The 71,587-nt window shown below is 45.8% G+C and overlaps 2 protein-coding genes across 2 annotated transcripts; both read left to right on the plus strand.

Annotated features, from left to right (window-relative positions):
• Positions 1 to 1,799: 1,799 nt before the first annotated feature.
• KNSTRN (kinetochore localized astrin (SPAG5) binding protein) lies at positions 1,800 to 17,250 on the plus strand (the record flags this gene model as incomplete). Its single annotated transcript, XM_080931612.1, is given in 10 exon segments — positions 1,800 to 1,823; positions 1,827 to 2,008; positions 2,112 to 2,203; positions 5,333 to 5,459; positions 6,199 to 6,246; positions 7,616 to 7,721; positions 7,908 to 8,001; positions 13,265 to 13,320; positions 14,961 to 15,035; positions 17,119 to 17,250. Coding segments are annotated over 10 exon segments (936 nt in total).
• Positions 17,251 to 42,832: 25,582 nt separating this feature from the next.
• IVD (isovaleryl-CoA dehydrogenase) lies at positions 42,833 to 61,397 on the plus strand. The gene is made up of 12 exons (XM_080930985.1): positions 42,833 to 42,987; positions 47,763 to 47,852; positions 48,051 to 48,102; positions 52,397 to 52,566; positions 53,597 to 53,690; positions 53,871 to 54,007; positions 54,940 to 55,036; positions 56,478 to 56,571; positions 57,290 to 57,371; positions 57,852 to 57,956; positions 58,059 to 58,131; positions 60,888 to 61,397. The coding sequence occupies exons 1-12, from the start codon at positions 42,841 to 42,843 to the stop codon at positions 61,019 to 61,021; spliced, it is 1,275 nt and encodes a 424-aa protein (XP_080787111.1). The 5' UTR covers positions 42,833 to 42,840; the 3' UTR covers positions 61,022 to 61,397.
• Positions 61,398 to 71,587: the final 10,190 nt, after the last annotated feature.

The raw sequence follows: 71,587 nt of genomic DNA on the forward strand, positions 1-71,587 counted from the left end.
TCTTTGCTGGTCTTCACTGCTCTTCACTTTGTAGAGAGAAATGTGCCAAAGAATTTCTCGTGGTTTTCCAGCAGATTCTGGCCATTTCTGCTGACTTGTGCCAATTCAGCAGAGCCTTGCAGTTTCTGCTGGACTGTGCAGCTGCTGTTGATTCGTGTTTGGTGTTTGCTATTGAACTGGACTCTGGTATCCTGATAACAAAGAGTGGAATCGCCCCAAGGAACTACATCTAAACAGGTCCACAACGTCCTTTTCCTATTAACTTTCTCCCCTTACCTTAATATGTAACAATATACAAAGCTTTATACCAATGTGTCATTATTGACTACAAAATATTCTCTAGTTTAAGGGTAGATTCAGTAATCTACTCCCTTTTCCTACTGTTCCTATAATATTCCTACATGTCCATCTCTTTTCTTTTCTACCCCTCTTCTTACATAAGAAAGAATAAGGAAAAAGAGCAGTCCATGAGTCTAGCCTTCTATACCTTTTCTCCTGGTGTTGGGAATTGGCTCTAATGCTTTAATTTAATCTGGAATCTATATGTCTAAATGCTAAGGGTTCTTGTCCCCAACCAGTTTCTGATTAATCAATAAAGATGCCAGCGGCCAATGGCTGTGCAAGGGGAGAGGGGGTCAGAAACTGGTAAAAAGGAGACAGAGAATCCTCATGAGCCTGGAGTGGGGGTGGGGTGGAAAAAGGATGGAGAGAAAGCCAGTCAGTCCTGTGGGAATTCGGAGGTGTGGCCATTGACCACTTCCCCAATTAGGTCTGGGGAAGCAGGGGAAGGTTTAGGAGTGCCCAGCCTTGAGGTAGCCACAACATTTTAAAATTAACTGACATGTGTGTGTTTTCCATTTGGGAAGAAAAACAAAATTTTATCTAGATAGCTTCTGGGCAGGTGCACACACGTGACCTGCTGGGAGCCAAAACGATGTACCTAAACTCACCAATACATCCCTGATCAAAACTATTTAATAACTGGTAACCAAGCCCTTAATAATGATAAGCAGACCTCACCCAATAAAATGGCCAAAACCTATCCATCCTGACTTAAGATAACCAGAAGTTGTTTTCTTAAAATTGCTTTCTGCTGATTTGGGGCGTAGTATTTTATTTGGGGGGGGACTCCCAGAAAATTTCGATTATGGTTAGTCCTAAGGAGGCTAGCTGTCTCGAGCTGTAGCTACAGTTGACCAATCTCTGCATGCTGGCCAAGTTCATGCTAAACTGAAGTCCTCTTCCAGAGGTCCTGAGTTCAATTCCCAGCAACCATATGGTGGCTCACACCCATCTGTAATGGGACCTGGTGCCCTCTTTTGGTGGGTCTGAAGACAGCTACAGTGTACTCACATACATAAAATATATAAATAACTTCTAAAAAAATTTAAAGTTACTCATACAAGAAGAGGCAATTTTCATTTGTCACATCAAAAGCTCTTAACTGCTGAGCCATATCTCAGGAGTAACTTTAATTTGTAATTAAATCCGGATGCAGGTTGTAAGCACATTAGCTATTTCAGCCCACTGATATCCTTCAAGTAGGCTCTACTACCCTTCACCTGGTATCTGGTAATTTCTATTCAGGTTACCTCTATTCCTGGCTGGATCCTTAACAATCACAGACCAAATAAAGAGGATTGTGACTTGACGCTGGCTAGTTCACGTTTCTGTCCTCAGCCTAGAATATGACAAGGTGGCTCAATAGCTCCATTCAAGCCTGCCCAGTGAGTCCCCTGGTCCCTGGCCCGGCCTTGACCAGCAGGATCGGGCAATTCTGCTCGAACCTTCCGTACAACATGGCGGCTCCCAAGGCCGAGGCATAGGAGACAGTCTTCCGTACAACAGGGCCGCCCACAGACTCGGAGCCGCGCCCCTTCCCGCCCAGCTTCCGGAAGTTTCCTTTTGAAAGCGCGGCGGCAGACTCTACCAAGGACTGGGCAGTTGCTGCGGAGCATCTTTTGAAAGGGAGCGGAGAAGACGGCGGATGGGAGCAGCTGGCACCCGGGTTAGGCTCTGTGGGACCGAGGCTGGGATATTTGCGGGCAGAAGGACGGGCGGGCTGGCGTGGCGGGGCTCCGGCGCTGCTAATATCCGCCTTGCACTTCTAGGGTCCAGCCAAGCCACCCGGCTATGATGGCGAGTGCTAAGACGGTGTGCGAAGCGCAGCCCCACTCCATGCCGAGCTGCGGCTTGCCCGCAGGTGGGTGTCCACACCGCCTCCAACCGGGGCTCTGTGGACTATGCTAGGAGTAAGAGGGTCGAGATCTGTTTGTCGGGGCCGCGCTCGGTTAGCCCTGACATCCTGCCCCTCACCCTCAACTAGACTGTAAGAGTCACTGTTCCTGTTCCAGACCCAGCCCCCTTCTGTGTTTACCATTGGCCTCACTTTTGTCTTTTTTCTCCACCCCTCCCCCTTTTAAAGCTAGGTTTCACTCTGTAGCCCTGTGTAACGTTAGCTTTCAGCAACATTCCTACTCCAGCTCCAGCATGCTGAAATTACAGGCTCACTGCCACCACACTTGCCTCTCCAGAACCCTGTTTTTATTTTATTTTTTTAATTGTGTGTGTGGTGCAGGAGAGGCTTGTGCGTGTAAGCCTAAGTACCCAAAGAGGGTCAAGAGTCTTGATTCCCTGGAGCTGGAGTTACAGGCCGTTGTGAGCCACCTGATATTGGTTCTGGGAACAATACTCTGGAAGAGTAATTTTCCCATTTAACCTCTGAGTCATCTCTCTAACCTTAGAAGATCGCGTTCTGTGCACTCATCCTTTGTATTTTCAGGTTAAGAATGGTTGTCTTGCAGGTGTAGGTTGTCAGAGAGGAGGGGAAAAACTCGTTTGAGAAGTGGGATCGAGGGGCGAAAGCTTCCTTGTTCCCATTAACAGGTGCACAGGGCTCTCTCAAACCATCAGTATAAGCTAAGTGAAATGAGAAAGCCCAGCCCAGACACAGTTACTGAGAACCTTGAGAGAAGAGAGAAAACAATTCATAGTTGCTTTTCTGCTTGCTTGGTCTGTGCTGGTTTTCTTATGGTTGAAAGCCATCTGGTGAGGTCCGTAGTGGTTGTCCTGCCTAATGTGGAGATTACAGCGTAGAAGATGGCCCTTGGGTTGGGCAGCTGTCAGGAGGGATTTAGGAGCACCTTTTTACCATTCCTTTCCAGATGGTTTCATGCAGCTGATTGGAGAACGGTAGCAGGCAGGACTGGCCTCTGAAGTAAAAACAAGCTTTTCTACCAGGCTTAAAGGGTTATTCTCTTTGCCCTGAGTTCCTCAGAACAGCCTAGTGCCATCAGCTTTCAGAGCTCTGCTGTTACTTGCCCCCCCCATCCCCCACCCCACTTCTTCACAGTGCCCTGGATGGCTGGCAGGGACCAGCCTTCATAACCACATATACTGCTGTAAAGTTTTTAGGTGGTCTCCACCTACAAAGGAAAACCAAAGCTAGGAAGTGAAGGTGGGTGTGGTGTACACTGGTCATACCAGGACTCTAGATACCCAGGGAAGAGGATACAAGTGGGGCTCTGGGCCACCTTGGTCAATGTAGTGAGTTGCAGGCCAGGGTTATACAGCAAGACCCTGGCTGGGAGAGATTTGAATAAACGAGTTTGATGAACTTTCTTCTCTTCCTTTATACCAGCCATCTAATTCTCCTTAGTGTGTCTCTTTTTAGGAGGCCATCTTAAATTCTAACGACGCTTTTTTTTTTTTTTTTTTTTTTTTTTTTTTTTACAGTATTGTCCTCAGGGTTCAGCAGATACAGATTATTGGAGATGGTGGCAATTAATGATTTTTTTTCAATTTATTATGAACTCTTATTACCTGGACTAGATATATTATTGTATTTAACTTACTACTACTTGAGTTAAGGTAATAATTCCACAAAGTAACTTCTTCCTTCAGACAGATACCATGAAAGAACCCATTTAATAATTACATCGTGTTCAGAATAGTGAAAGTAAAGTTCTGATGTCCTGAAAATTGAACCTATAAACAAAATGTGTTAAGTTGAGGAACTGTGTTTACTCCAAATGAATGTGCAGCAGGTTATTTGAATAGGATTTTTATTAAATACTAGGTGCTTTACCATGTGACTCAGCACTGACTGTATGGTTCATTTCTTCAACTTAATTATTTAATTATTATGCCTTTTAACCTACATCCAGCTTAAAGGAGCCATTTTACAGTAAAGAAAGTGGAGTTAGTATATTCTAAAACCTTCTGAGCAGGAAAGAAATAGGACAGGCTGACAGGAGCTATGACGCGTGTCACACCTTGTATGTGGAGATGGGTTACCTTGTCTGCCCCAGTAAGGAGATCAGCAGGAGTGCCAAGTAGGAACCTCTTAACAAGGGATCAGTCAAGGACAAGAGCCTGGCGTAGGGGAGAGGAGAGGAAACAGTTTATAGGTGCAGGGCAGTGGACCAGACTCTGTAGTGACATGCTCCTTCTGTCCCACTTGTGGTCGGTTCCTGAACTTTGGTCATATACCTGATATTTCCCTAGCCACCAGGACATGAAGATGTCTCAAGAGTGGTTGGGAAGACATTTTGGTGAAAGTAGGCAACACTTGAGAGAAAGCAGCACTTGTTGTCTGGGGAAAATGGGTGTGGGAACCTTGAGGGGGCAGTTCCAGCTGGGTTTTCCTACTGCCTTCATCTCCACATAGCTTGTCAAGTTTGGTGTAGCATCGGACCCACGGAGCTACCCCTTGCAATGAATTTTGTGTGTTGGTGAACAGCTTGTTGCAGGATATTTGATCATATTGTGAACCCTGGGATTGTGAACTGGAATAAACCTGTTTCTTGTGGTGTGGCTCAGCCCTAGCTCGCACACATTTAACCCATGAGCTTTCTGTAAACAAGGGTTAAATGACAGGTCAAGAGGCAGAGCAAGCAGCCAGGTGATAGGGAGTGAACTTAAGAAAGCCCAGAAAAGGGAATTTAAGAGAGTCTGGAGAAGGAGCTTTTCCCTCTAGGACATAAGTGGGGTAGGAAGGTCAGTTGGGTGCTGTCTCTGCCTCTCCGCCCTAGCAGCCTTTCACCACAGTGACTGGCTCCTGAGTCCTCATAGGTAAAACAAACATTGGGGATTTTTGTTTTATAAACAATACACCTACAAACCGAGCATTTGGAGGCAGGATCAAGACCAGCCTCCACGTTTTTAAAGCAAATTGGTGTAGAGACTTTCTTTGGAAACGACCTCTGTTCCTATACTAAGACTGGACAGGATGAAAATAAGGGCTTCTGGTAGCTCGGAGTGAGGCTCTTACGTAGCACAGCAAGGAAACTGGTGGGTCGTCCTGTGGTTTCACTCCCGTTTTCCCTTTCAGATACACAGACTCGAGCTACTTCCAAACTGCCTGTTAAATCCAAAGAAGCTGATATGCCTAGACATCTTCATCCAGGAAGTTCAGAGCCTGACGTCACAAAAGTCACCAAACCAAGACGAGAGAATGGGTGAGAGCAAATCGCTGACGTCTGGCTATAACACCTTTCAAGAGCCCAAGGGCTCGCCCTGTGTGTTCAAGGGCCTGGCTTGACAGAGAGTGATACTGATTTTTCTAGAAATTGCTGAGCACCAGAAATGTTTCAGTAGAGATTGAAGAAATGAGTTAGCAGTTTTGAGTTTGAGAAGACCCTGGTTCTGTTCCTAGGACCAACGTGCTAACTTAAATCCATCTCTAACCTAGTTCCAGGAGATCCATTGTTGTCTTCTGACCTCTGTTGGTTCCAGGCACACATCTGATGCATATATACATGTAGGAAAACCAACCCATTCATATAAAATAATCTGGCCAAACAGTCAGAGCCTGAGACCTGATGGGGCCCAGCCCCAGGATCTAGCATGTGCATATGACTCTAGGCAGTGACCCTCTCCCATGTGACTGTGGTTGACATGAGAGAGTCACAATATTGGAAGCAAGCTCATATCTGTCAGGTTATTGCGGGTGAAGCCAGCACACATGGGCTCAGCTCCCTCAGCCTGTGCTGGTTACCGGGATATACTCTGGTTCTTTCCTCAGAAACTCAGCTCTCTTAAGTCAGGTGTGATAGCATGCACCTACAATCCCAGAACTGAGGAGGCAGAGGCAGGAGGATTGTCTCAAAGCAGTAAAGAAGCCAAACCCTTATTTGTAACTCATTTGTAGCACCGAGTACTGTGGTTCTGTGCTGAGCTTTGATTCTGCCTCCACAGGCAGGTGAAAGCTGCAGAGACTGCTGGCAGGAGGAACATCAGAAACAGGTGAGCCTGGGCTAGACCAAGGGTGGGGGCTTGCAACTGTGGCTATAGATGGCAGTCACATTAGGCTTGTGTGCTGTGTCTAAGTCTGGGGACCATGCTATGTACCTGAGTGGAATCTCAGAGCGAAGACTCAAGGTGTAGAACCACCATCGGGGGAAGGATCAGTGGTGCCTTCGTCTTGAGCAGTAGCCTTGGCAGGAAGCCCAAAAGCTTTTTCTTAAGACCTGATTTTTGAAATGTTTACCTGTATATGTGTGCGTGCAAGTGTAGAAGCCTGGAGAACATTATACCTCCACTGAAGCTGGAATCATAGGCAGCTCTGAGCTCCCTGATATGAGTACTAGGAACTGAACTTGGGTCCTCTAGAAAAGCAGTGCATGCTCTTAACCACTGAGCCATCTCAACAGCCCCCATAACCGGAAAAGGCTTCTCAAAGTCCCCATCATCAAAGTGGGAGCATGGCAGTGTCTAGGTAGGCACGGTGCCAGAGGAGCTGAGAATCCTACATCTTGTCCCAAAGGTAGGCAGACTGACTTCCAGACAGCTAGGGAAGTCTCAAAGCCCACCCCTACAATGACACATTTCTTCTTATAAGGCCACACCTCCTAATAGTGCCACTCCCTGGGCCAAGCACATTCAAACCACCACAAACAATGATCTGGAAACACAAGCCAAATAAAATCTTTCCTTCCCAAGGTTTTTGGTCAGTGGTGTTTCATCAAAGCAATAGAAACCCTATTAAAAAAAAAAAAAAATACACACTCTCCTCCACAAAATGAAAACAATTTCAGGGCTGGGGGATGGATCCGTGGATAAGAGTGCTTGGTATGCAAGTATAAAAACCTGAGTTAGAACCCAGCACCCTTGTAAAAAGCTGAGCATGGGCATGCCTGCCTGTAACTCCAGAGTTAGGGGGGAAAGCAGGTAGATCCTGGGTGGGCCTCCGATTCAGGAAGACATCCTGTCTCAAGGGAATGAAATGGTGAGTGATGGAAAAGATCCATGAAGTCCTGCTCTGGCCTCTGCATGCAGCTGCACATAGAAGCACCATACACACACACACACACACACACACACACGTTTTTGAAAACTCAGGGCATTCAAAGTGAAGGTTTAATGTTAGGGATGACGGCTGATGATTAAATGTTTGCCACGTGTCAGCAGACAGGTTAAGCATTGTCCGTGGTTTCTCTTCCATTTGTACTAATGTTATAAAACAGAGCTTTTGTCTTAGTTCTAGAAATGAGGAAACAGAGCTTCAGGTTACTGACCATTCAGGGAGTCAGGATGGGAACCCATTTGAATAGCTCAGCAGCATGTACTTCTTAAACTTGGCACCTGTTTATAATACTGCCACCTTTTATTTTAGCTACAAGCCATTGAATAAACAAAAGCAAGAGGAGGAACTAAAGGACAAGAATGAGCGGCTGGAGGCCGTCAACAAGCAGTTACACCAGAAGCTGACAGAGACTCAGGTAGGGCGCCCACTCCCTCTGACTCACCAGCTGCCTCTGGTGATGCACTGCCTCCTGCCAGGTGGGGGATAAGTGACCACCGCAGACAGAAGAGAAGCCGGCCTCTGTGGTTCACCAAGAGTACAGGCAGGGAAGACCCACCGCTTGTCGGGCGGCTCCTGATTTGTCCCGTTTGACACTCCATAGGAAGAGCTGAGGGACCTGACCCAGAAAGTGGAGCTACTGGAGAAGTTTCAGGATAACTGCGTAGCCATTTTAGAGAGCAAAGGTCTCCACCCAGGTAAGAGACAGCACACAGGGCTGTGTTGGCAGCGTGGGGTCTTTGCTGTGTGAATGAAGGAGCTGCTTAGCCAAGCCCTAAAGGTTTTTCAGTGTTTCTTAATGTTCAGACGTGTGAGGGCTACTCCTGGTTGTCAACTTGACTACATCTGGAAGCAAGTACAATCCAGAAATGGAGGGCACACCTGTGATCCAGATCTTGGGGCTGGAAGACAGGTTTCTAATCTGGGTCTTGACATGGAGATCTTGAGGCATAGTGCCTATGAAAAAAATCTTAGGCCCAGGCAAGATAGAGCATATACGCTTTTAATCTCCTGGAGACTGAGGCAAGCAGATCTCTTGAGTTAAAGGTCAGCCTGGGACAAAGCATATTTTAGATCCAGGAATGATGGTACACACCTTTAATCTGGGCCACACTTTCTGCTGGAGACCTCCATAAGGAAGATTCACTCTTCACCTGCTTCCACTTCCTCGCCAGCACATTTGTTAGAACCTATCTACAGAAGACCAGCTGAAACCACTAGCCTTGCGGGACTGAGCAACTACTAGATCCTTGGACTTCCCATCCACAGCTGCTCATTGTTGGATTAGTTGGACTACAGACTGTAAATCATTACAGTAAATTCCCTTAATATATAGAGATATTCCATAAGTTCTGTGACCCTAGAGAACCCAAAGACATGAGGAAATATTTATTTCTACCAGACTAGTAGAAGATGACATGACTGGAGAAAGGCACTTCTTAGTTAAACACCGTTCGTTCATCCAGTGCCAGCAGGTATGAGACCAGAGCATTGTGTCTTCCTTGGCAGTAGATCTTAGAAGGTAACTTGCTCAGGTGACAGGAGGAAGAATTCCGTCTTAACAGTTCCTAAGATAGCTTTATCCCAGCGTCTGCACTAGGACTCCCGGGTAGGGAATGGCTCAGTGGAAGAACATGTGTTTAGGATGTGCTCTTGAGATCCTGGGTCCCATCCTTAATACTGCACTCCCAAGAAGAGAATTTGTCCAACGGCTATAAGATAACCTCAGGCTGGACTGAAGAGCCAGAGACTGCCCAAGAACGGGACTTCGAATTAAGAAATGCTGACTCTGTACTGGAGATGGGACCCAGGGCCTGCCACATGCTAAGTTTTATTACACCCACAGATTCAGTGTTAGAGTTTGAGTTTGGGGGAGGTTTTTGATTCTCTTTTTTAAAAAGACTTTATGTGAGTGTTTTGCCTGTGCACGTGTGTGTGTGTGTGTGTGTGTGTGTGTGTGTGCGCACGCGCGTATGTGTGAACATGTGTGTGTACACATCTGTATGCACCCCATGTATACCTGGTGCCCTGAGGTTCCAGAAGTACTAAAAGTTTTCTTTTGTGGGGAGGTAGGGTTTGAGATAAGTTTTTTCTAGGTAACCCAGGCTGACCTTGAACTTTGGATCTTACTGCTTAAGCCTCCAAGGTGCTGGAGTTAAAAGGCAGGGGAAAACTACTCCTAGCCCACTGTTTTTAAGGTGTGCACATACAGATGTTATCTTAGTCACTGTTCTACTGCTGTGAAGAGACACTGTGACTAAGGCAACTCATAAAAGGAAGCATTTAATTTCAGGAGTTTACTTAACAGTTTCAGATGCTAAGACTTTGTCATAGTCAGAAGCATGGTAACATTCAGACAGGCACCAGAACAGTAGCTGAGAAATGCATCCTGGTCAGGAGGGAGAGGGGAAGGAGGAAGGGAGAAAGGAAAAATGGGGGCAGGGACACAGAGGACGGGAGAGAAAGACAGATAGACAGACAGACAGACAGACTGACTGACTGAGCTCGCCTTGGTATGGACTTTTGAAACCTCAGAATCCACTCCAGTGACACACTTCTCCAACAAGGACATGCCTCCTAATCCTTCTCAAACAGTGCCACTTCTGGTAACTACACTTTCAGATATATGAGTCTGTGGGCCATTCTCATTCAAACCATCAAAATTACCAAAGGTAATGGCTTTTAAGGCCTGAAAGAGTTTCAGAGTAGATTTGTATACTGTAAGCAAAATGAAAACCAGCACATGTATTTTCTGTGGACAAAGTTTCTCCAAAAAAGAAGCAGAGCAGAGCACACTCTTGTCTGTCCATCTTCATACTTCTGGCTCAGAATATCTGACAGACTTTTCTGTGAAGCAGGAAATTTAAAGGCCTGCTAGGGAGTTGACTTCCCTATGCCTCATCTGTCCAGTTTGGATGGCACACTGTCAGCAGCTGAAGCAAGGGCAGCTTCTTGTCCAGTGGCTAGCTTGCTACATATGAAGCAAACTGCATAGGGAGGTTCTCTAATGCTTATCTTCCTTGAAGTAGAAATGAGGGTGCTGTTATGAGTAAACCTGTCTCATTGTCATAAAAGCTTTTTAATGATAAAACATCTTTAAATGCCATATTCTCTGGATCTCTGAAGTTTTTGAAGGCCATCTATATAAAAGCAACTTTTATTCTCCTATAGGTAATTGTTGTCTCTGAAGATTAGTGCCTCTGTCTGCTAACCTCTGACTAGTCCTAGAAGCTTCTGGCCTCCATACAATCTTACCTAGGCCTAGAATGTTTTCAGCCTCTGAGACTTCCTGCTGAATAAGCTCACCCTCTCTAGTTTTCTCTGAACTCCTGCTGGCTTGTCGACTCAGCTGTTCAGGCTCAAACTCCTCTCAAAGCTGACTGATTCAGTCTGGCTTCTTTCACCTTCTCCCTGCTCTGTTTGACCTCAAACTAACTCTGGCAATCAGTTCCAAAGTTCTGGCTCCTTGTAATTCTCTGTCTTCAACTGTACCTGTTCATCTCTGTTTCTCTCTCTGTCTGTCTGTCTGTCTGTCTGTCTGTCTCTCTCTCTCTCTCTCTCTCTCTCTCTCTCTCTCTCTCTCTCTCTCTCTGTGTGTGTGTGTGTGTGTGTGTGTGTGTGTATCTTTCTGTCTGTCTGTCTCTCTGCAACCTGCCTCTGTACAACTGTCCCAGTAAAACTGCCTCCTCTCTCTGCACTGCCCCGAAAGTAGCCCTCCATTTCCTCTTAAGAGAGTTGGGCATACCCTTTCCATCTAATCTTTCTCTGATCCATCACTTTGTCTGCACTCAGACATCACTTTCAAGCGTGGGTGCTTCCTTCTACAAAATAACTTGACCTTCAATGCTTGGGATTAAAGGTGTGGGCATATTTGTATTCCAACCAAAGAGATTAAATGTGTGAGCTAAGGCTAAACCACACCACAACTGAAAACATGCTTTTTCCAGTAAACATCACAATCTCGGAGATCACAGTGTGATCAAATGGCCTGTAATACTTCTTTAAAAAGAGTTGAAAGACATATACATAGTATGTCCTAACAAATATAATACTAATCTGTATCAATATACCAAGGTTTATACCAATGTATGATGCAATAAATGTTATTTGGGGGTTTCTACCCCATCTTTAATCATTTAGTTCCCAAATAAAAGACAAAACGTGTACATTTATAATAAGCCTTAAAGCACTAGAGCTGGGTAGATAGCAACCCTCTGTGCTATTTTGTCTACTTCTCTGTCAATAATTCCAAAATATCATTTGCCATGTTCTGCCAGAGCCACTCTAACTGGCTGGCCTTTGTGGCCATGAGCTCATGACCCACCCACCCCATGGCACCTTCTTCCTTCTCTCCTCTCCTTCATGATCTCTGCCATAGACCCCCAACCTTGGGAACCAAAGCCCTGCCTACCTCTCTTCTGCCCAACCACAGGTATCTATACCCAACCAACAGTTTTAAGGATCAAGGTTTGCACACCGGAGGTGGCATAGGTGAGAATTTACTCACTTTAAGGCAACTAAACCTTGGGATACAAAATTTTTAGCATTACAATGCATAGCAACAGACCAAACCTCAATAAATATAACCAAATATAACCTTACATTTGTATCAATATAAAAAGATCTGTGGACCTTGACAGGAAGCCTAGTAAAGCCGAGCTAAGCCAGAAGCCCCAGAGGTCCTGAAGGGACAGTAGGAGCTTTGCCTGCTCCCAGCACCTGGCCCCTGTCACATAGCCACAGCCCCCCATAGAGAGATGTGTCCATCAGTCATGCAGCAGCGATATCACAAGCTCTTCCACATGTAGATGAGACATCTCAGGCCAAGCCAATAGGAAGCACCTGCTGTCAGAACCCACCCCACCCCAAAACTGTATATAAGATCCTATCCAGAAGGAATAAAGGCAGGTGTGAGAACTATTCCATCGTCTGAGAGCGTCTGTCATAAGAGCAGTAACACTGCCAGGGAAGAGAATTGCTCTCCAGAACTTTCCCCACCAGAAGCTCCCCTGCTCTCCCGAACTTTCCCCACCAGAAGCTCCCCTGCACTCCCCTTGCTGGCTAGCCAACCTTCCACCAGCTCAGCCCGGCTTGGCTTGGTGCAGCCAGTGCAGCATCTCAGAGCAGCAGCAGCAGAGACGGTGGAGGCAATCCCCCGCACTCCTTGCTCTTGCCCTTTCCTTCTTAGATTGAACCCTCCTGATATCTCCTCTGATAGCCTCCAGTACCTGGGCCTACTAAGATCTATACCAGTCTAAGATTTCTGGCTGGTAGCAGCTCAATAATCCACCCTTTATTCCTGTTATTTCTAGTCCCCTTTTTCCTTTCATCCCTTCGCCCCCCTCTCCTAACACTTCTCCAATTGGAGAGAAAGGATAGAGGAAAGAAAAAGGAACCCCTAAGCGTGCCCCCCTTCTTTTGTTTCCTCCCTGATAAAAACTATAACAACTTGTAACTGTCCTCTCAAATGATGACAAACCATCATCCACTGAGCAACCAGAAACCATCTGCCCTGCCTCTTGGGAATGGGGATATCACTCTTAAAATCGCCTCCTGTTGACTTGGGGCATCATTTTCCTTTTTGGGCTACCTTAAACAGTTGGGCTATTGGTCTCTTTTAGGAAAGCTAGCTGTAGCATTTTCTACATAGTATATAATACTTATGGAACTGTCCAGCACTGAGAAAATTCAGGGCTTAACACAAAAGTCAGCATCTGAATATGCAATGCACAAGACCAACTCTCAACAGACTCTGGCCATGTTCAAACCTAGAGAGACAGCTCTGAAGAAAACACAGCTCTGAGGACAGCCATGAGAGACATCCTCGGGAGAGCTTCCAGAACAGGCACTGAAGAGGCTTCCCTCAGGAATATGTGTATTTCTTCATGGAGGGCTATTTCTCCTCTGGCTTAAGGTGTCTTCTCACACAAGGTTCACTTTGTTTTATCCGTCCATTTTTAGGCCGAGAGACCCTGGCATCAAATCAGGAAGCTACCACAGATCACTCGGACTCCATGGTGAGAGCGAGGGTGTAGATGGGTAGGCCTGCAGCCAGTCTCAGTGTTAAACCCACCAAGGAAGAGTAAAGCCCGTCATTCAGATTCTTTGGTCAACTGATGCAAGCTTTATTTTCTCTCAGACAGGGGTAGCTCTCCTCAGTGGAGTTCAAGAAAATACCATTAACCATAGGAGACAGTGGGGTTTATATAGCCCCGAAAATTCATAAATTACTGGGTTTTCAAGGATTGGAAGATTTCCAAAGGAATTTTGGTTACATAGGAACTTGTCTGAACATTTTAGAAATTATTTGGCACAACATCTATTGGGGTTGAGGTTAGGGTATAGGGGTGTGGAACATGTCACATTCCAGAAAACCAGTCAAGACCTGGTCAAATCCAAGTTTTACAGACAGCAAGGATGAACTTACTTTGACCTTATAACAAGATGGCTTTTAGTCTTATGATGGAATCAGGCTGGCCCATCACCCAAGCAGGATCTAAGCTTTGTGCTTTGCAAAGATGCTAAGATGCTTCCTTTGGATGTCCATGCATATACAATAATAATGTCTTAAAGGTGGAAGGAAAAGACATTTGATGTCAATCTCTGAACCCCACAAGAATCTGTAACTGCAAGTATGTGTGCATATGCCACAGGAACTCGCACACACACGCACGCACAGACCCGTATAATAGAAATCTGGGGATATGGCTCAGGAGTAGAGTGCTTAACTTACCTCCTATGTCTGACATCAAAGGTTGACTGCCAGCACTTCCAACACACCACACATGCACATGTGTGTACACACAAAAACTGTTGACAGGCAGAACTTGTATAGAGACTGTCTGATTTCCCTCTTCTGCACTTTACTAAATTTCTTCCCTATTCCATTGCCGAGAACTCTATAATGCCAAACCTGTCTGAATTAATAATTTCCTTTTGGTTCCTTCCCTAAAGAAAGATAGACTATCTGGGGCATAAGGGCTCCCCCACTTGTCTCTTCTCCTCCCCGAGGAAGATAGTCGTCATAGTACTAGCCAGGAGAGCCCCCTCTGGTTCCCTCTTGAGTTTGCTGTGACTTGGCTCCTGAGGTCTGTGCAGTACTGAGCACACAGTGAATTCAACAAATGTGATACCTCAAGGAAAGTGCCTGTAGTAAGAAAGCAGGCTTCTTGGGTCTGGGCTGGTGAGATTGCCTGGATACGTGATGGGTTATTGGATTAGATGTAGGGAATATCACCACTCTAGATGAAGGAGTCTGTGGCAAAGAGGACCAGTTCCAAAGAGCAGCACCTATTCAGAATCTGGCTCTCCAGTGGGCTGGGTTCCTCTTGGCATGTTTGGTCAGTGCTCAGGATATGCTATGAATGGAAAGGATGATAGCCACCATCTAATTTGTGTGTGTGTCTCTGTATCTATCTAGAGTCTGTCTCTCTGTCTCTGTGTGTGTCTGTAAGTGTGCACATGCACATCCACCCCACCCCCTCTCCTCTCTTACTTTTGAAACAGGGTCTCACTACATAGTCTCCACCGTCCTGGAACACACTGTGTAGACCAAGCTGAACTCAGAGATCTCCATCTTTCTCTGCCTCCCAAGTGTTGGGATTAAGGCTTATGCCACCACACCCAGCTCAACTCTGTGTATATTCTTTACTCTTAGCTGCTGCTAGAAACTTTGAAAGATGAACTGAAGGTTTTCAATGAAACTGCCAAGAAGCAGATGGAGGAGCTCCAGGTAAGGACCGACTCAGTCAAGGCAGCATTGCCAATTCACCACAGTCTATAGATTCTGGGGACTACGTCTTCCTATTCTCCCTGTTTAGAGTATATTTTGCCTAAATGTATACATGTACAGAATGTGAGAGGTCGTGCCCATGGAGGTTAGAAGAGGGCATCAGATCCCTCGGAACTGAGTTGCAGGCAGTTGTGAGCTGCCATGTTAGGTACTGCAAACTGAACCTGGGTCTGCCTTGCAAGAACAGCTTTATCCTTTTCTTTCTTCCCCTCCCCCAGTAGGATCTGGTTATGTAGCTCCAGGATGATTCTCCTACCTCAGCCTCTTCGTTGGGATTATAGGTGTGAGCCACCACGCTTGGCTTGCTTTTTATTTACGTATATTTTTAACATCTATTTTTACTTGTGTGTATGTGCCTGTGCAAATGTGTGTCATGTGTGTGCAGGTACCTATGGGAGACATAAGAGGGTTTCAGATTCCCTGGTGCTAAAAACTGAACTTTAGTTGTCTGAAGGAACAAGGGGTAGTCAACTGCAAAGACATCATATTACATCTTAGTGCAATGTATGTGGGTGGGTCATTAGGCTTGGTAGCAGGTACCTTTACAACTGCAGAGCTGAGACCCAACCCATTCCCTATAATGGTTGCAGCTCTGGGAAGACAAACCCCCCCCAAGTCAGTTCTACCCCCTGAGGCCTGGGCTTCTGGAGAGTCCCCATGGAGTGGTTCTCACCCTGTACGCCTTTGCTCCCTAGGAAGGAAGAGGCTGGGGAAAAGGGATAGCTCCTGCAGTCCTGAGTTGGGGGCAGGGATAGGGAGGGGGACATCAAATGGCCAGGGCTCCCTGTGTGGGTGAGGCTGACTCGGGTCAGCAGTCATAGAGCAACAAGGATCAACTCTAGGGATGTCCTGAATAACACTCCCAGATCAGACCTAGGTCAAGGGTCAACTCCCTCCTTCTCTTCTGAAGGGGTCCAAGACAGGCACTCTACACTCAGTCTGGGCTCCCTGCAAGCAGCCCATCATAGCTCACCACTCCTGACGTCCAGATCAATGGAAGCATTGCACTTAGGTGGGCAAAAAGGATGGAGGGCAAGGGCCTGCTGCCGTTGAATCTAAGATGGGGACAGGACCTGGGCTTCCGGTAGGGACAAGGGCAGCTGGTAGGACTTAGAGTTAGGTGTAAAGTTCCACATGTGCCTCAGAAGGCAGCCCATAGCGCGGCCTGGTGTACTTGTTTGTTTTTAATAAACTGTTTTGAAATAATTTTAGATTTATAGAAAAGTTGCATAGCTAATATAGAAAATTCAGTTCTCCTAGGGATAATGTCTTCACTGGTGTGCCATTGTTAACGAAATTCTTAGGCTTTGTACTGAATTAGTTTCTTTGTTAGATTTTTTTCCTTTACAAATTATTCTTTTTGTGTTCCTGAGGACTTAGAAAGGCTCCTGGGTATAAAATGGTTGCAAGGCCCAGGGGAGAAGTCTCCACGCCTCCAGTGGGCCACACTGCAGTGGGCTCAGGGTTGAGAGCTGAGACTTCGAAATCCATGCTGTAAAGCTTTTTTTCAAGAGACCTGAGGAAAATATCCAGATTATAGGGCTTTGAGGGATGGTCATGTGTTGGGAGCGCTAGCTGCTCCTGCAGAGACCCCAAGTTCTGCTCCCTGCAGCTCATAACTTCATAGCTCCAGCTCAGATGCACCCCCCCCCCCTTCTCCTCTCCATGGATATCCAAGGAGACACACACATAAATTAACAAGAAAAAAAAAACTTTTAGAAGCCAGTCACAGTAGCTCATGCCTGTAATCAGAAGCAGGAGACTGTAAGTTTGAAGCCTGGTCCAAACATGGTAGGATTGTTGGACTCCTTCAGATTACCAAATAAATCATGGGGCAGGAGACAGACAATTCCATTGTTCCAGTGTAAATACTAGAGTGGAAAAATTGCCCAAAGCAGCACAGATAAATTCCAAGGTAGGAAACAGATATTGCCTAGTACTGGGATCCTCCTCTATGTAGCAAAGGTATCTTTTTTGTAAGAGCTTTGTTATGGATTTTCCTTTGGAATGGTTTCCCTTTCAGGCCTTGAAGGAAAAGTTGAAGTTGAAAGAAGAAGAAAGGGCCCAATTCCTGGAACAGCAAGCTTTATGTAAGGACGAAGCCAGTGACTTCACAGTAGTCCTGGAGGAAATGGAGCAGCTCTTAGAAATGTAACACAAGGCCTGCAGCCAGACAGCTTCTTCCTGGATAAACTCGGCAGAGGCCACTTAGGATGTCTACAGTGACTCACCATCCCTTAGGAAAGACCTGCAGCAGTTGATCCGATAAGGTCAGTTGATGCTCGGGTTCCTCCTTTAAGCAGAATGCCCCACCTTCAGATGGCTCAGCTCTCCTGCAAGAGAGGAACCTGGGAATTTGACTCCACTTCCTGTGCAACAGAGAGAGCAACAGCCCCTAGAACTGGAATGCCTCGGAGACCCTAGAAACTCTTACTCGGAAACATGGGAGGAAAGCCCACACCATGACAGCACATGCGATGTGTGGGAGATGTCACTTCAAGCCATGCTGTCCCCTTTGTCTATCTGGTTGAGCTAAGTTCATGAACTTGAGATTCTTGAAGTTTTTTTGGCTTAATAAATGGGATGGAGGTTTACAAAGTAACACCTACCTGAAACTACACCTAGAGCTTTTGAAATAAATACTTCTATGAACATTAATATTCTGACTTACACTAAGGAATGAAAGACTTTTTAACCCAGTGTGGTGGCTCATGTCTATAAAAATCATAGAACTTGGGAGGCTGAGACAGGAGGATTGCCTTGAGTTAGAAGATAGCCTAGGCTGCAGAAATCCTGTCTCAAAAAAAGCAAAGAAAATGTTGGGTTTAAGGAATTGCCACACAAACCTTATGTACACCAATCTCAGTAAAGCAGGAATAGTTTATTGAATGCACACCATAATATTGGAAGTCCAGGCCCACAAGAAGGAAAAACCTAATTGTGGCACAAGTCATCTCTCAGCAGGCTTCTTATAGGAAATCCCAGATTTAAAGTTTAAAGGACAAAGTTGGGGAGCAGTTGGCTTACCAGGTAAAGTGTGATCAGCTAGTCTTTAAGCTGATTGGTCCTGAGTGAGGGAAGAGACATGGCGGACAGTGGAGTTTCAGAACTCTGAAGTAACAGGGTACACATGATCTAATCTTATTGTTGTGGCTTATTAGCATTTTTCAGTGTTGGTTAAACTAATAATTATGAGCTTAATTTCACCTTGTGAGTAACATGGAGTCTGAATGCAAAATGGCTGCAGTTGTAGGCCTCAACAGAAGGAGGATTAAATGGTGTTTTGTCTTGATCTATGAGTTGAGCATACTGGTGTAAATCCAAGGTATTCTGACTTACCCCGTGGATTTCCCCTCCCTCCATTTTGTGCCTGTGACAAGGCCTCTGGCCTTCCAGGGTTGTCGGTTCTTCCACATTTGTAGCAGTGTTGTGCCATATGCTGTATTCACCATGTTGGTGGCCAGTCCTGCCTGTGTTCTGTCTGTATGTCTGCGGTTTATCGGTCACAGCCAACCCAGAGCTCATGCAACAGGTCCTCTGGTCTGTGGCCTAACATCCATGGTACCTCTCCATTGGTGTCACCAGAGGTGCAGCCATGTCCCCCTTAACTGAAATTCACCAGCCTTTGCTTTGGCTGTCCTGTGTTTCTGAGCTGTCTATTTCCTTCACCAAACTTGCCTAATATATATCCTTCAAAATCACTGAGGCTGCCCAGAGTCCCCCCGGAAGCCAAGTAATGTACCATTTCTTTTTCAAATGTGTAACATGGTTAATAATGTAAATAAAGGTACAGCTAAGGACACACAGTAGGTAAGCACACCTACTTTATATAGGTTCACCATATACAAACTGGGACTCCAGAAAGCGTCCTGTAGAACCCTGCATTCTGGCTTCCTCCGTGATGCACATCTGCTCCTGTGATGGGTGATTTTCTAAGGCTGTGATGAAGTCCTGAGTGGCTGGCCGAGTTCATAAGGGAGTTGACAGTCACTCGGTCTCAGGAGTGCTCTGTGCTCCTGCTGTTCATGAGTGCAGATGATTGAAGGACATTATCAATACGGACCACATGGGACCAGAGACCCACCATCACTGAGCTGTCTAATGTATCATATTCCATTCTTGTATCTCTCAAACGCATACTGAGCAATGAGTTCTGGGTTGCAAAGGATTTTTTTAACCTGCCTTCCATACCTTTGTACACACACACACACACACACACACACACACACACACACTCTGCCTGTGCCAATTTTAAAGAGCTAAAATTGCTAAAAACAACCTCATATTGTTGTTTGTGCCATAAAGAGTATAAATATTCTCCCAGCATCCCCCTCTCTGTCCAGAAGATTTGCCTTCCACTTCTTGACCAACTATCAGTCCTTTATTACAAATACCTATCAGTCCTTTATTACAAATAATCATACAATTATACATTGCATTAGGCCTGTGAGGAAAAATTAATAGATACAAAATATGAGACTGGTGATAGGTCATAGAAATAATATTAAGATGCTGACAGCATTTAGCTCTCTGCCCATGACTTTTTTTTTTTTTTAAAGACGAGTATCAAGTCCTGGCTGTTCTGGAACTCAGGCTGGCCCCAAGATTCTCCTCCTGCCTCTGCCTGGGATTAACAGTGTGCATCACCTGGTCTCACTCTTATTCTTCAGTTAACATACAACATAATGGCCTCATTTTGATACTTTCGTGTATCTCACTTTTTAAATTTTGTAAAAATAAAATTCTATTTTGCATAAAATGGGATAAGTCCATCCAATCAACATGTGACTTAGACCACGTGGAATGGGACTTACCAAACATGTAAGAACACAGGCATTTCTCGTAAGATTACAGAACTGACTGCTTTTCCACTGCATGGATTTTAGAAGTGGCACATGTCTATTGGCATTTTCTGTCACAGAACGAGGGCAAACTAGTTTGGTCAGCAAACTCCCAAAGGCTTTCCGCTGTCCCTTCTTCCAACGAGAGACCTGTGAATGTGCAGGAATCACAACCACCATCCTTCGTAAGTAAATCACCGTGGCACCGACAGTGCAAGGCTGCAGGTGGCATGGTGCAGTAACGCTTTACAGGTGCTACTTCCAGCACTGCTTTATTGGCCTAGGCTTTCCCAGTGTTTTCCAGCTTTGGCTCCAACCAGAGCCCTGCCTGAGCATGCCTCCCGCCTTCTCACTGGTGTTCACACTCCGATCAAACCATCTTTTAAACCAAACTTCAAAAAGCTTCTCAGGGCTTGAGGGGTGGGAAGGACGAGAGGGCTCACTGGTAAGTATGTGTTCAGTGTGCACAAGGCCCTGGAATCCCCAGCAAGACACACCTTTTCCTTTGAAACACAAAACCACTGATAAAAAGAAAGGTTGCAGGAGGCCAGGCTAGGGATGTAGTTTAGTTGGTAAAATTCCAACATGCATGAAGCCCCAGGTTCAGTCCCAAACATCGAATAAAACCAGGGTTAGTGGAGAGATGATGCATGCTTCTAATTCCAGAGATGGGAGGCAGGAGGACTGGGAGTTGAAGATCATGCCCAGCAGGGCTGGAAAGACGCCTCAGCAGGTGAGCCAGTGTCCCCTTAGCTTCTGAGGGGACACACACACACCACATACCAATATAGGTGAACTTTTGGGGGGAAAGAGTCATCCTCAACTACAGTACCAGGGTTTTACTTTGTGGTTTGAAGGGGAACAGAATTGCAGGAGTGCATTGTTTTGGAAACTATCTGAAAAGCCTGGTTAAAAATTAAATGGGAATTAAAGTCACCAAGACAAACCTAAAATGTTTATCTGCTCTTACAGATCAGAATTAGAGTGGTAGGAACCAAACGTCCCAAACTTGTCACTACTTGATAAAAGAAGTTTCGTCATAATCTTTGCACAATAGGAGTTCATTTCGGTCTGGACAAGAAGCTAACTTACCTGAAGCAAGCAGTTGCTTTCCTGCCGTTCCATGTCTCTGTCTCAGTCGTCCAAGGAAACTGTGCAGTCTGCTTTCCTGAGCCCTTTTTCTAAAACCTCATGTCTGTGTGCACGTGGCTTATACTCTGGGATGTAGTGTTCAATTCTCAAAAGTAAGGCAATTAGAAACCATAGTCTACTTTAATTCTGCTCCTGGATGGATCTGGCAGTCAAAGGAGAAAGTAAAAAACTCCCAAGATCAGGGGAGGAACCCAGGACAGCTGTGGTTCCCTTGTAAGGTCTCCTGTCTTCCTCATGCAGCCTCAAGTTTCTCACTGGAGTGGGTTCTTCTGTCTTTGCATTGAGCGCAGCACCCCGACACCATTTGGTTTACAGGGTGCCAGTGTTAGCAGTTTGTACTAAAGTGAGCACTTGCCTAGCATAGTCTATAACACCAGCAAACAACAGGACCTAGGAGTTCAAAACTTGGGTCACATGAGACCCATCTCCCCACAGACCCCAAAAAAGACCTGAAGCAGGATAGAAAGATAAAGGACATTTTGAGACTTGAGAAGAAGAAAGGAGCCCTTTTTCCAGGTGACAAAGGAAGTAAGGTCCAGTGACTTGCAGTCTGCCTGCTGTGACCCTTTAATACTGTCCCTCATATTGTAGTGAACCCAGCCATAGAATTATTTCGTTGCTACTTCATAACTAATTTCTTAGCTGCTGCCCATCCTTCCAGCCTTTACTATAGCCTTTGAAATGCCCGAGTGTTCTCCCCACGGTGTGCTCTCCTGCTGGGCGGGACTCATGTCTTCTCTGGCAAGTTGTCCTCCCTGCAAAGCACCTGTCACCTCTAAAGGAGTGAGAGGTGGTTCATTTTGGGGCCAAGTATGGGCAACAGTGGCCCAAGAACACATTTAGTTTGTGCCAAGTGATACTTTGAGTGCGGAAGGGATTACCGAGTTCTATGAAGTCACTCCAGGCAGCTCGAGGTCATTTCTCTAATCAGATAAAACCGATCTTCAGCTTTGACACAGAAAGGAATTTCAGAACGAGTTAGCATGAAGCAGAGTTGGGGTTTATTAAAGATTAATACATATATCTTAAGAAATGGGGTTAAGAGAGAGGCACGCCGGGGGAAAGATACAAGGAACAGCATAGGAATGGGCTTCTCAGAGAGAGCCACACCCACCACCGCTGTATCAGGCATACATAGCCTCTTGGTAAGTTTGAAGCTATTCTCTTCTAAGGGAGGCTGAGAAACCTAAAGTAGATCATGGGAAGATTCCTGAGGGCAGGGACAGAATCACAGTTCAAAATGTAAGGTTCAGGATACAGGGTTACAGGAAATTGGGGTCATCATTGTTTTTACAGTCAATGATCTTGTGGGAGTTTCCAGAAAGGGATAAGATTCAATCACCTGTCACCACCACAGTGGGCAGGCACTGGCAGCAGGCAGGCATGAGAACTGAGAGCTCACATCTGGTTTTGCTTTTATTTATTTCAAATTAGTGTGTATGTGTGTGTGTGTGTGTGTGTGTGTGTGTGTGTGTGTGCACTCCTGTGTGTGCATGCTTTGTGTGTGTCATAAGCCAGTCAAATCCCCTGGAGCTGGAATTACAAGTGGTTGTGAGCTGCCTTATGTGGGTGCTAGGAATTGAACTCTGCTCCTCTGTAAAAAGCAGCTTGTGAAAGCTCAGATCTTGAACTGCAAGCGCAAAGCAGAAAGCATGAACTCTTGACGCCTACCCTTAGTGACATACAAGGTCATTTTGTCCAAAACCTTTCCAAACAGTGCCATCAAGTAGAGAGAGATCAAATGTTCAAATACATGAGTCTATGGGGAAACATTCTCATCCAAACCACCTCAAACTTCAAAGCCAGAGAGAGGTTAACGGGCAGAGGCTTCAGTTGGTAATGGCCCTGTTTCTATAGATAGATCGAAGTCAAACATCACATAGCCTGATTGTTTTTAGTTAGTTACTTTTCTTTCCCTTGTTTGTTTGAGACAAGATCTCAATGTAGCCCTGGCATCCCTGGAACTAGCTATGTAGACCAGGCTGGCCTTAAACTCACAGACATCTGCCAGCCTCTGCCCACTAAGGGCTGGGATTAAGGAAATATTGTCAGCACCTCTAGTCTCCTGTAAGCTTTTAAACCATTCTTTATTCCACTACTCCCATCCATAAGCCATATAAGAGATGAACCGCCCTAAGGCTGGCCCTTTAAATCTCACCTCTTGCACCTACAGAGTAGGCTACAGAGCACTGAAAGGTCTGACAGTGGTGGGAAGAGCTTGTCATAAGGTAACAGGCCCCAGACCTTAGCATTCAGCTTTGCGGTTTGACAGTCAGGCTGCAAAGTTCAGCATGTAAACAGCAGCACCTGCCAAAACCAAAACAAAGACCTAATCCAGCAAAGACCATAGTTATGGAAAAGTCTCCACACGTACAAACCTTGCTTTTTGGCTTCCATAGTTCCACTTCTTGCTAACTGTTTTTGTTAGCTGAAGTTTGTTAATCCAGGACATGGTCCTTGTGCTTAAACATCTTACCCTGAGAAAAGCTTAGGGCTACAGTGGGATCCCAGACACCCAGTGTAGTTAGTTCATGGCCAGCTAATGAAGACTTTCTACTGACTTAAACCCATGTCCAACATGTGGTGCAGGCACATACACTAAGTTTGTATTCGTTTGTGAAACTTTCTTGAGAGGCCTCACACAGAAAAGAATATTTTTCCATACTGACTAAATTACTCCATATTGTAGAAAATGGTGGGTTTTCAGGCCATGCCTTGTCCTGAGACACTCCATTTTATAAGCGGCTTTAGACTTCACTTGAGGGTGGAGAGTAATTGCACACCTGGGTTGACGTGTAAACACTACTACCTGTCCAGTGCCACCCTTGCTGTGACTTAGTCCTGGGAATAGAATAGGGGCCACCCTGTGAACTTATCAGGCTGAGTTGAGACTGTAGGGCACATGGAGCGTTTAAAATCACAGGAGGGGAACTAAGATCAAAAAATTTATCAGACTCGTCAGAATGAGAAGAGTGTGGAGCTCCCTCCCCAGGCCCCATAGAGTGTGGATACGTAGTACAGCCCCGCCCCCACCAACTGTTCATCTGATGCCTAGTGTGTAATCAAGGACTGACTGTCAGAGAACCCACACTGTCGTCGAGGCTTCAGCTTGGCTGGGTTCCCACTGTGGAAACAGCTACTTCATCACCCCCCTGCTTGCTGATCTGGACCTAAACACACCATTCACTTTCCAACCCAGTTCTAACCTTTCACCTCGAAGCTGGACTCAGTTCAAATAGATAGATGGATAGATAGATAACAGATACATATGTAGGTCTATGACTATCTCTAATGATAGATATAAATTTTCCTATATAGAGAAATTTACTGTGTAAATGATAATTAATATTAGTAATTAAAAATATAATAAAAAAAATAAACCTGCATTAGCCCTAGCCAGATTGCTAATGTAAGTGTAATTGTCTTGAAATTTTCTGCCATTGAGACCACTGCACTGTGTGTGTATGTGTGTGTGTGTTTGTATGTGTGTGTGTGTGTGTGTGTGTGTGTGTGTATGTTTAATTTACTGGGCAGAGGAGATGGTGTATTTTGGCTTACAGTTTCATAAGAGCAAGAGTCTGTCATGGAGAGGAATAAACAGCAGTAGGCAGGGAAGGCATGCTTACAGGAGCAGGAAGCTGGATGGTCTAATGTCCTCTACACACAGGAAGAGAGAGAGAGCAGTAAAAGGTCTAGGCTGTATATCTCAAAGCTCGCCCACTCCTGATAGATGCCTTCTTTACTTCTTTAACAAGGCTCCGCCTCCTAAAGATTCCATAATCTTCCCAAGTGACACTACCAACTGGGGATCAGATTTTGAATACATGAGCCTATGAGGGCATTTCTCAATCAATCACCACATCCCATCCACCGTCCCCATAAGCTCATGGCCTTCTCATGATGCCAAATGCACTTAGTTCAATTTCAAACGCCCCTGGAGTTTTTAATATGGTCTTCACATTCTTCAAAAGTTCAAGACCTCTTCTGAGACTTAAAAAGACAATCTCTTAACTCTGTCCTTGTGTAAAATCCAAAGGCAAATCATATACTTGCAACATACATTTTTTGACATCTCCTCGCATAGGGAGAAGTGGAGCTATAATGAGGAAATACTGAACCAAAGCAAGACCAAAACCCAGCAGGATTAACACCAAATCCCATGGTCCATGTCCAGTGTCTGGGGCTCCAGCAGCAAAGGGCTTAGATGACTCTGTTCCTCTAACTTTAGTGCCTGAGACACACTTCACTCTCTTGATCTGGTTCCAATCTCTGCAGTTCTTGGCAGGTGTCTCATGACATCTGGGGGTCTCCACTTCAACCAAGGCTTCACCTTTGCAGCTCCAATCAATGACCTTTCATGGCCTCCTCACTGGGAGCGTGACCCTGCCATATATTACCGGGCCTCGATGGCTTTAGTTCCAAAGGTACAGAGCCCACCATAGTTAGGAAGACATGAGAACAGTGAGAGAAGGCAGTGTGCAGGAGCAAGCTGGCCGATCACAACCCATCAGAATACAGGAAGCAGAGAGCTGTACCTTCTGCATATGTTGTTTTTCAACAAATTCTAGCATTATGAAAAGGCACAAATAAGTTTATTTATTTTTTCTGGCATTTCTCACTCAGGACAGGCTCGCTCCTTAAGAAACAGCTCCAAGTTCCTGAGCCAAGGCATTACCAAAAAGATAAAGGCTGTCTTAGGATCCCTGAAGAGGGACTGATCAAAACTAGTATTACACAACATTAGTTTGAGGATCAGCCCATTCAAAACCAAACAAATAGTGTGAGTTTGGGCTGAATGGATACAAGAAGAAAGCATCTTTTAGATCCAAGACACTAAACTATATAGTGTCAAAGAACATTCGTGTGAGAACACACCGTGATTGGGAACTCCAGGGGAAACCGCTTCACTTACTGTTTTCTGGTCATAACAAGATACGATCTTGGACTTTGCCCTGGTAGCCATGACAACCACAGTAGTGTAATACAGTGGTAGCCAGTTCTGTGGTGGTCATGGAAGGAACTATTAGTCCCCCCTAGTAGATGGAGATAAGGAATGTCAAAGACCCTTGTCTAAGATCTTAGCTGTTGCTTTGCCTCTTCCCCCATCTGAAAGTACTCTCAAGAGCAGCAAGGCTATATAGAAAATGCAAGGGTAATTGACCGCAGGACTCCATGATGCAACTTCCAGATGGTTACCATCCATAATGGTGTGGACTTGGTAGCTGTGCAGTTGATTACCCACACTCTCTAGGTAATCCTTCATCCTTGACCTATAAACAACTCCAACAAATTTATTAGTCTCTGAGTAAAGGGGAGGACACAACGAGACAGTTTTATTGTAGATGATGAGAGTTCAGCCAGAGGCATCTGGAAGGGCCCAGACTGAAATGGGCCTGAGAGAAGGAAAGAGCAAGCACAAAAGAAAAGGGCAAGGGGGCAGAGAGGACAAATGGATCAAGAGAGCATGTGGCCAAAATGGCTGGGTTATATATGAGAGAGAAGTTGGGAAGCCCAGTCCCTGGGGTGGAGGGGGAGGGGAGAGTGAGAAATGCTAGAAGGGACCATAAGTGCTGAGTGGCTTTTCAGGTCTCCTTGGAACCTTAAAGTCTCACCAATCTAGATTTTGATATAAAACACTTTGGCTTGTTCTTGTGCCTATCTGGAGTGAATAGGCATTTGTTTTGGTTTGGTTTGTTTGTTTTTAATTTTTATTATATTTATATGGTGTTTTCCCTGCATATATGTCTGTGCATCACACTACATACATGTCTGATGCCTGCGGAGGCCAGAAGGAGGTGTTAGATCCCTTGAAACTGGAGATACAGATGGTTGTAAGCTGCCATGTGGGTGCTGGGAAAGCAATCAAGAACACACTTCACCACTGAACCTTCTCTCCAGCCTGTGATTAGACAATTGTGTCTCTCTCGAGAAAAAAAAATGAATACAACAAGGTCTTATGCTCAGTGATAATCTCCACTGAGTTTTTACAGAAAAAGGTTGAGCATGTTACATGGACATTGACAAGACCCAATTAAAATATATTTGAGAAATGTATCAATTAATGGCTGATATCCTATTAATGGTGGATATCTTTTTTATGGCTATAGAAAGCATTGGAGTTTAGGGGGTTTTGTTTGTTTGGTTGGTTGGTTGGTTGGTTGGAACTCATTTGTCACTATAGGGGATGGTGTTCAGATTCAGCAGTGTTTACACATAAATTAACTAAGTATACTTAATGGGATCCCTGACTGGTAGGGGAAGGTAATAGCCAGTCTGCAAGAAGCCTTTCCTCAGTAAGGGAACAGAACATTCAGGAGTGATCAGAAATTGATGGATGGGCTGGAGAAATGGCTCAACGTTTAAGAGCATTGACATCAGTGACACCCAATCATCTCACACCACCTATCTGGAAATTTGATTCTAGGGGTTAATGATCTGATCGAAGCCCAGGTACAGTATTCCATCAGCTATGCCACTAAGAGATAGAAGTACACGTAGTTTCTTCCAAGTGAGCTCATAGGCCATGACTATATCTTCAAGTCCCTGTGAAAAACATGCTAGGTGCAGAGCAAAGTATCTAACATTTCATTGCATTGTCTTTATTTTGAATTTAAAAGATTTTATTTTACTTTTTTTTTTTTTTAACAGACTTAGTTCATTTATTTTGTCTTTTATAAAAACCCTTATGTGGTAGCCACAGCTGGAGCCTGGGTCCTCTGAACAGAGACTCTGGTGTGGGTTTTCACAAGATGATCAGTGAATTCCTGATAAGGAGACTTGGTGAACACAATTTATTTCCAGAGGTCAGGGGTCAAGTAGCTGTAAGTCTTTGAGATGGCACTGAAGGTGGCCTTGGCAAAGTTGCCCAGGGTGGCAGTGCAGCCTCTGGCTGAAGTGTGGCAGTCATCTATACCGGCCATCATCAGAAGCTTCTTGGGCACAGGAGCAGAGACAATGCCAGTGCCTCTGGGGACAGGAATGAGACACACCAGCCCAGAGCCACAGCGGCCTGTCACCTTGCATGGGACAGTGTGGGGCTTGCCAATCTTGTTCCCCAGTAGCCTCTCCTCACAGGGACGATGGAAAGCTTGGCCAGGATGATGGCCCCTCAGATGGCAGTGGCAACCTCCTTGGAGCACTTAACACCAAGACCAACGTGACCATTGTAGTCCCCGATAGCGACGGAAGCCTTGAACCTGGTCCGCTGGCCAGCCCGAGTCCGCTTCTGCACTGGCATGATTTTCAGAACCGCATTCTTTAGAGATGCACCCAGGAAAAAGTTGATAATCTCAGACTCCTTAATGGGCAGGGAGAACAGGTAGAACAGGTAGATCTCCTCCAAAGACTTGAACTTCATGTCTTTAACCAGGCGGCCCAGCTTGATGACAGGGATCCACTCCTTGTCTTCAGCTTTACCTCCACGAGCCCCGCGGCCTTGACCACCACCTCGGCCTCGACCAAGACTGCGGACCCCTAAAACCGCTGCCGAATCCTCCGCGGAAGCCGCCGCGGCCTCCTAAGCCTGGGCCCCCGGGTCCTGCGGGCCCTACCGCTGCACCGGCGTCATCCGCCATTTAGTGTTTTCCCGAAGAAGAAGAAGCTTTATTTTACTTTTAATTATCTTATGTGTGTGCATAAGTGTGGGTGCTTGCAGAGGTCAGGGGCATTGGGTCCCTGGAGCTGGATTACAGGAAGTTGTAAATCTTTCCAGTCCTCCTTGCGTTGTCTTTCATTGGTTGTTGAAAGGAAAATTCCAGAATGAAGACACTGAGATTCTGCATCTTTAACTTCCTAAGATTTGGAAGTTCATTTTTACCAATTGAAAACACTTCCGTGCCTTTGGGATGAAGTGTGGGTCCTGGGAATACTGGATGGCCTAATGCCTGTCACGTTGATTTTAGTCTCCCAGTAATCTTGAATACCTAACAGTTTAGAATTAGGCCAAACTAGGCTGACCGTGGTGGCATAAGACTTTCTAATGTGCCACCAGGATAGGAAGTGATCTAGAAGATAGCCCATAGGAAGAAATGATTTTTCCTTGAATTATTTATCATAAAACAGAATGGTTGGTCAGTAGCCTTGATGGTGGGTGCCAATTAGACAGTGAATCATCACATACAAACGTGTACACAAACGTACACAAAAAGAAAGGCCAGCTTTGACACCACAGGATTAACTGAGGGGGTGAGTGTGGAGTCAGTGATTGGGGTCGGTGCTAATAGCAGCCAACTGTGGTCAGCATTAGGAGAGCTGATGGGGGTGAGGTCAGACAGCAACTGAAGGAGGCTGCTACCAAAGGCAGCCAGAGCAATCACTCAGCAGACTTTTCTCAGAGGGAGTAAAGCTTGATGCATTGGCGCCAGCATCCCTGTGACCTACAAGAAATTTTCTCAACTCTAAATTCTTTGGGGGCCGGCAAGAAGGAGAAGAGAGAAAGGGTGGAAATCACACACACACACACACACACACACACACACACCACTATACACACTAAATAAAGAAAGAAAGACAGGCTCCAACAACTTCACATACACACATATATACACATATACAGACAAACAGACATAGTGGGTGGATGGAGCAAGCTCCAAGAAACAGGCTCCAACCATTTTATCTATATACATGCATATATACAGACAGACATAGTGGATGGATGGAGCAACAAGCAGGCTCCAACCATTTCACACATGTGCACACACACACATACACACACATACATACACACACATATATACATACACACACATACACACACATACACACACATACACACACATACATACACACACACACACACACACACACACACACACACACAGACGTTTGGTGGATGGAGCAAAGCTTCAACAAGTCCTAACCATTTCATTTTTTTTCCCATAGCTTCTATATCTCAACAAAAATTTTCAAGCTGTATACAATTACAATGTGATTACATTTTAGCTTTCTTCTAGTGACTGACCATGAAAAAACAGTGTGTTCCCCAGTACCTTTACAAGAAATAACATTACATTAGTACAGGTAAAGAAAACACATTATTCCCAAGAACACACATACATTCGTAACTAAGCAACTTGTTAAACATTAACAAAGTGAGCACACAAGGTAATTTTCTCAACCAGTTTTTTTACCTGGCAGGCAGCAATTTGCAGTTACAAAGAAAGGAGCAAGCAATTATATTTTATTATTTATTTTAAAAGTAACCCTTATAAAAAAAAATCTTTTAAAAACCACAAATCTAAACTTTTATATAAAATGCAATCAGTCATTTCTACTTTAAATCCTCAGAATGTACATCTACTCAGCAGCAAACTGAAGAATTATATTAAATCATGTCAGGAAGCTCAGGGCAAAAATGGATACAAGAAATCAAGCATCCCCCATCCCCCTCAGTGAGACATGTCAGCCAGTGCGGCCACTGTTCTTGTTCCCTGACCATGAAAGAGTCTCTACCTCAGTTATTAAGAGTGTGCCTTCTGAACTTCAGATTATTCCCTAAGATTTTCTACATCAGAGTCGGGAGCAAAAGCATCTTAACCTAGCTTTGTGAACAATTTTATTTTTCCAAATGCTTTCTAAGGATGGTGGTCAGAGCTGACAATCCACATCTCTAAGTTCTTCTCTGGGGTGGTGATTGAATCTTTATCTGTTCCAGCAGCGATGCCTGAAAGAGACCTGGCATTGCTGTGAGTGTCAGAGAGACTGCCCAGTGAGGGGCTGGGAGCCCCCTTAAGAGTTTTCATACAATTCTTAGATTAAGAAGGATGTGAAGGCAACAAGCAGAGCCCAGCATGACGTCCTCAGAAGTTCTTCTACCTCTCCTCTCCGAGCCACACCCACTGCGGTTGTACTACCCGGTGGGCTGCATTCCATGAGTTCTGAAGCCATTTATTGTTCCTCCTTCATGGCTCTCAGCATACACAGGCCTCCCAAAGTATGTATAGCTTCTTCCTCTACTAACACAGAAACAGGACGGTAACACAGGTATAAGTTATCTAAAGAACTCTGAGGAAGGGCTCAAGGACCCTCACACGGGCACATGGACAAGGCCTGGGAATCTAGGCTGAAGGAATATTAGGAAAGTGCTAGCAGAACTCTGAGCAGCACAGTGGGATCCCTCAGGACAAGAAACTATGTGCTATTTCTGTAATCCAGGCTTGCAGGTTGGATTTTGTAGCATGTTCCTGTCACATTCCTACTTCAGCCATGTTTCTTCAAACAAGATTCTGTTTCTTTCTTTCTTTGTTGTGTCTTGTCTGTTCCTTTGCTTGTGTGTTTGAGACAAAGTCTCTCTATGCAGCCCTGGCTAGCCTGTGTCTGCCTCTGCCTCCCAGGTTCTGGAAGTAAACTGGTAAATCTGTCCTCTGCTTGATCTCAGTTTAAGGATGACAAGGTTACATTTAGAAGTTGTAAAGATTAAAGAAGATCTTTAAAAAGTATTGATATGTGGGGGGTTGGGGGGGGTGTTCCTACACGCTCCACATGTGTGCAAACACCCATGGAAGCCAGAAGGACGAGGCATCCTCTTGAGCCAGAGTTACAGGAGGTTGGCAGTCACATGACATGGGTGCTAGGATCCAATCTCAGGTCTTCTGCAAGAGCAACTGATGCTCTTAACCTCTGAGCCATCTCCAGCCCCTGCAGCACCCTTTTAAACTTACAGTGTTGCCTGTACCTAAGGTCAAACCCCTTCCTATTCCCCAAAAATGTCCTTTAGCAGGAATATTTGAAACAGAGTAGCTTATCCCATTTTTCTCAGGGCTGGACTTAACAAAAAAATCAAAATGTCTCTAGGTGCGGGAGGGATGGCTCAGAAGCTAAGAGCATTTGTTACTCTTCCAGAGGACTGGAGTTTGGTTCCTAGCACCCACATTAGGCAGCCCAGAAGGCCTCCAAGAGATCTGATGCTCTCTTAGCCTTCTAGGGCACGCATGTGCGGTATGGCATTCATATACACGAATGAATGAATGGATGAATGGATGAGTGAATGAATAAATGAGTGAATGAGTGAGTGAATGAATGAATGAATGAATGAATAATTTCTGTTAAATGTATCAAAAGAGGGGGCTGCAGAGATGGCTCAGGGTTAGGGCACCTGGATTTACCTCTGTGAACTTGGATTCAATTCTACCACCCACACAGCAGCTTACAACCATCTGTAACTACTGTTCAGGGTATCAGATGTCCTTTGGACTCCTTTGGGTCAGGCATGTGGCACATAAACATACATGTAAGCAAATACTCAGACATGCTAAATAAATAAATTTTTAAAATGTATATTAAGAAGTCTCTGAAACAGCATGACTTCTAACAACATAAAACTCCAGGCTTAGACTGGAGGTAACCTGAGGCTCTGTCAATGCCCTCAGCAAAAGGACTAGTTACACTGTTTCACCGAGATAGCCCCCCTCAGATGGTAATGGGCGAAGTGGTAGATCATGAGCTAGTGTCATTTACACATGTGACCAGTAATGCGCTGAGAAAAACTCTATAGCTCTCAGAAGAATCCACACCATCACAACTAACGCTTGTGTGCCTTCTGATTCATGGGTTGCCATAAAGCTGTCGGAGGCACAGTGGAGGCAAATCAGCTTCTTCCTCTTTTTGGTTTGGCTAAACTGTAAATACATTTTCCTCAGTCAATTCTGTTTCCTCATTTGCTTTGTAATATAGAGAAGCTCAGGCATCAGGTTATAGTCTGGAATGTTTGGGAACAGAGGCTGTGCCATGTGGACTGCGTGTGTCATTGTCATGAAGTTGTGGCTTATCTGCTGGTCACTCTGGCAGCCATCTTAGATTCAGACAGTTTCAGGTAATCTAACTGAGAAGGGACTTCTGGCCTGTGGACATCCTGTCCTCAGAGATAAGTTAAGATGAAAACTCAACTACTCCCCAAGGCAGTACTCAAGGCAATGATTCAATTCCAGGTTTAAAAAAAAATCACCATCACTGCCATAATCACTGACAACAAAACAAAGCCAAGGCTGGCCTTGTATGGTGGTGAATTCTGATAATCCCAGCAGGGATGACTAAGACAGGAGGATTGCTACAAGTCAGACACCGGCCTGGGCTACATAACAAGTTCTAGACCAACCTGAGATATTGTGCTATAGTGTCTTAAAAGAAAACAGCCTCCATTAAAGATACACCCCCCCCAAAAAAAAAAACCACTTAAATTGAACATGTCCTATTAAGTTTGAGTCACCATGATAGCAGTCCTTCTCGAATTAAACTTGGTTGAATTTGTTGCTGCTGCTGCTGCTAGTGATGGTGATGGTGGTGGTAGTATTTTGAGATGCCTCCCTGGATTCCTGGGCTCCATCATCCTCCGGCTTCACCCTCTCATATGTTTGGATACCAGGTGCACACATCTGCTCGGAAATTTTTTTTTTCTTTTCTGTGCTAAGGATCAAGACTAAACTTGTCAGCTCTAGACAAGAGCTCTACCCCTGTTCAGATTTAAAACTCTTTTAAAAAGTCATTGTTTAATATTTATTTAAAATTTTGTAGCTTTGGGGCTGGAGAGATGGCTCATCAGTTAAGAGCACTGACTGCTCTTCTAGAGGTCCTGAGTTCAAATCCCAGCAACCACATGGTGGCTCACAACCATCTGTAATGAGATCCGATGCCTGCTCCTAGTGTTTCTGAAGACAGCAACAGTGTACTCACATATATGAAATAATAAATAAATCTTTTAAAAAGTTTTTGTAGTTTATAAAATTTTTACTGGGCAGTGGTGGCACACCCCTTTAATCCCAGCACTTGGGAGACAGCAGCAGGTAGATCTCTAAGTTCAAGGCCAACCAAGGCTACACAGAGAAACCCTGTCTCAAAACAAAACAAAAAATATTCTTTATGAAATAAATGTGTGCTTATAAAACAAACTTGCCTGGCATTTGCCTTAGTTGAATTTTCTGGTGGTGGTGGTGGTGTAAAGCCTCCTCTTTGCATGAGAGGAAGGTGGGAAAGGAGCACATCTTCCCTTTGAGTATGGGCATTTGTGGCATCCTAGCTGGGCCTTACTTTGTTGCAGGCTAACAGTGGTGTTTAGATCTGTGCCCTTCATCAAGCTGACTGTGTCTGATGTGCTCTAACTAGAGTCATCCCTTGGGAAATTTGCACTTAAAATTATCCAGCTAACAAGTACATAGAGCGACTACACAATGGTAACCCAAGCTAGACTTAAACTTGTGATCTTCCGGTGTCAGCCTCCCATGCCAACACACCACTAGCCTAAGAATTTCCATGAAGTGCATGGTGTTACATGCCCCCAGTCTCAGAACCTGGGAGACAAAGATAGGCAGATCTCTATGGGTCCAGGCAGCCTGGTTTATACAGTGAGTTCCAGACTAGCCAGAAATATATAGTAAGGTGTATATTGTGAGTTGGAGCCCAGACTAGGCTACGTGAGAAACAGGTTTCTGCTGTGTCTCCTGTCTGTCTAACTGTCTGTCTGTCTGTCTGTCTGTCTCTCTCTCTCTCTCTCTCTCTCTCTCTCTCTCTCTCTCTCTCTCTCTCTGTGTGTGTGTGTGTGTGTGTGTGTGTGTGTACCAACAGCCAGAAGATGGCATCAGATCCACTGGAGCTGGAGTTAAAAGTGCACCATGCCGGTGCTGGAAACCAGTCTCAGGTCCTCTACAAAAACAGCAAGCATCGCTAACCAATGGGGCATCTCCCCTGCCCACCCCAAAGTGTTTTTTTTTTTTAAGGATTTTTACTACATCAACAGAAATAAAACCATAGCACCCCTCCCTGAGGGTCGTTTTGCGGGTCCTGGCACAAGGCTTAAGTAGAGGCAAAAATTATCCCTCATACTAGTCCTGTCTGAGGTGTGGTCATGAATCCATGCCCACCAGCACCATCAGGTCAGTTTCTCCTGCAAGGTAGTCAGAACCATGAGAAATCTCCCTCTGGAAGACAACCTTCCTCACTTCCTGACACCCAGGTTCAGTGTTTTCCTTCTGCAAGCATGAGATTCCTGGGGGAATTCCAATTTCTCCAGGTCCTTTCTTTCAATAATTTAGTGACTGAAGGGAAGGGTACAAGTGTTTCTTTCGAAAATCTTCATTTCTCCTAGGAGTTAAAACAAGATCTTGGAAACTCTAGGATGAGGTCTCTATGTGACCTCTGTCTCTGAGGGCTCTCCAGCCTGCACCAATGGCAGCAACAAAGTCGTGCAACACTTGAAAATGTCTACAGCACCAAAGCCAAGAGCATACTTTTCTAAGCCTCATATAAAGAAAGCAAAAATAAGCCACTTCAGCTATAGAACAGAGCGTTGAGAAGGAAGACCCAAATCCAGGTAGGAACACAGTCCACAAGCTGAACTTCTTTTATTTTTTAACTTTTATTATTTCTAATTGTGTGCATGGGCATATACCTGTGTGTGTATGTGTGTGTGTGTGCATGTGCATGTCTATGCCGTGTATGTACACATGTGTAAAATGCCAGAGGCCAGAGGCCTAGGATGCTCTGGAACAGAAGTCACAGGCCACTATGAGCTGCCATTTCAGGCCTAGGAGTGGAACTCAGGTCCTGTAGGAAGGTCAGCCAACACTCTGACTACTGAGCCATCTCCTCAGCCTCACAGGCTGAGCTCTTGCCTCTACATTCAGCTGGTTCATGGGTTGACGGGTTGCAGAGCACCTCCTCCCCCAGTCAGCTGTGGTAGCTCTCCAAGTTTCAACATGAGTAGGTTAGCTCTACCTGTGGCTGCTAACTAATTAACTTGATTTCTCTCCTCCTTCTGAACCTTGAAGTGAAACTGTGAACTCCTCAGAATTTTATCCTCAGCAGGGTTCCCTCTATTATCTCTTTTACATGACATTGGATGCAATATTTTAATATGTGGACAACATGTTTGTGTCTGTCCATGAGAAATTCTGACCTGTATTATTTTCTTCCTGTAAACAGATTTTGGAATCATTGTTATACTGGCTTCATAAAATACACCCCCCCACCTCATCCTCTTCCTCTTATCCCTCTCCCTCATCCTTTCCCTCCTTCTTCTGAGGAGCTAGCCATGACAATACTGTGATTTGGTGAAGGCTGTGGAGGGGACATGTTCTAAATCATCAGAGGATTATTCAGGAGTGGCCTGAGGACCTGCGTGCGGACAGAGTAGGTCTCAATTGAACAGTTGGAGGAACACCAAGGCAGATAAGTGATACTTCAGGAATAACTGAGCTGGTACACTGTATTCTTCATGGAAGAGCAGTCAGTTCTCTTAACCACTGAGCCATCTCTCCAGCCCTAAAAACTATATCTTATTTTTACATTATGAAATGGGCTGGGAACATGGCTGGTTTAGAGACCTTGCTACTGTTTGCAAAGGATCTGGGTTCAAATCCTACCACCAATATGGTGACTTACAACCATCTGTAACTCCAGTTCCCAGGGAACTGATGTCCTCTTCTGGTCTCTCTTAGCATCAGGCATGCAAGTGGTGCACATATATACATGCAGACAAAATACCTATACATCTGACCTGTCTTTCATATCTCTGGGCCCATGCAAGGAAGTCTTGCTGTAGGAAGGATCTGCCAGGATTCCTTCTGGTTGACAACTGTCCAGCCACAGAGGCAGCTTCTCCCCTACTTCCCAAGCATGATCTACCAGTCTCCAAACAAGTGGGACAGATGATGACCACTTGTGAGTCTTGGAGGCTTCATCAGAGAACATCTCATCATACACACGTGCAATAGCCAATGAGAAGCTGTACAAGACAGAGAAACCCTCAGGCAGCACTACCATCACCAGACAGGCTGAAATCCACAACCCTCTGGGAATAGAACCTCCCCAACCCAGCCTGCTAAAAGCAAGGTAGGACGGAGCTGATAAAAAGATCTGTTTTGCATGATTGGACACCTCGTTCTATATGTTATTTGCATGGAATATCTTTGCTCTCCCTGCCTTCAACATTTGTGTGTCTCTCAGCTCTGGAAACAATGTTATGTGTTGAGCATCCACTTGGATTCTTTCAGATATAATCCGTTTGCCCCTTTTTGTGCTTACATTAGGGTTGTCAATTCATCTACAGTCAAAGAAACGATTGAAAGCTGGGTGTGGTGGCACACTCAGGAGGCAGACGGATCTCTGCGAGTTCGAGGCAAGTGTGGTCTACATAGCAAGTTCTAGAACAGCCAGGTTAGACTTTATCTCAAAAAAAAAAAAAAAAAAAAAACCAACCCTACTAAAAGGAGTGTGTTTATGAAGGGGTAAGTCATGATGTGTATGTGGAGGTCAGAGGATGACTTGGGGGCCACTTCTCTCCTACCATATAAGTTCCAGTGATCCAGCTCAGATTGTCAGATGAGGCAGCAAGCACTTTGACTTCACTGTCTACATCCCACCTCACTCTCCTAATTCAAATTCCTTTCTTTGTCGTTGTTGTTTTAGAGACAAGGTCTTCCTCCATAGTCCTGGCTGGTCTAGAACTCACTCTGTAGATCAAGCTGGTCTTAAATTCAAAGAAGCCTGACTCTGTCTCTCAAGTGTTTGGATTAAAATCATGCACCACCAAAGCCTCACACAAATATAAATGATTTTCTGTATTTACATTTTAATAAATCTTATTTATTATTTTTATGTGTATGGGGTGTTTTGTATACATGTGTAACTACAAGCAGTGCCCATTGAGGCCAGAAGAAGGTGTCAGATCTCCTGGGAGTGGAAATACAGACACTTGTAAAGTGTCATGCGGGTTCTGGGAAACACACCTGGGTCCTCTGGGAGAGCAGTCAGTGCTCTTCACCGCTGAGCCAGCTCTGCAGCCCCACCTGTATTATTCTCTGGAGCACCCCTGTAATAGGGCTTAAAGAGTTACTGAAGAACATAGAGTGATTCTCTGTCTCAACTGACAGACTATACCATGTAATCATTTCACTGCGCATGTGCCTTCCCATGATGCACCTGATTTTAATCATATGGTCGTCGAATTATGTCACAGACATAAAGTAGTAAATAGGGGAGTCTCCCTAACACACAGCTTTGTCATACTGTGCAAGTACCAAAAACAACCTAGTCCAGGTATGGCTCTTCAGTCTTTAACACTAGATATATCAGGAATGGATTTAATAGACTCTGCCTTAAGTTTGATGCCTGCCAAGGAAAGGGAAAAACAACCTCTTGTTCACAGAGGGGTGTACTGTGGTCTGATGCAGGTTGAGGTCCAAGGCTGCGTTGTTTAGAGTAAGATTTGTAATAGTGAGAGGTAGAGGAGAACTGCTGAGTGCATTCTTAGCAGAAGGGGTGGGGTGCTCAAGCCAAGCAAAAGTCCGGCTTACTTAACTATTCCCTGCACTTGCCTGCATCAGAAGTAGTCAAGAAACTACTAAAGGCCTAGTGAGATGTCCCAGCAGATAAAGGCACGTGCTACACCAGCCTGATAACCTGAGTGGGTCCCCAGAGCCCAAGGAAAGGTGAAAAGCAATACCGTCTAAGGATGCAGAGCAGGTGAGTTTTCTCTACCAGTTAAAGAATTAAGAGGCAGGGAAAGGTTGAAAGTCATACAAAATCAAAGTTTATTCAAAGAGGACAATTTTATTAGAGCTTAAAAAAGAAAACCCCAAGACAAGCAAGCTGTGAGTCTCTGCGGCTGCCCAGAGGAAGAGAAGAGAAAGGAAGAGAAGCCGTGCCACTTAGGCAATTAGCTATATGGTGAGGAGGTGGGCTTTGGAGAGGATGTATGGAAACCCAAAGTACCAGAAAATGCACCTGCAGGTTCTGGCAGTATCCGAAAGTGAGAAAGGGAGGGAAAAATAGGTATTTCTCAGTAGCCTCACAGCAACTTGTGAAAACAGTTCTAGGGCAGGAATTCTGGGAGGGAGAAGTGCAGTAAACCATTGTCTTAGTCAGGGTTTCTATTCCTGCACAGACATCATGACCAAGAAGCAAGTTGGGAAGGAAAGGGTTGATTCAGCTTACGCTTCCACATTGCTGTCACCCAAGGAATTCAGGACTGGAATTCAAGCAGGTCGGGAAGTGGGAGCTGTTGCAGAGGCCACAGAGGAATGTTACTTACTGGCTTGCTTCCCCTGGCTTGCTCAACCTGCTTATAGAACCCAGATCTACCAGCCCAGGGATGGCACCACCCACAATGGACTGGTCCCTTCCCTCTTGATCACTAGTTGAGAAAATGCCTTACAGCTGGATCTCATGGAGGCATTTCCTCAACTGAGGCTCCTTTCTCTGTGATGATTCAAGCTTGTGTCAAGTTGACACAAAACCAGCCAGTACAATCATTAAAGGAATAAGTACTCCACCTATCTCTTTAGCTCAGCTCCTGAGGAGGAGCCCCTTGGCCAAGTGATTAGCCTGCCTGACTGGACTAACTCTATGTTTTAGGGAGCTTGGAATGCTAGGTCTCCACCAAAGCCAGAGATTTGACCCTCTTGACCAGAAAGAACTGGGTTACCAATGTTCTGTCTTTCCTCCCTCTAAAGATAGAACCCTAAAAACATTTAGAAGACGAGCTGAAATTGGCAAACAGATATAACACATTTAAGCCATGAAAGTAAGAAGGTCCAGTCCCAAAGAGGTTCGCCAGAAGGGACCATGGGCTTTAGTCCTCACCCTCGCCTGCAGCTTCCAGACAGGGTGCTCAGTCAGGAGGAGACAAGAACCCAGCACTCCTTTCTCACATTCTTGGTAGGAGACCCAAGGATATCTCTAAAGCAGCTGTTTGGAGGCCCCAAAGCTGCCTGCCCAGTTTACTACCTTCTGTTCTCATCAGCAGGAAAAAAAAAAAAAAAAAAAACTACTCCATAAAGCTTTCCTCAGACTTCCATGTGCACAGCATCACACACTGTACAGGAGCTGCACTCACACACCCCATAAAATAATAATCCAAAGAAAGCAATAAGAGCATTACTTCCAGAGAGAAAAGGAACAGGACAAAGATGGGGTGCTAAAGTTTTGTTTTGTTTCTTAGCATTCAAATGTATTGCCAATATTTTTAATGAAATTCTCAACAGACTGGTAAAATGTTAGAAGCTGTTAAAATGGCAGTGGCTAGAGCCTCATCTCTTACAGGTATTTTCATTGATCTATGAGCTTCTGACCCTTATTTTCTACAAAGCCATGCTTCACATCCTACATGGAGATCAGTAACGAAGACTCAAGGTTTTCTCATTTTGTAGATGGGAGGCTGAGGAAAGCCATGGCACTCTTAGCTGTAAAATCCTTTAGTATGGGGCTGGAGAGATGGCTTAGTGGTTAAGAACACTGACTGTTCTTCAGGAGGTCTGAGTTCAAATCCCAGCAACCACATGGTGGCTCACAACCATCTGTAATGGGATCAGATACCCTCCTCTGGTGTGTCTGAAGACAGTGTACTCATACATAAAATCAATAGAAAAATAAAATTTTTTTAAAAAATCATTTATTACACTCATCCCCTTGCTTCTCGAGAGATCGAGAACAATCTCAAAATATCCAAAGAAGTCATTTCAACCAGAGTAGAAATAAGAAGAATGTGACTTTGTGTGTTTTCATTTTTCTGCTTTTACTGGTCTCATGTAGCCCAGGCTGACCTTGAACTCTACACGCAGCTGAAAATAATTTCGAACTCCTGATCCTCCTGCCTCGGTTTCCCAAAGACTGAGAGTATAGGTATAGGTGCTGCTCTGTGATTGGTTCTTGTGCTCCCATTAGGGCAGTCCAAGAATGCAGCTCTTTCCAGTTGTGGGAGGGATTAAATGAGAATGTGGGAACAGGTAGTCGGAAGTCAGACGTGGTAGGAATAACTAGAAGGGAGGACTTGGCGCTGAGTGCTATGTAATCATTTTTATTTTAATTTTGATTGCTGGGGTTGAGCCAAAGCCTCGTGGGTACTAAGTGGATGTTCCTTCACATTGCGCTGTCCTTCCTGCCCGTTGAATATGCTTGATGATAATAGTGAAGTATGGTTGGATACTGTTTTCATTTTCAGGTGATGAAAGACACAGAAACGTCTTCAAAGCTCCCTTCTTGGACTTTGGGCGCTACATATTATAGCAGAAGAGGAAAGGGGATTAAGGAATAAGAACCTGGCTCCTATCAGTCTTTCTTCTGGACGGAAAAGAGATCTTACCTCGAAGACACTAATAGTTTATTCCAAGGCCATACGAGTAACCATGTCCTGGGACCTGAGCAAAATTCAGGTTGCCCCTAATGATATATTCCACTGTGGAACAGCTAGGACATGTTCTTAGTTATAAAACCAGAGTCATAAATCACTATATTTACTACCAAAGACCTTGGTGCCAACACTGGGTGGTTACTGCAAACCAGAGAAGTCTCTGCCATGGTTTCAGATGTTATCTGATGACATTCTTAGATTCTTGGTTTGGTACAAGTTAGTGGTCTGCTAAATGAATAAATTCCAAGATGGGTGTGGTGGTATATGCTTGTAGCAGAAGCACTTGGAAGGGAGAAGTAGGCAGACAGATCTCTTTGAGTTCAAAGCCAAAAAGTTCCAGGGTGGTCGGGGCTACATATAGAGATCTTATCTCTGATTAGTGAACTAGTGAAAACTAAATTTTCATAACTGATGGTCAAGAATACTAGGTCAGCCTCTCTGTTCCTGGTTGGTACCTGTGAGTCTGGATTTTTGAGATGTGAGCTCTCAGCTTTCAGCATCCGGCTCCAGCCGTCTTGTCTGCATGCCCACCACTATGTATGTAACTCTCTGAAAATGCCCAAAGTAAGCAATAAATTCTATAAATTGCCATGGTCATGGTGCTTTATCACAGCAAGAGAAGTCCTAACTAAGATGAGCAAGATGTCAAGAAGCTAGTGTAGGCACAATTCAAGCAACTCAGGGGATATATGAGTCTTAGGTCAGGAGTATCTGAAAGCCATCCTGTGTGTGCTCTGTGAATAATGTCTTGACATCTCAAAAACCAGTCCTTTGTCCAAAGCTGTACTTCTGTTAACCATTTAGCTGTGAGGCTTAAAAATAAAAAAAATAAAAATAAATTTAAAAAAAAAAGGAAAGAAAGGAAAGAGAAAGAAAGAAAGAAAGAAAGAAAGAAAGAAAGAAAGAAAGAAAGAAAGGAAAGAAAGAAAAATACTGGGCCAGTTACATGGGTTGGAGATAAACGGACTTAAAAGAACTGAAGATACTCAAATATAATTTTGGCTGTGAATCTGCAACAGCATAACACCCACAATCAGAAAGTTCTAATTAGTCTGCAGAATCTTCTCACACGTAGCTTTTTCAGGAAACTTCAAGCACCATTCTTCCCTTCTTGCTCTGTCACCCCAACAAGAAAAAGTTCTTACAGAATCTGAGGGCAGAGAATCCCCAGGTGACCTCTTTCGCTTAAGGAGGAACCAAAACCTATTACATAATAAAGCGAATCTTACTGTTTTCTTTTCATTCAGTGGTGACTCTAGAGCAAACGATTGTTCACAGACTTCCGCACGACAGAATAAACTGTACAGTTTATTCTTCCACATTAGGCATCTACGGTGAAGTATTTGGCTTTCCCTCAAAATTAGTCTAGTGCCGTTAAAGATTGTAAAAATTAACACAAAGAAATACTATATTGTCGACTCTTAAACGCGTGAAAGACACTTAAGAAACGAGAAGCAAACACTGGCTGGCTACCGCCTCTCCTCTGATTGGCTTGCTTGGCTGCAAGAGCAGCAAGGCTTCGAGCACGATTGGCTACTGAAGCCCCACCCCTTCCCTGATTGGACAAAGTAGCGAAGCTAGGATTGGTTGGTGGAGCGTGAGTAATAGCAGCCAGAGCTCCTGGAGCACAGCAGAGATGGCGACTGCAATCCGGCTGCTGGGTCGGCGAGTTTCCAGTTGGAGACTGCGGCCATCACCGTCACCCCTCGCTGTCCCGCAGCGGGCCTACTCGATGTTGCCTGTGGACGATAATATCAACGGGCTAAATGAGGAGCAGAAGCAGGTAGGGAGGCTTTCCCCAGGACCTCATGTCCCAGGTCTTACCCAAGAGATCTGTGCCTGCCGGGCCTTGGAAGCATCTCTCAGAAGCTAGAGGAACTAATTGCACACCCTTCTTTCTACTAATAGTCAGTGCCCAAGCCTCTGATTTTATTATTATCTCTGACGAGGGAAGATTTGAGACAGATAGTAAGGCAGGGGGATTCCTGGCTTTGAACTCCAGCTAGAAGGAGATAAAAGAGTAAGGACCAAACCTGGAAGACTTGGTGGAGTTTTGGTGGGCAGATTGGTTGTCCCTACTTCTAGAAACTGTCATGAGTCTGCGTCCGCTTACACTCCAACCTGTTCTCTATATGTAGCTATCCCCTTCCTTGGAGTCTCAGTATGTATAGCTTTGGGTGGCCTGGACCTTCCCTGCCTTGTAGATCAGGCTAGCCTTGAACTCTATCTAGTAAACTCTTGCTTCTGCCTCAAGAGTGATGGAATTAAAGGAGTGGGCCACCACACCTGGTATTAACCTGTGGTTCTCAACTTTTTGGTTGAAGTTACGGCTGATCCATAACTACCAAGGCTTTTCCAATAGAAGACTTTAAAGAATTCTGAAATGCAATCTTAAGTTTTTTTCTTCCCCTCTTCAAGACCTAACTCACAAAGCTGAAAAGGAGCTTGGTTAACACAGGTTGCCTACTCTTATTGCTGGGTTTAACTCTTTTCTCTAATCGAAGCCAATGAATAATTTCTAGGGATGCCGTGTGTGTGTGTGTGTGTGTGTGTGTGTGTGTGTGTGTGTGTGTGTGTACACACAAACATATGAAGCAACTACTATAGATTGCCTAACAGAATTGCTAAGGAGTGATGGTTTCACACACAGATGGTATCTGAGTAAGATGCCACCAAGGGCAAGTACTGCTATGAATGTTAACCTTAGTGGAGGAAGAGTGTGGAAACCCCAGGTATCTTCTGTCTTAGAATCTTCTGGAATTCTAAGGTTCCAGATTGTTATTCCACTAGCCTGTTGTCTGTTTCCTGAGCTGTTACTTTCTCTGTGTCCTTGGAAATTATTACATTCAGATCTTTGGGGCAAACATAGTTTCAGAATGTAACTTTCCCACAGTCCTGTTTTTAAGCATCTGATAGGTGGCATTGGAATGGAGTATCATTTTTGTCCCTGTACCATCCTGTATTAACAAGGGAATTGGATGTTTGCTCGTTAACTCACTTACCTTTATAACTTGTTTTTAGATTTTCTTGTTTTATGTGTATGAATGTTTTGCCAGAATGTATGTATGTGTACACTGTGCCTGACTGGTGCCTGCAGAGGTTAGAAGACGGTGTCCTACCCCCTGGAATTGGAGGTTGTGAGCCTCTGTGGGTGTTGGGAATTGAACTTAGACTTTTCATCAGCAAAGGCAGCATGTCTTAGGTAAGCTCACTGCTGTGATGAAACACCATGACAAAAAGCAACTTGGGGAGGACAGACTTTATTTGGCTTACACTTCTACCTCTTATTCCATCACTAAAGAAGTCAGGCCAAGAACTCAAGCAAGGCAGAACCTGGAGGTAGAAATTGAGGCAGAGGCCATAGAGGAGTGCTGTTTACTGGTTTGCTCCTCGTGGCTTGCTCTACCTACTTTCTTATAGAACCCAGGGCCACCAGCCCAGGGATGGCACCAACCACAATGAGCTGAGCCCTCCCCCATTGATCACTAATTAAGAAAATGCCCTACAGACTTGTCTACAGCCAACCTTGTAGAAGCGTTTTCTTACTTGAGGCTTCTTCCTCTTTGATGACCTAGTTCCTGTCAAGAAGACATGAAACTAGCCAGCACAACTGACCCCTTGTCAATTCGACACACAAACACATTACTGTTAAGTCACAACCTTTTCTTTTTCTTATCCCCAAGATCATACGTTAATAAAGACATCACAATATAAAACATTTTACAAACTTAAAAGATCCCACAGCCTTACAAATTCAAACACATTAAAAATTGTCTCTTTTTAAAAATATCCAGTTTTAGGGCGGAGAGATGGTTCCATGGTTAAGCGCACAGACCAGTTTTCCAGAGGTCCTGAGTTCAATTCCCAGAAACCACATAGTAGCTCAAAGCCATCTGTAATGGAATCTGATGCCCTCTTCTGGTGGGCATGAATACAGCAACAGCGTACTCATGTAAATTACATTTTAAAAAATGTAACAACTTTTGTTTTTTAATGTCCAGTTTCTTTTAAAATCTCATTTTAAAAAAAATCTACAAAGTCTCCCCAGGCAATAGTGGCTCACACCTGTAATCCTAGTGCTCAGGAGGCAGAGGCAGGGGGATCTCTGAGTTTGAGGCCAGTCTGGTCTACAGAGTTCCAGGACAGCAAGAACTACACAGAGAAACCCTGTATTGAAAAAACACAAAGCAAAAAACAAAGTAACAAAAAAAAAAAGTTTAAAGTCTCTTAACTGTGGACTCTTATAAAATCAAAATAAGTTAAACACTTTCTTACTTCTAGAGTGAAGAATTGGGGCACAGTCACAATCAGGTCAAAACCACACCCCACAGAATAAATGACTCGGGATTTACTCATGACCTTCTGGGCTCCTCCATGGGGCTTGGGTCACTTCTCCAGCTCTGCCCTTTGCAGCACACAGATTGTCTTCTGAGCTCTGACAAGCTCCACTTCCTGATGCTTCTGTGCTTGGTGGTCTGTGGTACTGGTATCTCTAAAATGCTGGGGTCTCTATTGCAACTGAGCTGGGCTTCCACCATAGGTTCTCTTCACGATGCCAAGCCTCGGCCTTTCTGCATGACCCCTTTAATCCTGGGGGATTAAATGTAATCCATGACCCTTCACCAAGAGCCTCTCTTGGCGTCTCACAATGCCAAATTTCAGCCGCTCTCTGTGACCCGTTCATACCTTTAAAACCAGCAGAACCTGGGAGACTGTACTTCTGTGTGCTAACTGAGGAAGCAGCTCCCAGAAGATTGCAGCTCAGTGATGCTGGTCTCTTCCCGACACAACATCTCTCCGCTCCAGCATTAATTATCTTGGTAAAGCAAAGGCTTTGCCTTAGTGGTTCTGGTCTTTTGTTAATCACAGCTGATTTTTCAGCCCCAGCTGATCAGAACCACAGATTCCTAACTCAGAATTGAAATGGTCTCAGTAGAGTCTTTGAATGACTCTCAAACTTTCTTCTAGAACTTCACAAGCCAGGCTTCCATCCTCTGCTTTTGTCTCAAGAATTTTATTTTCCAGATTCCCACAGAATAGCTCACCAAGCTTTGAAAACTCACTGACTTCTAGTTCAAAGTTCTAGAGTTCTTTCATAACCCTCCCAAAAACAACATGGTCAGATCTATCACACACACTATCCTCGTACCCATCTCTGTCCTCGTTAGAATTATAATTGCTTTGATAAAAAACCAAGAGCAAAAATAACATGAGGAGGAAAGGGTTTATTTGGCTTACAGTTCCACATCTTAGTCCATCCTTGAAGGAAGTGAGGACAGGAATTGAAACAGGGCAGGAACCTAGAGGCAGGAGCTGATGCAGAGGCCATGGAAGGGTACTGCTTACTGACTTGTTCCTCATGGCTTGCTCAGCCTGCTTTCTTACAAAAGCCAGGACTACTAGGCTATGGATGGCCCACCCACAGTGGCCTATAACCTCCCCCATCACTAATTAAGAAAGTGCTCTAGAGGCTGGAGAGACAGCTCAGCTGCTAAGAGCACTGGCTGCTCTTTCTGGGGTCATGAGTTCAATTCCCATCAACCACATGGTGGCTCACAGCCACCATGATGCCCTCTTCTGGTGTGTCTAAAGACAGCAACAGTGTACGCATATACATAAGTAAACAAATAAATAAATAAATCTTTAAAAAAAAGTGCCCCAGCTAAATCACTTACTAAGAAAAATTACAAGTTACAGCTGGCTCTTATGGAGGCATTTTCTCAGTTGAGGTTGTCTTGATGGCCCTAACTTGTATCAAGTCGATACCAAACTAGCTAGCACATGCTCTTACCCACTGAACCATGTGTCCACTCTCTCCTTCCCTCCTAAATCAATGTTGTTTCACTGCTTTAACCTGAATACTTTAAAGAAGATTGTCTTCATTTATAGTAGGCATTTATCCGGGTCTCTGTTTTGAGATATACTGAGTGGCCAGGCTGGCCTGGAAGTTTTAGCAATCTTCCTGCCCAACTTCTTGAGTGCTGGGATTATATATGTGAACCCCTAAATTTAGTTTTATGATGTACCCTCCCCCGAAACATACACCATTTGTGTATATTCATTACACACAGTGTTAGGTTGCATACGGACTTTTTCGTGTACTTTGAACATTTCCCTCCAACAATAATGTGGTCTCTGTCAGTTTTGTCTGTCTGTCTGTCTGTCTGTCTCTCTCAGACAGAATCTCACTAGGTAGACCTGACTGGACTCACACAATCCACCTGCCTGCATACCACTATGACTAGCTTTTATAGTGTTCTTTTTAAACAGATTTTATTTAAAAACTGTATTATTGTACGAATCTGCCTGTCTGGGTGGAGGTCAGAGGACAACTTGGTAAAGTCTGTTTCCTCCTTCCACCTTTACCTGGGTTCAGGGGGAACTCAACTCAGGTCTTCAGGCTTATAAGGGCCCCTTAACCTCAACCTGATGCTGTGTGGGGAGGTTACCTGTGGCCTAGCTCCCAGAAAATGCCTTTGCAACCACAGATGTTGCCCTCAGCGGCCATTATATCTTGGTTTCAGTAGTCTCTCTCCCTCTCTCTCTCCCTCCCTTCAGCTTCGTCATACTATATCTAAGTTCCTTCAAGAGAACCTGGCCCCCAAAGCCCAAGAGATTGATCAAAGCAACGACTTCAAGAACCTGAGAGTGAGTTGCAAGGATGGGGAGGGGGAGATGGAAGCCTCTGGAACACGGCTGCCTTCAGTTTTGCCTAGAAAGATGGCACTGTCTCCTGGTGACAGGGGCCTTGCTAATAAGAGTATGGTCCCTTTCCCTGAATGGTCTTGCTCTAGCCACAAGTGACTAACCACCTCCTCATAACGCACCCAACTGTTCTGTTGGCAGGAGTTCTGGAAGCAGCTGGGGAGCCTGGGAGTACTGGGCATCACAGCCCCCGGTGAGTTTGGCTTCTTTCCCTAAAGAGAAATCTCGGTGGCCAAAACAAGCGGGAAGGGAAGTGGACATGGTGGCACATTCCTGTAATTCCAGCAATACTCAGAGGGCTGAAACGGGAGGACTGGCACTGAGTTCAAGGCCACCCTGTGCTATACAGTAAGTTCCAGGCCAGCCTAGGCCACAGAGTGAGACCCTGATTCAGAAAAACAAAAACAAGGGGCTGGAGAGAAGGCTCAAGCTAAGCTTGCTCTGTAAACATGAGGGATAGAGCTCAGATCTCAGCACTGTGTAAAAACCAGGCCTGACCCGCCGACACCTAAACCCAACACTGAACGGGGCTGAGACTGGGTGCTTGCTGGAGCTCACTGACTACTAGTCTAGCCAAAAAACACAAGCTTCAGGTTCAGTGAGAGAGCCTACTCAAAAGGATCAGGGTAGAGACTGGGAAGATGCCCAGTATCTTTCTCCGGCCTCCATGTTGTACACAGGAGTTTGCACTCACATACACATACATCATACATACACATACACTCATACACACACATACACACACACACACAGAAATATAAGAAGAGAAGCGAAAAATCATTCCCAAAGAGCTTCCTCGCTCTCAAATCTATGAGACTGTGAGACCAGAGCGGACATCTTACATCATTAGTGGTGGCTGAAGGCAGGGTCTGAGGACTCTCTGCCTCCTATGGGATCTGCATGCTCTCCAGACTCCTGGATGTCTTGGGGAATTTAGAAAATTCTAAGTCAAACAACTGCCCTAGTAGATCAGTTTTCTCTCACTGATTCCTAAGCTCTGTCGCTCTAGTGGCCTATAAACAAGAATCATTAGGAAAAGCATGTCCCTGAGGGACACCTCAAGTCCTCTGCTTACAGCTTGTCCCCACGGCTCATCTGGGGTTAGAAATGGGACTAAGAAGGATGTCTGGGCCCTCGGGTATGTGGTCACATGATGTGTTTAATAGACTCTTGGGCCTGCCCAATGTCCTCTATGGGTGTTATGACTTGTTTGAGGTGGGGAAAGGCGGGAAGATGGTATGTTCTATTCTGCGCCTTCTAGAAAAGACTGTACCTGGGTTGTACCAGTACAGTAACTACTGGCCTCCTCATCCAGCCACGCTCCTGGGCATGAGAGCAAAACAATTCAGTTTTTATCCTTTTATCCTTTGCTAAACAATAAAGAACAATTACTTTTAATCTTATACTTAGAAGTGTAAGGAACTGGGGGCCAAAACCAACCTAGATAATAAAGACTGTTGGCTCAAAAAGGTGGTTGTGAGGTATGGCTAGAGAAATGGCTCCGTGGGTGAAGAACACCTGTTGCTCTTGCAAAGGACTCACCTTCAGTTCCCAACACCCACATGGTGGTTCTCAGTCATGAGCTGACTCCAGTTCCAGGAGATCTGACAAGCAAGGGCACCAGGGTTGCACACACCTACACACAGGCAAGCACTCATGCGAACAAAATAAGACAAATGTGAAAAACTTTAAGGGAAAATAAGCCAACAACTATTTGTACTGTTTATAACATGATATATGGGGGTTTTAGAGGATGTGGACGGGTGTGTATGAATTATATTGCCATTGTTTTCAGGAGATATGACTGGATTTGGTATCTGGGATGGGTCTGGAAACCAGAGATGCAGGTGATGGTTTTACTGGTGTCTGTATATTTTACCTTGTATCTTCCTGGAGTACATAGGTCCTGGGGTTTGAGTTGGCCTTGGAAAGTTACATAAATAGTTGTATAATGATCCATTTAAACCATGTCAGTGTGAGGGACTCTGGGGAAGGTCTATTAGGAACCCCCAGACAAGATTTTCTTTTTGCTTTGAGGGTTTATGATCTTGACCAACATAATGTGTTTCTGGATTAGAATATATTTACTGGAACAAGGAAGGAATTTAAAATCAGTGGCCTGGCACTAGGCTGTGTGATTAAACACCCATAACGCCAGCTCCTGGGGGAGAGAGATAGGTAGGTTGTAGGTTCAAGGCCACCCGCAGTACATGAGATCCTGAGGGAGAGATTGAAGATGTAGGCCATTTGCTCGAATGTTCAAGTGTCCCCAACGTGGCAGAAAGTGGTACATGAAATCCCACTACTCGGACGTAAGGCAGGAAGAAAGGAAGTTTGAGAAGAAAAATAAAAGAAAGAAAAGAAAAAGAGAAAGAAAGGAATCTGGGGTCAGAGTGTAACCTGTGGAGTATGCTTGGTATGAAGCCCTAGGTTTGGTCCCCAGCACTTAAAAAACAAGAAAGAAACCTAATAAAAGCCTGGCAAGTGGGCACTTTAAAAAAAAGAAAGCCAGGAGCCGGGTGGTGGTGAAGCTTGCCTTTGATCATAGCACTCTGGAGGCAGAGGCTGCCAGATATCTGAGGACAGCCTGGTCTACAGAATGAATTCCAGGACAGCCAGGGCTACACAGAGAAACCCAGTCTGGGAAAAAAAAAAAAAAGAAGAAGAAGAAGGAAGCAGGCAGGCAAGTTAGCCAGGGCTATTGTTTGTACTGGGGATTAAACCTATGTTTTGCATATATGGCCGAGTAGTCCTAACACTGAACTATCTCCCCCTATACCCCCACCCTTTTCCTATTATTTTATCTTGAGACTGGGCCTCTCTAAGTTACCCTAGCTGACCTTGAAGTCAGCCTGTAGCCAGGTCAGACTTGATGGCCCTACCTGAAAGACAAGTTTTGAAGGAGCTCTGCCTCCAGCTTTCCTTCTGGGAGCTGCAGCTGTTTTCCTAGCCTAGGGCGTTGGGTAGAAGAACTTATTTACAGTCTCTACACAGGCGGCTGTTAGGGACCAGGGGACCAAATACTTTGATTTTCTTGGAACACCTGTCAAAGGAAACATTCTCTATTTCATTTTCTTTTCTTTATGTTTCCTTTCTTTCTTAATTTTTGAGACAGGTCCTCAGATAGCCCAGGCCAGCACCAAGTTTGCTATGTAGTCAAAGATACCATTGAACCCACAATCCTCCCACCTCCACCTTCCAAAGACTGGGATTACTGTGCCTGCCCTGAAAACTTTTTTTTCTTTTCTTTTATTCTTTCTTTTTCTTTTCTTTCTTTCTTTCTTTCTTTTTTTTTTTTTTTTTGCTTTTTATTTTTATGTATGTGTCTCTGTGTATATGTTTGTGTGTGTGCGCGCACCCGTGTTCATGCATGCGTGTGTGCATGTGTGTTTGTGAGTATGCTACAACTATATGCATCAGTTCCACTGTGTTTCCAAAACTGTGCTAAAAAGTCTCACCTTTAGGCCAGAGAGATGGCTTCCTGGTCTTCCAGAGGACCCAAGCTCAGTCCTTGCTATTTACCTTGGGTGGATCACAACCACTGTAACTTTAAGTTCTGGGGCACTGATTCTCAACCTTTCTAATGCTGTGATGAGACCCCCCCCCCCAGCCATAAAAATCATCTTTGTTGCAACTTTGTAACTGTAATTTCGCTACTGTTAGGAATCGCAATGTAAATATTTTTCAAGACAGAGGTTTTGCCAAAGGGGTTGTGACCCACAGGTTGAGAACCACTGCTCTAGGGGCTCCAAGAGGGTTGGTTCTCTGAGGGCACCCATCCATTTGGCATAAATACACACACAGGTAAGTAAAAAAACACACACACACACACACACACACAGCTTAGTCTTTCTTTTTTTTTTTTTTAATAAAGATTTATTTATTTATGTGAGTACAGTGTAGCTGTCTTCAGACACACCAGAAGAGGGCATCAGATCTCATTACAGATGGTTGTGAGCCACCATATGGTTGCTGGGAACTGAACTCAGGACCTCTAGAAGAGCAGTCAGTGCTCCTAATTGCTGAGCCATCTCTCCAGCCCTAGCTTAGTCTTTCTAAAAGTCTCATCTCTTTGAGGCCTCTGCGCATGCACAGGCTGTAACTGACTTTTTTTGGTGCTCTGAACATAGCCCCCTTCCCACCCACCCCTCTGTGTTCCCTTGCCTTCTTCCTTCACCCATCTGCTTCTGCCTTCTGGAACTTCTAGAAGAATGGGTGCTCAGGTTCTTGCCTGCCCTCACTGAAGAGGTCTGAGATAAAGCCAGTATTGGAGATGAGGGTTTTCAGAGCTGTAGTTCGCCCACCGGCAGCAAGGCAGAACCAGCAGTGTGACCTAAGCAGCGTCCCTGGCAACAGCCTAATGCCCTTGCTAGGGGAACTTGCAATAGCTTCCGAGATGTCTCTTTTCTGCCGGTTAAGATAAGATTCCTGTCTGTGTTCCTATGTAACCCGGCTCCTTTCTGCTTCCCACACTGTCCCACTCCCAGTCCAGTATGGTGGCTCTGGCCTGGGCTACCTAGAGCATGTGCTGGTGATGGAAGAGATATCCCGGGCTTCGGGAGCAGTGGGGCTCAGCTACGGCGCTCACTCCAACCTCTGCGTCAACCAGATTGTTCGCAACGGGAATGAGGCACAGAAAGAGAAATACCTTCCCAAGGTGAGGAGACAGAGATGGAGAAGTTCACATGAACTCAACACAACCACCATACGACAAGTTCTCCCTTGGGTGGGGGCCAAGCGGATTCTCTTTCTTGGCTTGCTGCCACACGCTAAATATAGCTGGAAAAGGGACTGATACAGCTTTGAAATACTTAAATCAAAAGAATTTGAATACACGAAGGGCTGAAGAGATGGCTCATTGGGTAAGAACATTGACTGCTCTTCCCAGAGGACCCAAGTTCAATGCCTAGCTCACATACATGCTGGCTCACAACCCTCTATGACTGCACCCCCCAGTGGTCTCATCCCCTCTTCTAGCCACTTTAAGCACTGCACACATCTGGCGCAATGACATACATTCGGGAAATACGGTGGGAAGCAATAGAGGAAGATAATCAATATTGACCTCCCTCAAAGCCACACATGTGCACATACAAATAAGTATACAACATGCCAAAAAAGAAAAAAGAAAACTTGTGGGTTAGATGATTGACATTTGACAAGGACTTTAAGGTGCACACCTTTAATCCTAGCACTCACCAGGCAGAAGCTGGTAGATCTCTGAATTTGACGCCAGCCTGGTTTACAGAGTGAGTTCTAGGACAGCCAGGGCTACATAGAAGAAACCCTGTCTTGAAAAACAAAAAGGAAGGAAGGAAGGAAGGAAGGAAGGAAGGAAGGAAAGAAAAGAGAGAAAGAAAGAAACCTTCAGCTGTCAATGTGGTGACTTGTGACATCTGTAGAGTTTCAGCTGCTTTGGAGGCAGAAGCTGGAGGATTTGGCAAGACCCAATCTCAGAAATCAGATAGGGAACAGTGAGATGGCTTAATGGGTAAATAAATGTGCCTGCCTCACCAAGCTTGATAAACTGAATTTGATACACATGCTAGAAAAAGAATCAACTCCCACAAATTATCCTCTGTTAGACACACACAGTAGCCTATGTGCACACACACACACACACACAGAGAGAGAGAGAACTGGGTACTTCCCAGTCCTGACAAGACTGATTTTGGTTTACCTTGTAGCTCATCAGTGGTGAGTTCATCGGAGCCCTGGCCATGAGTGAGCCCAATGCTGGCTCTGATGTTGTCTCCATGAAGCTAAAGGCAGAAAAGAAAGGTAAGGCCACTTGCCACAAGGCGTCTGGAAAAGGCAGAAAAACAAACTCGGAGTAAGGGAGTAGCAGTTAGGTTTGGGCTCTGCTGGGTTCCTTACTGATTCTCAGCAGGGTGTCAGTAGTCACTGGACTGCTGACTAGCGACTTCAGCCAACAACAGCCAATGCCTGCCCTGCCCTTAGGCGATCACTATGTCCTGAACGGCAATAAGTTCTGGATCACCAATGGTCCTGATGCTGATGTCCTAGTTGTCTATGCCAAGACAGATCTGACCGCTGTACCAGCTTCTCGGGGCATCACAGCCTTCATCGTGGAGAAGGTGAGAATAGTGGGTGTGGCCCAGAGAGTGGTGGGTGTGGCCCAGAGAGTGGTGGGTGTGGCCCAGAGAGACTCCACCTATAACCAAGTGACAGACAGGTAACTAACTCACCCCTTTCAGCTGGTCAAGATTAAGACCAGTGCTCCACTCCCAGGAGCTGGCAGGTAAGCAGAGACTGAAGAAGGCAGCCTAAAAGTCAAGTCCGATGCTGGCCGTGTAGCTCAGTGGTAGAGCAGACCCTGGATTCAATGCTCAATACTACAAAAAAAAAAAAAAAAAAAGCCAGAGAGGCTGCGTCAAGTTTAAAGACGGTAGAACTGTCCACACAGTTGAGGGAAAGGAAAATGAAAAGAAAACCACGAGATATTAGATATCTTTCCTGATGAAGAAAGCTGGTGCCACTGAGGCTTGGGGACCCAGCTGCAGGGGGACGCTAAAGCGTACCAGGTGCAAAGATTGCCAGCACACTCCATGGGAGGGGGGTTGGTGGACTAAGATAGGAACTAAAAAGGCCTGGAGGGAACAGAGCAGCATGTGGGGGTTGGGGCACTTGGCAACAGTGTATCTGAGTCATCTGGGTCAAAGCAGGTGGTGGTTGGAGTTGGGGTTCCTTTGGGGAGAGATGGTCAAAGAACGAGGGGCAGATCCGCCCGGACTCTGAGCATCTTCAGAGTGATAGCGCTGGGAGAGTGAGGAGAGCTGGGGACTGAATGTTTCACTGAGAAGGTTGCTCCCCTGAGACCCGGGAGAAGCAGGCTGACCTCAGAGGAACTGAGAACAAGGCTGGTTTAGTGTGTAGACTGGGGTTTTGCATCCAGAGTGCGTGCCGGCACGCTGGGCAGGTAGCAAAACCTGTAGGTAAAGTGAGCTTTCCCTTTATTAGGCCCTCTTGGGGCAAGTCTAACCAGGGCCTCCTTTGGTTTCCTTTAAAGGGTATGCCTGGCTTTAGTACCTCCAAGAAGCTTGACAAGCTGGGCATGAGAGGCTCCAATACCTGTGAGCTTGTCTTTGAAGACTGCAAGGTTCCTGGTAAGTGTCCAGAGAATAAGGGAGTCCCTACCCTGACTCCTTTGCCAGTTGGAAAATCCCATCGCACCATTGCAGAGGTTCACCGTCATCATCTGCCCCATGGTATGCAGCTGGACTGTGGGTCTGGAGCTACTGGCCACAGACCCTGCTGCTGTTTGCTTGCCTGCCTCGGTGAAGGATGGGGTTTTTTCTGTGGGCCCCACACCTTCCTAGTCTCATCTGACATCCGGAGACGCCCTGTGCACTGACTACACAGCCCATGTGCTAGTCTGACTCTGTCATAAGTAACCCAAAGAGAACAGGTTAAGGGAAGAAAACTTCTTTTGACTCACGGTTTCAGGTGTCAAGCCTGTGGTCCTTTGGCTCCATTGCTTCTACACAATGGTACAAAAGTGAGGCAGAGAATGAGGGGAAAGGGGCTTAGGGAGAACTGCTTATCTTATGGAGGTCAGCGAGCAGAGATAGGAGAGGAGAGATCAAGGACGCATCCCAGTGACCAGTTTTCCCTGGAGCTTCTTCCTCTGAAACTTTATGTCATCTCTGTTAATGTCATCAAATTACGAATCTATTGTCAGAGTTGATCCATTGAGTAGGTCAGCCTTCACAATCCAGTCACGTCCCAGACCCCACCTTGGAACACAGCCCAGGCCTCCAGCACACACTAACCCACAGCAGGGCATTTCCTGTCCAAGCCACACCACTCTGAATTACACTCGATAACGATGCTAACAGCCCCTCTGAAAAAACTGACAGAAGCCAGACTGGACAAAGGAAAGGTAATTTGATTTTGCAGGAATAGTTTCTCCCTGTGCTGTATCTGAAAACGTGACACTGAGCAGCACTGAGAGAGCAGAAGGCGGGGGTCTGGCCATCAATTAGGACTGCCTTGTGCCTCAGCCACAAACCGTCCTGAAGCAGTGTGCTGCGGGCAGGAGTCTCTAGGAAGGAAGACCATGCAGACTCATCTTTGTAAAACGGGAAAAAAAAAAAATCATTTATCAGCCTTAAAAACAGGCTGTCAGGTTTCTATACCCAATGTTCTGCCCACACCTCCCAAGTCCTAGAGAGCAGTTGCTCAGTAACTTCTGTCACTAGCACCCTAACTCATAGACAAAGGAACCTTTGTGAACATCGTTGAGAGGTGACCCTGCAGACCTCAGGCACTGACTTCTGATTTCTGCATTAGTAGACATCAGGTGTAGAACGAAGCAAAGATGGGCGGGGTGACTTCTAAATCAACCAGTCTTTCTTCTTTCTCATCCTAAGGGTCCAAGGTGAGAAAAGAAAGATCTGTAATATCGTGGATGGTAGGGGGTTTGGGGGGGTGTCCTAAAGCTCTTTTCCTCTCCCTTGAAACCCTAGTTGAAGGTTGTGTGACATAGTACCTTTTATCAAAAAGAGGTTATGAACAGCCTTCTCTGACTTGAGTTTATCCCTACAGCTGCTAACATCCTGAGCCAAGAAAGTAAGGGTGTCTACGTATTGATGAGCGGGCTGGACCTAGAACGCCTGGTGCTGGCAGGTGGGCCCCTTGGGTAAGTGTAAGGGGGCTGGAGGCCTCCTGGGTAAGCACAAAGCTTCACCAGCATGAGGCTGGGGGATACCTGAGATCTCCAGCCCTTGTTAAGTTAGCAGCTTTACCCTGGTATCTAGCAAAGGCACAGGGAAGGTACTTTATGGTCTAGCCTCTATCTTAGAGAAGGACAGGAAAGGTACTTTATGGTCTAGCCTCTGTCCTAGAGAAGGACAGGGAAGGTACTTTATGGTCTAGCCTCTGTCCTAGAGAAGGACAGAAAAGGTACTTCGTGGTCTAGCCTCTGTCCTAGAGAAGGACAGGGAAGGTACTTTATGGTCTAGCCTCTGTCCTAGAGAAGGACAGAAAAGGTACTTCGTGGTCTAGCCTCTGTCCTAGAGAGTCTCCTCCAACATTTAAGTTCTTCACCCAGAAGGGAAATGGCATTAGGTGACATATGGCAGGTGAGGTCTGAGGAGCAACTCTTTAGTCACTGTGGTTGTGAAACCAGAGACCCAGACTCTGACAGCTGCCCGCCACACCTTCTTAATCTGAGAAAGGTGCATGGAAGCTGCGCAGGCGGTGCTGTCGCTGAGCATGGGGTTTCTCAGGCTCCTTAACCTTTTTTTCTGGGATTTCAGTTCCTTACCCTCCACCTCCACCCTCAGGCCTGATCCTCTGACATACCCCCCACCTCCCACTTGAGAGCACAACTCCATAGGCTTCCTCCTGTCCGGCAGGATCATGCAGGCAGTCCTGGACCACACCATTCCCTACTTGCATGTGAGGGAAGCCTTTGGCCAGAAGATCGGCCAATTCCAGGTAAGTGAAATAGTTGCTGGACCGTCTCCCTCGGCTGGATTAAGGTTTTCTGTTGGGATGAGGAGGCTGTGGAGCACTGTGGGATGGCCACTGCCCTTCTCTTACAAAAGAAGCCAGAGTTCATAGAACACAGCTACTTCCTTCACATTCCGCCCGGCTTTGGAGGTTTCATCGCATTGCTCTGCCCGTTCCTAGTGGAGATGAATGAACCAGACACTGTAAGGCTGGAGAGTAAAGCATGCAGAATTGGGGCTCAGGAGAACAGGAGCTGTCTTTGCAATCCCACCCTTCTGGCCACATGAGAGGCAGCTCTTTGGCCTCATCTCCTAGAGCTGTTTCCATCTCCATTGTCCTGAGGCAGCATCTCTTCTTGCTGCCCTGTTTCCTCATCCCTGGCTGCCAGGTTGTCCTTGCCATCAACCTGCTTCTGGTGACTAGAGTGTCCCAGCTTGTTGACCCATTGGCTCCTTTTGTCTTCAGCTAATGCAGGGAAAGATGGCTGACATGTACACCCGTCTCATGGCATGTAGACAGTACGTCTACAATGTGGCCAAGGCCTGTGACGAGGGCCATATCATTGCCAAGGTGAGGGCCGACTCTGTGGGAAGAAGAGGTGGGGTGGGGGGTGTCTACTGGGATGGGTGTCAGTGTCTAGTGGGCCCTGCTGAGCGGAGCTTTCTTCCACAGGACTGTGCTGGTGTGATTCTGTATGCAGCCGAGTGTGCCACACAGGTAGCCCTGGACGGCATTCAGTGTTTAGGTGAGTGGTCCCCAACTCTATTCCTGGGGTCCCTCTTTACCCCTCCACGCTGGCCCCTTTAGGTTTATCTGCCTACTGTGAAAAGAAAAGGGACGTTTTTTTGTAATGGCAGTCAGTAAATAAATGAATGTTTACTATTTTAAAGGTTCAGTGGTTAAGAACACTGGTCTCTTCTCTAGAGAACCCAGGTTCTATTCCCAGCATCCACCTGGCAGTACACAACCATTTGTCACCGATGCTCCGTGGGGACGTCTCAGAGCTCCTGGTGTGCTCTGAGAACACCAGGCATGAATATGGAGAGCAGACAAAAATGCTGGCAAAACACCTGTATATGTATATGTAAAATCATTTTATATATGCTTATGTGTATTTAATGATATATAAGCATGTATATATGTATGTATTATACATGAAAGAGAAAAATAGCCAGGTGGTAGTGATGTATGCCTTTAATGCTAGCACTAGGAAGTCAGAAGCAGGTGGATCTCTGAGTTTGAGGCCAGCCTGGTCTACAAAGCTGCTCTTCTGTCCTGGAATAGGGTTACCAGAAAAGCGAAGCCTCGGGTGGAATAGCCTCGTTCATTGCTGGCCAGTGGTGAAGGACACAGGCTTAGGTTTGAATCCCACCTCTCTTGCTCATGTTAGCCACTGTGTCTGCAGTTGGAGGGGCGGAGGGGCGCACAGGGCTCTCTGTGTAACCCTGACTGTCCTGGAACTCACTCTGTAGACCAAGCTGGCCTTGAACTCACAGAAATTCAACTCTCTCTGCCTCCCAGAGTGCTGGGATTAAAGGTGTGGGCAACCACTGCCCAGCTTTTTTCCCCCTGCATTTTAAAAAAAGATTTATTTATTATATACACTGTCTTCAGACACACCAGAAGAGGGTACACCATTACAGATGGCTGTGAGCCACCATGTGGTTGCTGGGATTTTAACTCAGGACCTCTGGAAGAGCAAACATCTCTCCAGTCTCCACATTTTTTTTTAAAGTAGAGTGTGAGTTTATGGTGTAGCTGAGGATGACATAGGACTTCCAATCCTCTGTCTCCCCGCTGAGTACTGGACTATAGACATGTGCCCCCACGCCTGTTTGAATGGTGCCTTGAATCCAGAACTTTGGCCATGCTAGGTGGACACTTTACAGCCCCAGCCCCAGATTTTGCCCTTTCTTTGTGTGGGTCCTTAGCATCTGTGAGACTTTCTAGACCAACTCTACTCTGCCTTCCCAACAAGGTTCCCTCAAAGCCTTTGCTTCTGTTTAATCAGACCTTCTGCATGGCCTGTATATCCTGGTTGCTTATTGGTTCAGTCAATAAACCAAAGATATTCAGAAAAGGCTGGGCATGAAAGTGCAGACCTATATCCCAGCACTTGGGAAACTGAAGCAAGAGGATTGCAATGAGCTTGAGGCCAGCCTGGGCTACATAGGAACTTCTTGGCCAACCTGGGATGTAGTTCAGGGTAGTATCCCCAAGCATACACAAAGCTCACACCCCAGCACTGTGCTAACCAGAGTACAAATTAATCCCAGAATTCGGGAAGTTAGAGGTAGGAGAGTCAGAAGCCCAGCTCATCTTTGGCTATATTGTGAGTTGTAGGCTACCCTAGGATATGACAGACCCTGTCTCAAAAAGTAAATGGAGGGCTGGAGAGATGGCTCAGTTGTGAAGAGCACTGTCTGCTCTTCTAGAGGTCCTGAGTTCAATTCCCAGCAACCACATGGTGGCTCACAACCACCTGTAATGGGATCTGATGCCTTCTGGTGTGTCTGAAGACAGCTACAGTGTACGTATATGAATAAAATAAACTTTTCTGTTTATTTTTTTCTTTTAAAGTAAACAGAAGGAAGGGAGGGGTGGGGAAGGAAGAAGGAAATGTTCAGAAAAGAAAATTAAAAGGGTAGCTCAGGATTTAGCCAGCGTTGAAAAAAACAAAAATAAAAATAAAAATAAAGGTCCAGCAAGATGGATCCTTGGGTTGAGGAGCTGACTACTAGCCAGGCAAGCTGAGTCTGGTTCTCAGGACCCACATGGTAAAAAGATAAAACTGACACATGTCACACACATGTGACCTCTGACCTCTATATGTGTGCCAGGGCACACATGTATACACACACATATACACAAAATAAATGTAAAAGAAAAATTGTGCCTGAACTATACATAGACCCCTTTTCTTGTCCTGCATCTCTAAACATTCCAGTATAGCAGCTGTTTAAATGGTACTTATGTTGCATTAGATATAAAAATAACCTAAAGATAGTCAAAATATGAACTGGGATTATAACTCAGTGGTAGCATTTTGTGAGGCCCATGCTCAGTCCCTGGCAGAGAGAGAGATTGGGAGGGAGGGAGGGAGGGAAGGGAAGAGAGAGATTGGGAGGGAGGGAGAGGAGGGAAGAGAGAGATTGGGAGGGAGGGAGGGGAGGGAAGAGAGAGATTGGGAGGGAGGGAGAGAGGGGAGGGAAGAGAGAGATTGGGAAGGAGGGAGAGAGGGGAGGGAAGAGAGAGATTGGGAGGGAGGGAGAGAGGGGAGGGAAGAGAGAGATTGGGAGGGAGGGAGAGAGGGGAGGGAAGAGAGAGATTGGGAGGGAGGGAGGGGAGGGAAGAGAGAGATTGGGAGGAGGAGAGGGAAGGAGTGCAGGTAGGTTCTATGGGAAGGAACAAATCCTTGAGGGTCCTGGAGAATCTGTTTGCTTCCTCACCTCACCCCCTGCCTTCAGTTCTGTCATTTCTCTCCCCACATCTGCTTCACAGGTGGAAATGGTTACATCAATGACTTCCCCATGGGCCGCTTTCTTCGAGATGCCAAACTGTATGAGATCGGAGCTGGGACCAGTGAGGTGAGGCGGTTGATCATTGGCAGAGCCTTCAATGCAGACTTCCGCTAGCCCCGCAGCCCAGCACCCCTGCTCCCAGCACCGAGAAGCCTTTGGAAGCAGAGACATGGCTGCCCTCTGACCTGACCAGGGACGCTCTGCTGCTCAACTACCCTTCTCAAGCCAGCCCTCCTGGCTGCGTGGTCGGACTCTCCAGCCGTGCCAGCCAATCAGGAAGGCCTAAAATGACTGCTAAAAGAACTTGGCTGTTCTGGGGTTTGTAGGGAGGGTGACAGTGTCTGGGCCCTTGTTCTCTACTTCTGAATGTGATAAGCTCACCATCTGGGGTAGCATATGACCGGTACCCAACTCCTTTGCTTGGGCAAGTCTCTGGCTTGGAGCCCTTTCTGTTCAAGTGTAACGGAGGCATTGCTTCCTTCAACTGTCAGATACTTGTGGTCTCTTTTCTTGAAGAAAAGGCAAAAGCCATGTTCTATTTAGCTGTTTTCCCAAGAGCTAGCTAGACAGCTCCAGAATGCCTGTGTGGCCGACCCACAAAGGGCAGAGTCCACAGTCTAGCCAAGACAACGTAGAGATTGGCTCGCTGGTGGACCTGAGTCTGTCTGCATCACTCTGTCGCAGGCTAGCACTGGGCCTGCTCATGTGACCTTCTGAAGCTACCTAGGCAGCAGGCGCAAGCCCTGTGGCCCAGCCTGGGTTGCCTGGCTCAACTCCAGCCCTGCTGCCTGTGTATATTTCTCTAGACACCCTGTGGCTAATTTTGTTACAACTGCACAGCATCTGATGCCATTTTGTATTAAGCATACTGCAAAGTAAGCCCTTCCATGCCCAAAGCAGTGTTCTGGAGGAGAAGCAAGTCACTTGCTATGGCCCTGTCTGCATCCTGAGAGTGTCCTTGAAGAGTCTGCCCTTCAATCTGCCCTTTGGTAACAGGACAGGAGGCCAGAATAGCAAGTCTCAGACACTAATTTCTCAGTGTGTGAAATTGTACCTGGGCTGTTCTAGGCAAGCACCTTACCACTGAGTCAGCTCCTTACCCCTACCAACTTCTCCATGATTTTCTTTTAGTCTCCTTTAGGGAGACTAGCTTTGAACTAAGACTCCAAACAATAGCTCTGCCCCTATCTCTTTAGTGCTGAGATTACAGGCATGAGCCACAAGCACCACCCTGTGCTTTTTTTTTAAGGAGGGGGGTGGGAGTCAAGTGTGGGAAGACAGGAGGAGAGTCTTAAGTTTCTGGAAGCTATCCTTGAGAGTTGGGGGGGAGTTGGTTTTTCACTTGGGTTTTTGTTTTCAACTCAGTGTCTAACCTATAACTCAGAATCCTCCTGCCTCTGCCTCCTGACTGTCGAAATTATACGCATGAACCACCACACCTGGCACATCTCCAAGTTTTATTTTATTTGTCTCACTATAGAACCCAGGCTGGGCTTGGACTCAAGGCTCCTCCTGCCTCTGCCTCTGAGATTAAAGCAATGTGCAACCACCATGCCTAGCCCAAACTCTGCAGGGTTGTTTTGCTTGTTTAATATCTTGACTTTTTCGAGGTCAGAATTGGAGCTAGGATCCAAATGGGCTAGCAGCAGAAACATCCCAACCTTGGGTCACCACAGATAGCTCCCTAGCAGTGGATTACCACATTCATCTGAATTCCCAGAAATAAAACTGGTTTTCCTGGCTCCCAGCCCAACAGTGCTTAGCAGGCCGAGTGGTGGGGCTTAAGACAGGTGGAGTTAGCACCTTACCAACCCCAATCCAGTCCCAGCTTGAGGTTACCCTCACTTTCCCGTTCTGGGTACTGCTGTATTCATGAATGCAGTTAAGTGTGGTGAGCAGCTGAGGAAGATCTCTGGAATAACCCACAGAAAATGTTCAAAATGAGGCAGGGGACCTGCGAGATCATCACCAAGCCAGACAACCTGAGCTGGGGTCCTAGAACCCATGTGGTGGACGGAGTGTTGCCCTCTGACCTCCATAAGTTAACAATGTACATGTCATCCAGTCCTGCCCACAGGAACCCTACGGACGTGAGTGCACCCCCAGAAGCTCACCTGTCAAAAACCTTAATCCCAACCATTAGCCAATGGCTTGGGTAAGACCCTCATGATTTTTATAGTGGCTTTATAAAGGGGGATCTTAAACTAGTGTGCCTACTCTGTCATATCAGGTTCCCTACCATGTTATGTTGCAAGAGAAAAACACTGGAGATGGGAGTGTTATGCTTTTGATATTTAGCTTCTGGAACCTTAAGCTAAATTTCTATAATTACCCAATCTGTGTGTATCCAGTTATAGCAACAGAAAGAATGTGATTGTTTTGCTGATTTTTTTTTTCATGCGACACATGCAAGAAATGTTTTTAAATAAAAGACAAAACAAACTGTGTCTGAAAAGTGGATGGGAAGCGGGGACGCTAATGAGAAGCGCAGCCAGGTTTTGCTCCTTGTCAGAATCTAGTGACCAGTAGACACTTGGGTCACCTGGAGTGACACTGGGCCAAGGCAGCCACACAGGGTTTTTTGTTTGTTTTCCATCACGGGCCTGAAGGAGTTTCTCCCTCGGGACCTGAGTCTTAGCCCCATATCTCAGTGGTAGTCCCTTATGTTTGCAATATTGCTTCATTTCACACATCCACTCCTTGCTAAAGGACCTCATGCAAATCCCTGCAAGGTGGGTTGCTCAAACCTAGGAACAACGGGCGAGCCATCCACGCTCCGACGATAGTCAGGCTGGGTGGGGCCAGAGCCGGAGTAAAGCAGCCGCATGCAGGGTGGAGGGAGCGCTTAGCACGCTGAGTGTTCTGACGGGAGCCAAACCCTCGAACCTGAATGGCCATCCATTATCTGCCAGCGGCAGATCCAGAGTGCTGCCTTAAAGCTCTGCTGGCGGCCGATCGCAACGGGGACTCCCGGGACCAGCTCAGTAGGTGCTGCGTGGAGCTCGCCTGACCCCTACTGGCCATCCTCGGAGTCGCAGGCGCGCGGACTTTCCGGACGCTCCATTTTTCCCACTCTGGATACGCGACTTCCAAGACTGAAATTTCCCAGTGAATTTGTATTTTACTAAATGAGGACACTGGAAGAGCACCATCCTCTTATCACCACCATCTCATATAAGAAAGCCAAACAAAAACAGGGAGTCCATAAGCAGCAAAGATGAATGTTGTATATATATATATATATATATATATATATATATATATATATATATATATATATATATATATATATATATATATATATATTTTTTAATTATGGTTTAAAAAACAATATTTTTTTCAAAATGTTATTTTATGCATATAAGTATTTTGCTGAGTGTGTGTATATGTTTGCTGTGTGTTTGATAACCGCAGAGACCAGAAGAGGAGCTGGATTCCCTGGAACTGTGTTGTGAGTTGCCTTTTGGACATCAGGAAACCCAAGTAAGAAACTCTCAAGGAGCAAGTGCTCCTAACCCGGGAGCCATCTCCCCAACCTCCAAAAACAAGGTAAGTTTTAAAATTTTTATTGAAAAGAAAAGCCTGTCCCTCCTTCCTCCCGTTCCCCCAGGACGAAACGGCTTTTGAATCTGTAAGGAGTTTCTTTTTGGCTATTCATGCTTCTAATGCTCTATTGATTGGTTGGTTTAATGGTAGGTCCTCTTAAGGATAGTGCTTTAATGTGCATAACTGTCATTTATAACAATCTTATTACATGCTCATATTTTTTCATTATCCGAATGAGTCTAGTCGGGCAACATTTAGACTTAGCCCCTGGGATAAGTGTGGGGGTGGGACACACACATACCCAACTCTGCTTCTTCCTACATTCAGCCCCACTTTGCTAGGCCGGGAGCTCCACCTACTCACTTCCTCTAACCAGGAGCCGATCTGGAATCCGACTTCTCCACAGCAATCCAACTTGCCCTTCTTCCAGGCCAGGTCCCTGAACCGCCGCTCCACCCTGAACCAGAGACAATAATGGAGTCTCGCCGTGCGCCTTCCGTGCATCCCAGCACATGTAAGGTCAAAGGTTACACTGAGCATCCTGTGTCCAGGAGCTTGAAGTAAAGGATTAATGTGTGTCTGAGGCCAGACTGAGCTGGCTACATATCCAGTCCAAGGCAAGCTTGGATTACATAAGTAAAACTGTCGGGAACATGCCCCCAAAAACCTAATATCTCAGTAGAGCGCCTTTATCCCAGATGCTTTGGAGACCAAAGCGGGAGGCTAGCTTAGACTCAGGAACTTGGGGCTACCTGAGCAAGATACCAGACCCAGTGTTAAGAAGAAAGCAACGCACCTTCAATCTCCGCACTTGGGAAGCAAGACAGGCAGGTCTCTGTGAGTTCAAAGGCCAGCTTAGTCTAGAGAGAGCTCCAGGCCACACAAGGATATTGAGACCTTGTCTTGGGGGAGGGGAGGACCTAAGGACCTGCAAAGCAAACACTATATGGATCCATCTTGACTCTTTCTGCAACTCCCCTCTCCATGGCTGAGCCCAGCAGGTATGTGGTTGTGAGGAGTCCTCCTGGCTTTATTCCGACTGGTTTGTCCATTTGTCCCAGCTGGTTTCTTCATCCAGGAAGTCCTTCCAGCCCTCAGCTGTGCTCCCTCCTATTCCTAAAGCCTCACCACAGGGCCCCTCAGAAGAACTCTCCAGCCTTTCAGTCCTCCCTCCCCACCTCACCCATACTCCCTCCTTGGCATTCATGGGCTCACAACACGTTCAAGGGCAAGGTAGGGTCTCTCTTCTTCATGCATGCCACCTGCTTCCTCCTGCAAGGGACAGTTCCAGACTACAGTGTCTGCTGTTCTAGAACTCTAGAACTGTTCCGACAGTTCTAGAGCACACCTGCCCACTTGCAGGAGACAGTCCTCCCTCCTCCCCACCCCATCCTGCACAGTGGGTTTTATTATTTGATGGATGTTTCTCTGCCTTTAGGCTGTAAACTTGAGGGCTAGATGGGTGATTGCACTGTCTGTGTGGAAACACCACCAGCAGTTTCTGGTGGGCAGTCATATGAGGCCTGGGCCATCTTTTGCTGATAACATAGTGACTTGTGTTATGATCACCTTAGTAATACCGTTAGATTTTAAAGGTCAAAAAATCATCTCCTGCCAGACATCATCGATGGTACGTGTCCATAGTCCCAGTGCTCAGGAAGTAGAGGCAGGAGGATTTCGTGTTTGGGACCAGCCAGGGCATTGGGGTGAGACAGAACGAACAAACAAACAAAAACCCTACAGTAGCAACAAAACCTTCCCAGTTCTCCGAGCCTTTAACAGCACCTGGTACTTGCAGTAAGTACTCAGTAGCTATGTTCAGGCTGAGTGAGTGAAACAACAGGTGGACCGGAGCCCTGGCCTAATCCAGGGTTGGCACAGACAGCGGAGCCAGCCGGCTTCGCCTGACCCTGCTCTCCCCATCCCTTCCCACCCTGGAGTAGCCAGGGCTCAGCTGCAAAGGGAGGCCCTCACCCCCATATTCCTCTGACCCACTCAGAAAGAGAGAAGCCCTTATAAGGAACCTCGGCCCCTCCTCTGCTGGCTGGGGACAGAATGGGAGGGGTGGAGGGAAGGGGGGCAGAGGAAGACCACACACTGCTCTCCTTCCACAGTAAAATGTGGACATAAGAAAGCACATATATGCAGTGCCGAAAATAAGAGGCAGAAGCGGGTCTCGTGGCTTAAACCCGAGGTCCCATCATTTGCATGGCTGAAGCCGGACTTCCAGTTCCAGGCCAGCCTGGGCTACATAGCAAGATCCTGATTTTTGTTTAGTTTTACTTTGTTTTATGAACAAGTTCAAATGACTCATTCGAAGCCCCTGTCCATTTTATTTTATTATTTTATTTTATGGTACTGGGATGGGATCCAGGGTCTAGATCATACTAAGCAAGGGTTCTGCCACCAAACTATACCACCAGCCCCCAATAATTATATCTTTGTTTATTTGTTGCTTTTGAGACAGTCTTACTATGTTGCTTAGGTTAGCCTTGAACTCCAGACTCAGGCTGGACTCCTGCTTTAGCCTCCCTCGGGTGTGCCAGTGTAGGTTGGTATTTTTTTTTTAAAGGTGACTTCTTACCTGTATGTATATCTCTACACAAAATTCTACACAACATGCTAGTTTTTTAACTTTTTATAGTTGGACTCACATTGTGTGTGTGTGTGCGTGTGTGTGTGCACGTGCGCATTACTTCTATGGTTTATCACTGTATTGCATTGCTGGTTTTCCTTCCAGGCTAAGGAGCAGAACTATATAACCTGCTCAGTTTTTCCTTTTCTCATGTTCCCTCCTGTGGAATTGTGCGATCTAATGTCCAGTCTACCCTGATGTGCATTTGGACATTTCTAGCTTACGATTGCTGTGGGATGTTCCTTCTGGTGCAAGCATGCCTCTTCGGGTCCTCTAGGTACATCCTCAGAGACAGAGTTTCTCTGTTGCAGGGAATGCACATGGCCCACCTGAAAAGTGAACTCAGAGCTTTCTTTCCACAGTAGTGGTCTGGGGTCGAGTGGGGTGGCCCAACTGCTGCCCGCCCTTCCCGACGACCTAAATTCAATCCATGAGACCCACATGGTAGAAGATACCAACACCTGAAAAGTTCCCACCGACCTCCACATACACACAGTAGAGCATGCGCACCCACAAACGTATGTACTGCACAAGAACAGAATGAAGATGCCATTGGACAATTTAAAGGAAAGTCGTGCTATGTCTATAATGTTCTTAGAATGCCATGGGAAATTACTCGAAACAGAGGTGGCAAGCATGCCAGACCACAGCCAACGCCATGTATTTGTGAATATGCACTGCTGCATCCCTGGCCAAATCCATAAGCCACACTTTCAGCAGAGCTTTCTGGACAAGCTACTGAGAGCCGTGCCCTGGGCCTCGGGTGTGGGAAATACTGACAAGCCAGCCCAGACCAACCTCGGAAGGACAGCGATGTTTCCATGTTGTCTGCCAGCTTGTCAGCTTACCCACGGGGAGAGAAGGGCTTGATGAGTTCGCGGGGTTTCTCTTGAAAAGAAGAATGCTATTCCAAGCTCAGGAAGGAGCACACTCCCTCCTCAGAGACTGCCAAGTAGAGTGAGGTGCGGGACTGTAGAGGACCTGGTCTACACTCGTGTTGACAGAGGAGGGCACAACACCAGATCCGTCCAAGCACACCTTGTGCCTGTCTGGAGCAGACGTGGATGAGCACACACATGGACATGCATACCGCTACACACGTGGAGAGTCTGTCAGACACGCTGCAGGAGCAGAAGCAACGAGCGTGAACACGCAGCTGCCAGTGAGAGATAAGCACAGGACAGGGGTGGGGGTGGGGGTGGGGGCCGCCTGCCTGGCAAGCCACCTTATGCATCTGCCTGAGCTCCCCAGGGGCAGCCTCTGCAAAGTGCAGTGTTTCAGAACAGCCTGGGCACCTTGCCCCACCCTCAAGGGCTTGTTCTATTTACAGGAATGGAGTAGCAAATTCTCTCAGTCCTACTTGGGTTGTGGCTGATAACTGGCAGGCTAAACGGGATCAGGTATTCGATGGGTTCTGTTAGTTGTTGAAGAAACATTCAATGAAATTTGCTACGAGGTTCTGGGCTGGGAGTGTAACTCAGTGATAAAAAAATAAATAAAAAAAAAAAAGAAAGAAAGAAAAGAAAAGAAAAAAAAAATGCCTGCCTAGCCTGCTTGAGGCCCTGGGTTCAGCTGATCACTGGCTCTGAGAAAAATAAAATGAAATGAGAGAGGGAAGGGAGAGGAGTGAGAGGGGTTTTTAAATGGAAAAATCTGAGCAGGCACGAAGCCAGCACAGAGAGGACATATTGCTCCAGAGTCAGCCTGCAGCTTCCTGGCCAAGAGTGGAAGGGTAGAGGTTGGGGTCATTGCAAGGTTGCTGAGATTGGACAAAAGTCAGTTTTATACGACTGCAGTTTTTAGGGTTGCAGAGGTTGCTCCCCAGTCCTGACTATTTGCAAGGCCCTGAGCTGGCTAGTTGCAGCTAGAGAATTGCCACTTAGATAATAAGACTCAGCAAATCCTAGCTCCTCTCAGCTCTCAGCATCTCTCCTTCCCCCAACCTCCCTCTCCAGTGCCTCTCAACAGAGCTTAGACTGTGGTCCATTGAGACTGGAGAAAGATGAGAAACAGTCTGATCTTTAAGGGTCCCATAGCACCTCAGTACCCCTACTCCCTGATTTGCCTGGCCCCAGAAAGGAAAAAGGAGAAGCTCTTACTGGGAAGCAAATGAGGCCTGTCATGTGGCCAGGATGTCCAAGGTACACACACCTCTGTGTTCCACTCACTGACCTACACATAGCTGTGGTTTTCTGCTCTTGATACCTGGCCACTCACAGGCACAGCACCACCTCTTCTGGACTCCTGTGTCTGGGGAGAGGCCATGGGTATGGGTCAAAATTTCAGATGTTCTGTAGAATGTGAAGACTGTCACCAAGAAGTAACAAGACTGCTTTCTGTGGGAGAGGCTGTTAGGTCTCCCCAGAGGACACTCTCAGTCCTGTCAGGGACATTTGCCTGAGACATCAGAGCAGACTCTACGTATCCCAACTCTACGTATCCCAACTGTACCTCCCTCGCTGGAGGGCTCCTCTTCCTAGTTTCACAATCTTATCATCGCTTCCCCCCAAAAGCTGAGAAACCCCAGTGTAACCTCCCAATACTCCGCTGGCCATCTTACACCTCCTTTCCAATTGTCCTCTGAGAAGCCCACTCCCATGAGGAGCAGGCATTAAGATCATCTCTGCAATGGTCATAGGGATCCATCGCTCTACACCTCAAAGAAGGTGCCAAGGTCTCCTATGCCTGCCACACCTTCCCACCACCCTGTTCATGAAGGCTTCCTGCCCATCCTCTTCTCCCAGGGGCTCTGCCCACTTAAGTGGCCCATCCAACTTCACCAACGTGCTGCTCGGTTTAAGATCAACCACCATTTGCCATGTTGTCACCGTGTGTAGAGGTTGCCAGGTGGTAAAGACAGTATCAGTTATGGAGTTGACAGAGTTTTAAAGTTAGGGCAAGAGAGGCATTTAAATGAAGACAATGAACTTTGTAAAGATCATTTCTTGTCTCGTTCACCCTTATCAGTTTTGGTGTTGTTGTTACAAGACCCTGTTATACAACTTTAGCTGGCCTGATACTTGTTCTGTAGCCCAGCCTAGCATGGGATTGGTGGTGATTTTCTGGCCTCAGTTTCCTGCATGCTGGTATTACAGGCATGTAACCTTGTGCTTTAGGATGGCTGTGCTAAGAACTGAGCCCAGAGCCTTGTTCATGCTCTCACTGAACCACCAACCCTTGGATGTTGCTTATCCTGACCTGGCAAGGACATATCTCAACTCTACCCTATACTTGATATTGCCGCTCTAGCACCTATTCCTGGCTTAGCAAAGTTGCCCGCACAATCTATAGTTGTATATTTATCTGTTTGTTTGTTTTACTAATTCAGGGTTTCTCTGTTTTAGGGTTTCTCTGTGTAGCTTTGGCTGTCCTGAAAGACCTCTGTAGACCAGGCTGGCCTCAAACTCACAGACTTCTGTCTTCCAAGTGCTGGGATTAAAGGTATACACCACCACCACCAGGATGCAATTTATTATTTTAGTTGAAGTTATTGGGCCGGGAATAAAACACATTATAGAGTGCCTGCCTGTCGTGATGGAGCACATCTTTACTATCAGCACACAGGAGGCAGAGGCAGACAGATCTCTGTGAGTTCAAGGCCAGCCTGGTTTACAAAGTCAGCTCCAGGATGCTCAGAGCTGTTACACAGAGAAACCCTGCCTTGGCAAAACAAAAGACCTCAGTGGTTGAGTGCTTACTGCTTTTGCAGGGGGCTAAGGCCAGATGCTCAGTACCCAGGTCAGGTAGCTTCACAGCCTGTGCCACCAGCTCCAGAGTGTATGACTTCTCTGCTCCTACAGGCACATAGACTCATGCACACAGACTCATACACACACATACACACACACACATACACTTACAAGTACTTAAAAACATGATCTACTTTCATGTATTTAATTTTGAGTTGAGGTTTCACTATACAACCTAGACTAGCCTTGAACTCTTGATTCTCCTGCCTCAGAGTACTAAAATTCCAGGCATGGGCTACCTTTGCAATAAATACTTGCATAATAAATGTGGTGGTAGGTTGCTGCAGATCCGGTCAGGAGCATCTTTCTACCCAAGGCCCTCCAGTGAGCTTATCTGAATGAAATCAGACTGAGCGGAAACTTCAAGGGCAGCCTTGGAGAGGGGAGGAAAAAAGGGTACACAGGGAATGCTCAAGGCTTTGCCTTGAACTAAATTCTTCCTTTTTAGTCTTTTAGTAGTTGCTAAAAAAGTAGGTTCTGTTCACAGCACCTACCTTCTTGGGAGAAACGGAGCCAAAATCATAACTCTTGTTTGGTTCTGAGGATGGAATCCAGGGCTTTGAACTGCTATGCACACGCTTTATCATTGAACTATACCCTCAATTCCAAACTGTAACTTTTGGGTGTTCAAGGCTCAACAAGACTACCTTTACTGTGTCAGACTTTGTAGTCCAGTTATTGAGTGTATGAAGTCAGTTAATTTTATTTTAAAAAAGCACCAATCTTAAAAGATAAAAATACAAAAGGCAA

Source organism: Micromys minutus, assembly GCF_963924665.1.
Source record: "Micromys minutus genome assembly, chromosome: 17".
Lineage (NCBI taxonomy): Eukaryota > Metazoa > Chordata > Mammalia > Rodentia > Muridae > Micromys > Micromys minutus.

Excerpts from the sequence above, each read along its gene's own strand:
- IVD (XM_080930985.1), top strand. The coding sequence starts at position 42,841 with ATGGCGACTGCAATCCGGCTGCTGGGTCGGCGAGTTTCCAGTTGGAGA. Across the intron at positions 52,567-53,596 it reads AAGAGAAATACCTTCCCAAG|CTCATCAGTGGTGAGTTCAT; the intron begins GTGAGGAGACAG and ends TTTACCTTGTAG. Across the intron at positions 57,372-57,851 it reads AGAAGATCGGCCAATTCCAG|CTAATGCAGGGAAAGATGGC; the intron begins GTAAGTGAAATA and ends TTTTGTCTTCAG.